We start from the raw sequence: 72,089 nt of genomic DNA on the forward strand, positions 1-72,089 counted from the left end.
TGTGGGTATAAACTATTGTTTGGGCACATTGATATACCTATCTAGTATCAAGGCTAGTAAAATAATGAATAATGTTCACAAAAATATAAGCTGTACAAAAATATACTTTATTAGCTACTAGCCTTGATACTAGATAGGTATATCAATGTGTTTTGAAGTATCTGTTGGCCATTAACTCTAGTGTTGAGTATTTGTAGGTTTATTAATGTTGTTGGGCACAGCTGGACACAGAAGGGAAGGAGTGTTAATTTGGTTTTTGGAGCATAGTTTTGTTTTTGGACGTCATGCCACTTTTACAGAGCTCCTGAATTGCTAGTAAAGTGGAATCCACTGATATGTGACCTCATTTTGTAAAACTTACACCTCTGGAGAGATTTATCAAGTGTCCTAGCAAGCATTTTTAATCCTCGAGCGTTGCATTCATTTAATTTCCAGAAATGAATGCACAGCTGATAATGAAAAGTGAAAGATTTTCCAGAAATATGAAAATTTAGTGTTGTGTCCAGCTTGAGTCAGCAAAGACACACACTCCAAAAACTGTTAAGTAGGTATCCCAGGCACAACAAGTTTTGGAGCATTTATCTCTGATACAAGGCAGGTACAACATATTATGCTCTGAAATTACATATTCTTGGAAAAATTGCCATTTTGACCTTTTACCATCAGCTGTGTATTCATTTACTGGCGTTTCAGGATGTCATCATGTCCAAAAACCAAACAGTCTAAGTATTTTGAAAACTGCACTTCTCAAAGAATTCATCAAGGGGTGTAGTGAACATTAGTATTCCAGGCATGAATGCACAATGGATGGTAAACACTGAATACGTAAGCTGTATGGAGTACATTGGGAACTCTAAATTCCCTACCATTTTCCCATCAGCTCCTATTATTTGGGGGGAGGAAGTCACTCAGGGTCACTTCTGGTTTCTTTTTCTTTGTAAACTCTAAATTTGGGGTGTACCCTAATATACGCATGCACAGCTTATACTGTACATTCTCTTCGTGACAAAGTCAGTTGTGTTGTAATGATGTGTTTTGATGACCAAAGGTTTCACGTCTAGTCACCTGCCTCTGTCTAACTGAAACAGACTCACATTTCATGTACACTCTTCCAGAGAACAAATTGTAAATCAGCACAAACCATGACCTTTTTGTGGTCGATTATCATTGGTATAATTGGGTTGAACACAAAAACTTGTATGTACTATATATAACAACAGTTTAGCATTCAAAGAAACAATAATTTTGCATAAAACCAGTACTGATATGATATTTTAATAGTAACTGTCATGTGTTATGTTTTTCATGGTATAAAATGAAATAATATTGCAGGTTATTATTACATAGCTATGTAACTAACAATGACAAAACACTTATTGTTAGAACACATGGAAACATTGTAGTATACTGTTATACTGTCCCTGGACAACGAGGGAACATAGTTCTTCCTTATAAGGCAGAAGAAATTAGGGGTGGGAAAAGATATTACTTACGGCTGGTATTGGCACTGAAACATGGTGTAATAAAACATACTATTTAGAGAAAAAAAACAGTACAGAAAACAGTTAGATTGGTAAGGAATCAGCCTATTTTAGTACTTCACTGTTTTCCCCTCCTTTGGGATATTTTTAGCTCCTGCCTGGTTGAAAGACCTTGCCCTCCCAAACAGACATTATGTCATGTTCTATTACATCACCTCGTCAGTAAAACATTTCCAAATAAGCAGTAAGCAGGTCTTCTTTAGTCCTACACATAGAAAATGTGTAAGATGAGTAATTGGAGTTGTTTGATGCATTCACTTAAATTTAAATATTGCTAGGACATACTTTAAAATGTAGAGGACAATTTTAGGACAAGCTCTTCATAAGGCATAACACATTTTCTATTATATGACTTATATTTTTGGCGTTTGGCACTTTAACCCTCTGCATGGTGCAGGTGTAAATTTCAATCTACTCAGAACTGATGGGTAAAGATTAATTGCCATGCACTGCACTCAGTGAGTAGAGGAGACTCTGTTCTATAACTGTCTCTTATTCAGAAACAGCATCAGGATCATGCAGGACATATACATAGATTACTGGCATGGACTGACATGAAAAAAAACTGCTTTGTCTGTGATATAAAACTCTAGGGTCAGACTAAAAGCTGTTCTTTCTTATCTTATTCACCTCTCTTCCTGCTAGCTCCTTCACTTCACCTGAGACATGGAAAAACATGTAATCTGTCTCGAGATGGATAAATCAGTGATTTTCACAGTGAAATCTGGGGAATCAGAAAAACAGCCCGATGTGAACAGAAATAGACAATTCTTTCTGACTTGATAGATTACAAAGTTTCTTAGAATTGTTTGTACTATTCATCTATGCACAGTGTAACATCCTTACCTGTTCTGACTTCTGCGTCCTCTTCTGGCCACATGCTACTGTGCAGGAGGGGTGTCTACTTGTGATCCTTTGCTCCTGGGCCTCCTTTTGTTTTTGCACAACTGACTATTCGTTGCAGTGTGTACCAGTCCAGCCAGGGCTCTGAGTTCCGCTGGTTTCTAAAGAGTTAACATTAGGTGCTTTTTTGATTGACAAGCTTCCTCAACCAAGCCTGGGGTGGATTCTTGATACCCTTTATATAGTTTCCTACTCTTTCTTGGTTGCTTGCTATTAGTCTCTCAAAACGTGCTAGCTATTTACTGTTTTGCTTATTATCTAGCTATGGCCTTTTCCCTTTGACTATTCTTCTGGTTCTGATTCTGTACTTTGCTACCCGATTTGTTCTGATCCTTAGGTCTCTTGATTACCCATGTCTGTTTGTCTTGTTTGTGTTCTGTGTGTTCACTTGTATTATAGGAAGGGATCGTTGCCTAGTTGTCCTCAACTGCCTAGGGTAGTTGAAGCAAGTAGCTAGGGACTGGGGTGGGTCAAGCATTAGGACTCTGTCTCTGTCGTTCCTTTCCTCCCAGGTTCCAGCAGCAGCTATTGGGGAATTACTAAACTGGAAATTCCATAACACATAGTTTGCTGAAACACTGTCAGTTTAATTTTATTATGACACCCAGGAATGGATCTACAAAGGCATGCAAGTTACTTTATGATTTAGTACTTTCTTTTTTCTGTTTTAGAACTTTTTAATCTATTATACTGTACATTGTGAAAATAAAATGTCCAATCAAAACATAAAAGAAATATATCAGAGTTCAAACTGATAAATTTGGCTTGCTTTACTTGACAAGAAGTGTTGCCATATTGGTTGCCAACTTTGGATCTGCTTCAATCATAGGCATTGCTGTCTCTAAGGTCATTTAGCAGACTGGAAGAGGCCAGAAGGCTCATGCCAGTACCAAGGGGAGGTGAATAATGTTTGTTATGTTTAATTACCTCTCATGGGCCTCAGCTCATTATACTATGAATATGTTCGATCCAAACAAAACAAATATAGTGTCGCCCACACTGGGGACCTTAAGTGTAGAGCAGTGACCTCTGGGCTGCACTTTGTTGCAACAGTCAGGGTAAGGGGCCGCAAAAAAGGTAGCTTACCAGCCAAGTGGCCCATATTTAGTATTGCGTCAGTCCACCAGGAATTTTCCCATTGGTATACATTGCTAATCCACCCCTGTGTGTACCACATTCAACATGGACCAAAGAAAGCTAAGGAGCGACTTGTCTCAGAAGATTAGAAAGAGAATTATAGACAAAGATGTTAAAGGTAAATCCATTTCCAAACAGCTTCATGCTCCTATTACTACATTTGCACATATTATTTAGAAGTTTAAGGTCTACGGGACTGTAGCCAACCTCCTTTGACGTGGCTGGAAGAGGAAAATTGATGTGAAATTGAAGAGACATATAATGCAAATGGTAACCAAACAGTCCAGAACAACTTCCAAAGAGATTAGAGGTAAACTGCTAGGTCAAGATACATCAGTATCAGATCGAACCATCCATCGCTCTCTTTGCTAATGTGGACTCAATGCCAGACAACTGAGGAGGAAACCACTGTTAAAAGCAAATCATAAAGCAAGACTGGAATTTGCAAAAATGCACATTGACAAGCCTCAAATCTTCTGGGAGAAAATCATTTGTATAGATCAGACACAACAGGAGCCTTTTTGAAAATCACATCAGCTCTATGCGAAGTTATGTTTTGAGGTTGCTTTGCTGCATCTAGCTGAAGATGTATTCAATAAAATCTCAAAACTATATCAGGGCATTCTGGAGCAAAATGTGCAGACCAGTGTCAGACTGTATGGTCCCAGTTGCAGGCCATGGGCCCTCTGACAAGATGATAAGTCAGAACACACATCTAAAAACATCCAAGAATGGCTAAGAGCAAAAGCATTGGACTATTCTTAAATGACCTTCTAGGAGCCCCGATCTAAATTCTGTTGAACAACTGTGAAGAAAGCTCAAACATGCAATCCAGAGAAGGCACCCTTCAAACCTGAGACAGCTGGAGCAAGTTTGTTCACAAGGAGTAGACCAAAATACCTGTGGACAGCTGCAGAAGTCTCATTGAGAGTTACATCACAAATTGCTTGATTGCAGACTCAATCACCTAGGCCTAGATTTCTAAGGCCTAGGTGGCCTCAAAAGGTTGTACAACAGAAAATTAAGTTAAAGGGGTATTCTCATAACGCTTGTTCACTAACCTGCAGGCTATTGTGCTCTCTTCACTTCCTGCTTATCTCGGCACATAGGTGGACGGGGTTTCACTTGCACGGGATTGGTTGTAAATGAATTACCACAGTGTGAAGCTGATGTAGCAGAGTTGGATTTGAGTCAGCTTGCATTACATACAGAGGTAATGGACTCCTTATTTCAACCCTTATCAGCCAAATTCAATTAAACCGACTGATAAGAGCTCAGAAATCGTGGAGCTCTCACCTCCCTTATCTGTGTCATTTAAGTAGCGGAGCTTCTCAAACAGCTCAGAGCTGCTACCAGCCCCTCCCTCTCCCCCCCCCCCCCCCCCGAGAGCAGGCAGCTACATCACTTGACAAATGAGCAGATAATTCCAAGGGCCATAGAAACGGAGTATAAACAATGAAGTGAATAAATTAAGATAGCGGCCAAACAAAGGAGTTTTGATAAAGCAATGCATTTAGGAAAAGTCTTAAATCCACATAAACTAGCAGTATAGATAGGATCCTTGTGATGGGACAACCCCTTTAAGGACCTCAATCTCTGCTGGTACAAGGCTTAACTTACCTCAAGGGCCTACAACTCAGCTGCTACAAGGCTCACCTCAAACCAAGGACCTGAAGCTAAGTTTGGGAGGGCTCACCCCAAGGGCCTGAAAAGTAATTTTTGTATGGCTCAGCTTAAGGGCCTCTAACTTAATTTGGAAGGGCTCACCTCAAGGGCCACAAAAGTAATTTTTGGAGGTCTCACCACATCACACACACAATGACAGTTAAGGGTGGGGGACTGTTTGATTTCCCCCCTGCCTATGCCATCTGTGGTTGTCATGGGTAGCATGATTTAAAGGGGTGCATGCTAATGTTTCTTTAGCTTAAAATTTGTCTTTCTGTCCATACTATTGTAGAGGAAAGAAGGTTTCCAAGTATGTTTCCACTTTTCATAGAGGTTCTATTGAGTTTGGAGTGTCTAGTTGATAGGCTGTGATAGTGGGGTAATACAGGTACTTGGGCATGTTAGATGCCCCCAGGCATGCTTCCCCTGCTGTCCCAGTTGCATTTCAGAGGTGTTGGCATCATTTCCTGAGGTGTCCTTGTGGACTTGGTGACTCCAAATGGTCGAATTTTGATTTCCCTGAAATGAGCATTTTTTTCCCATAGACTATAATGGGATTCGATCGAGTAGTCGAATATTGAGGACTACTCGAATCGAATTTTGAATATTTCACTACTCGCTCATCTCTAGTGCAGTTTTGAAAATGGGGTGATTTATGGGCCTTTATAATTCTTTTCAGAACTGAATAGGTCCTTAAAAAATTAGTTTGGGGAATTTTCTTGTAAATCTGGAAAATCACTGTTACTTTTTGTTCACATCTGCATTTGGTAATCCGTTTGGGGTGTCTGCATGGGGACCCATCAAACGGAATAGCAAATGCATTTGCAAGCGCTGTGCAGTGAAAGCACACGGACCCCCTAGACTATTATGGGGTCTGTGAGCTTGCTGTGCGCTGCCCGCATGAATCATGAGGACAGGAAATAGATTGTGAACTACTTTCCTGTCCACATGTTCTGTGCGGAGATCTGGCGGCAAGCACACAGACCCCATTATAGTCTATGGGGATCAGTGTGCTTTTACTGCACAGCGCTTGCAATTGCGTTTGGTATTTCGTTTGGGGGGACGGACTCCTCCGAACGGAATACCAACGCAGATGTGAACCGACCCTTACACTTGTAAGCCTTGTAACATCCAAAATAAATTAAAGGACGATTAAAAGATGATGCCAATATAAAGCAGAGATATGGTAGATAATAGTTCTTAATGTATTTGAGTGGTATGACTATCTGTCTGAAAAGCAGAGAATTTCACATTTTGAAAATTGTGATTTTTTTAAATCAAATTTCATATTTTTTTTTTATAAATAACTACAAAAATATTGATCAGTGTTTACCACTAACATGAAGTACGATGTGCCACGAAAAAACTATCTCAAAACCACTTGTGTAAAGTTAATGCGTCTCAAAGTTCTTGACATTTAAAGTGACATGTCAGTTTTGAAAAACAAGGCCTGTCCTTAACGCACTTTTAGGCTGTTTCTATCTTCACAACCTTTTTTGATGTGTAAATAGGAGGTTTGGCTTGTACACATGGGTCATGAATTTCAGTACACATAGGCAGTTTCCAAAAGTTTACAACTATTAATCCTTTCTCGACATCCGCCCTAATAGTACAGCGGGTGCCGGGTCTTTAAAGATGGCAGCCACTCTGCTGCAGCGTGGCCTCCATAACAATCTAACTTTGATTGTGGGAATTGAAGGCCAGAACTGTCCCCCTCAAGTTAAAAAATGGCCTCCGTGGCAGGTCCCTCTGGCCCCTACCTTTAATGTTGCAGGCCAGCTCCTGCACCTGCATTAAAAAAAAAAAAAAAGTTTTAAAAAACATAAAAAAACTCCTAAAAGTTCAAATCACCCCCTTCTTTCCCTAGAATACATATAATAGTAAAACATTACTGTGAAACACATACACATTAGGGATCCCTTTGTCTGAAAATGCCCGATCTACAATCTTCTAAAAATATTTTTTCTAAAAAAATCAAAAGTGATAAACTGCCGTTTTTTTTCACTTTGCCTTATTAAAAATTTTATTAAAATGTGATCAAAGCAATAGACATTCCTCAAAATGGTATAACTAAAAATAAAACCTGGCCTGCAAAAAAGACATCCCATACAAGGAAATATAAACAAGTTCCAGGTTTCAGAAAATGGCGACTTTTAGGAAAATTTTTTTTCAATGTTTTTGATTTTCATTAAGGAGTTAAAGTGTAAATAAAACTATATCAATTTGGTATCCCCGAAGTCGTACCGAAACATCGAACACAGTGACACGTCATTTTGAAAAATAAAGCCCGTAAGAAAGTCGCACAAATGCAGTTTTTTTTTCAAATCCTCCTCATTCTGATTTTTTTTCCAGCTTCCCAATAGATTGTACAGAATAATAAATGGTAGCATTCTGAAGAACAACTTGTTCGGCATACATTAAGCCCTCATGTGACTCATGTGAATCATGAGGTTTGAAAGGTGTGAAGTCAAAAACAAAAAATGTCACTGGTGAGAAGGGGTTAATGGGGCTACCTTTCCATCTGTGTTCGGTGAAGTTTTTGTTCCGTCATAGGAAGAGAAGAACTAACTGAACGGTAAGGTAGGGTTCATACTACCGTTGGATTCTGTTCAGAAGGTGTCTGTTAAAAAAAAAAAAAAAACCACGGACACCTAACATAACGGACACAAACAGACAGTAACTGATGGCTCAGTTATTGTCCGTTAGAAGTCCGTTGCCCATAGACTTCAATGTTTAAAAAATAATGGACACCTGCTGTCCGTTTCTTCAAACGGAGAGAAAATTCCTGCATGTAGGATTTCTTTTCTCCGCTTGAAAAAACAGACATGGGTGTAAACGGACGCAAGATAAAATCCCATTGAAATGAATGGAAATTTCAGATGGACCAGCTAGTGTCCATTGCTAAAATCTTGTATGGACAATAGTAACAGACACTGCTGACGGAATCCAACAGTAGTGTGAACACCCCCTAAGTGGGATCAGTCTAATTTAGGATCCAATTGACTATAATGGGGTCCATCAGGCATCTCTTATGTCCCCTGTCATTTGGTGGACCCAGCAGGCAGGACATTTCATTCTTGACTATAGACTTTGCGATTGAGAATCAGTCCAGATGTGAGTGTAGGTTAAGCGCTTTAGAAACAATCTAGCAGGTACTTTATCTTCTTTTACCTATTGATGGATCTACGCTGGTGTGAACTTAGCTGAGGCAGCACTTGACAGTAAAGAAGGATTGGAATGTTTTGGATCCTTACTAGGGTTGAGCCGATCTTCACTTTTCAGGATCGATTTTGAAATCCGATTTCCGATCATTTTTCATTCGAACCTGATCTCGATCCCAATGCAAGTCAATGGGATTTTTTTACTAATCGGAGATCAGATTTTAAAAACAATCCTATTCACTATACAGCATGGAATCTAGCAATTGAACGCTTTAATTGTTAGAATCCACGCTGTGTAGTGATTTTTTTAATCACTAAGTAGCCAGAGGATTTTTTTTTAATCCTCTGGCTACTTAGTCCCCCCTGGTGTCCACTTACCTGCAGAGATGGCTGGTCCGGTGCTCTCGTTCTTCTTTGCCTCGCTGCCCCCCACGTCACGTCTCCCCGCTCTGTACCCGCCCACACTCTTCTAAGCCACAAGCTTTCTTCCTAGCTCTTTAACACTAACCTGGGAGGCGGGGGCAGCGAGGCGAAGAAGACCGAGAACACCGGGCACCGGACCAGCCATCTCTGCAGGTAAGTAGCTACTAGAGATGATAACTAGTCTCCCATTAGAATGAATGGACGCAGCCGGCGCTCAAGGTGTTAAGGCTGTGTGCCAGCTGCTTCCATTCATTCCTATGGAACCGCAGCAAGCCTTCACACTGAGTATACACTCCGCTCAGAATGAACGGAGCATATACTCAGTGTGAAGGCTAACATTGTTAGCTTTTCCCACAATGCTTGGCCAGTAGCAAAGCATGGTGGGAAATAATCACCGATCTCGATCCCACCTAAAAAGATTGTGTTCGGAATTCCGATCTTGATCGTGTAATTTTCTCGATCGTCGATTGGAATCCGATCTTTTCCGAACACGATCGCTCAACCCTAATCCTTACTGCTACAATATTCTTGAAATAGTTGCACTAGGAAGAGTTTACAGCAGCCCTCACAGATAGCCCCACTCTGTAACTATGGCAGAAAGTTGCCATTATTCTAGCCCCAGAGAGGCATGCCTGACTGAAATCTCGTCACACAAGTGTTCCTGTTCCACAGACTCCGGTTTACAAGTAGAGTGGGAGAGAAGTGAGAACAGAGGGGTGTATTATATGTGAGGTGGCGCAGCCTGGGCACGGTCCTCCACCCACTAGAATACTGGGCCACATTGTGCGCTGTGACGAGGAGCTGGAAGCGGTTAATGCATCCACTTGCTCTCCTTGCCGCGCCCTCCTTCCCGCCTCCTCCCTTTCTCTGCCTCAGCTGCCAGTAACGTCCCGTTATCCAGACAGCCTGCCTTATTGAGCGCCTTTATTCTCCAGAGCGCCTCTTCCACGCATTCACATCACTGGAGGCGAATATAGAGGGTGCTAAGGAGGACGCTTAGTAGTAGTGCAGTGTACTCAAGAAAGTCCCCGGAGAGAGTGTCTTGCGGGGGGGAGGAGAGTGAAGAAAGTGGGAGCAGGGAGCACCAGGCTAGGAGGAGAAGAGGGCTGCAGCCCGGAGAAGTTGGCAGAGCACACACTACACCACAAGAGCTGACATGTCTGTGTCTGTGCCGCAGAACGGGGTGCTGGAGGACAAAGACAACCTCATAGAACTCTTCGTCAAGGTAAGAAGGTGCCATCATGTGGTGAGGGTATCCAGATAACTTCCTATCCCTGGCACATGATGACTTATATAACACTAAGCCCCTCAGTGGCCTGCACTAATCTCTGCTGTTTGTTGTTACTGGCATGGAGATGAGGGGGAACATGCAGCAGTGCAGCTATCATGTCTGTCATCAGGACACAGCCCCTTGTGCTGCAGGAGGAGTGTGAGGCAAGCAGAGGACCATGTGCTACATTATGTGCCATCTCCTAATGCAAACCAGTATAAGGTATTATAGAAATGGCCATAAGTGTCTGTCCCAAAGCCAATAGTCCCCTGGAAAAGGAGTATACCCTACAAGATGTCTCAGTGATGGGACTGATTTTTCCATGTGGAATATTCTAGGATTTCGTACATGTGCCAGTTGGTCATAGACGAGCAAGTAAAGGGTAAGGAAGAAGCTGTTACAGCTGCTGGGACCAGACCCATTAGCCCCAAACTGATCATATTAATAACCTCAATATCTAGCATCTATAGCATTTCTGATTAGGGTCTTGCCCTTTATCATTACTGTTACTGCATCTTTAAGGGGCTTGTCAGTCTGATCTCCAGCAGTCCCATACAAGTGAATAGAACAGTAGTCATTCATGTGGATCACTGCTCCAGGAGGACTTGCAGACTCGCATTCTCCAGATTGCTGGGGTCCTGGCAGTCAGAATATTTTAGCATTGGTTGTCTGTTTACCAGTTGTGAGTCAGCTACATCAATTCATGGCCATACATCATGAATAGCTCTTAGCCAAAGACCACTATTAATTTGTCACCCGCTCCATATATGTGTGTGCTTGGTTTGGCTGGCACTGGCTTAGTAATTAAGAAAAAATCTAGCATCTCAAAATACTTTCTGTATCAATTCCTTACTGTTTTTTTTCTAGTTTGCTGTCGTTAGTTCTGGTCATGTGGTGTACACACAGGTGTACAGCTCATTACCAGGCAGGTGTCTGATTACTGTGAAGTGACTATAATGAGCTGTGCACGAGTGTGGATCACATGGCCGCGGAGTGTGGATCACATGGCCGCGGAGTGTGGATCACATGGCCGCGGAGTGTGGATCACATGGCCGCGGAGTGTGGATCACATGGCCGCGGAGTGTGGATCACATGGCCGCGGAGTGTGGATCACATGGCCGCGGAGTGTGGATCACATGGCCGCGGAGTGTGGATCACATGGCCGCGGAGTGTGGATCACATGGCCGCGGAGTGTGGATCACATGGCCGCGGAGTGTGGATCACATGGCCGCGGAGTGTGGATCACATGGCCGCGGAGTGTGGATCACATGGCCGCGGAGTGTGGATCACATGGCCGCGGAGTGTGGATCACATGGCCGCGGAGTGTGGATCACATGGCCGCGGAGTGTGGATCACATGGCCGCGGAGTGTGGATCACATGGCCGCGGAGTGTGGATCACATGGCCGCGGAGTGTGGATCACATGGCCGCGGAGTGTGGATCACATGGCCGCGGAGTGTGGATCACATGGCCGCGGAGTGTGGATCACATGGCCGCGGAGTGTGGATCACATGGCCGCGGAGTGATTTTTATCCACCGGAAGTAAGAAGAGAGAATGACAGCAAGCAGTGTATTGGAAAATTATACAATCATTCTACAGACTATAATCTCCCTCTCCACCCACACAGGAGCAGAATACTGCACATGTTACATCTCACTAGTGTCCCCTCGTCAGGAGATTGGAGCCCCCGAAGTTAGGCCCTATACATATAATGGGGAAATGTGAAAGTGCTGAGGGGAAAACAACAGTTGTGACTGACAGGGACAGATTATAGCGAAGGCGCCAAAAAGTCCCTGCTAAAGGGGCCGCACCAACGCACAAACATTTCACAAACACCATAGAAATATCACACAGACAGCACACCTATACCAACCCACAAGCACACCACATAAATACCACACCACACAAACACCAGACCACTGCAGACACACACAACACAAACACCATCCCACAAATACCACATCACCACTCCATAAATACCACATGTACACCACACGCACAAACACACTCAGATGGATGCACACTACACAGACAGACGATCACAGCACATGCATACTCACACACAACTTCTGCACGCATGGACACTTGCACTGTGCATGCACAAACATATGGCTCACATGGATCACGCGTGCACACACGCAAACATACACGGACCACACACGTGCATGCACGCATACATACACATGGATCACACGGGTGCACACAAGCAAACATACATGGACCACATACGTGCATGCACACACTCATACATATATTCGGACCACACACGTGCAGGCCTACTCGTATACATACACATGGATTACATGCGTGTACACACACATATACACGCATGCACTGACAGACGATCTGGTATCCTTAGTGGGTACGACTGGTATCCTTAGTGGCTGCTTGCACACTGCAGTATTTTTCACGGGCCTCCAGGCCATGGATTTGGCAGTTCCATAGACTTCTTTGTGCAAAAAAAAAAAGACATGAATACACTTGCACTCATAGTTTTTTAAAATGGCCTTGTAATGGAAAAAAAAGAAAAGAGGCAGACCGCTAAAACAGCAGTAACACTGGAAACTCATGACCATCGGTTTATCATCCATAGAGTAAATATTCTATAAAAATGGATCAGTTAGGATTATCAGCAGCAAATCACCCTGTGAAAACAGATGTGCTGCAGATATAGAACAATGGCATTAGTGATATTCACTATTCACTCTGCATCAGCCTGTGGAACAATTACAGACAGAGCTTGTGCTAGCTGTGGACAAACTACTACTACTGGGATCATTCCCCCCTCCCCCCAACTGGGCTTTAGAGTGTGGGAGTAAAAATGGAGCACAGGGAGAACATACAAACTCCATTTAGTTGTTGTTCTTGGCTGGACTTGAATCTAGGACTCCAGCGCTGTAAGTGAACAGTCCTAACCACTGAACCACCGTGTGATTTGTTGATAATAATTATGTTTTTATTTATTTATTTATTTTTTTAATACGTGAAGTTAGTGCATAACTGCAGCCATTTCTGGGAATCTGGGCCTTTTTATCATTACTGAGGGCATTTTTCCAGGTTACCCTGTGGGCAGTAATGATAAAAAGCAGGCAATTGGATTTTTAGCTCCTGGATCACTGCTTTAGCCGCTCGGGTGGCTACTGTTACCTGCCTGTGCCACCCCATGCAGTGAGAGTTGATTCTTCCACTGCTGCGGTATTTCTCATTCTTTTTGAGCAGAGTTGAAGGCCCACCCCCAGTGCACCAATTGCCTCATTGGCATAAGACTTTAAAGTTGTAGTTGTCCAACACTATCATATAACAAAGGTATAGTGTCTATCACTGTAATGTGCTCTGTAAGGGTAAGTTCACACAGAGTTTCTTTTGGTTTTTTTAAGTTACGGCCTCAAAATCCTGACCGAAAAGATGGCTCCCATTGAAATCAATGGGAGCCAGTCAGTTCTTTTTCCAGGACTCGGTTTGTTCCGGCTCCCGGAAAAAGCGAGATGCTCATTCTTTCAGGCGGATTTGCCTCACGAATCCGCTTGAAGACACTCCCTCCCGACTAGGCCCATTCATTTGGGCCTAATCCGGAGGGGAGTGTTCGACTAGATGCCGGTGCACTGCACGGGCATCCAGTTGCAGCTACCCGAATTTTGGACCAGAACCTGAGGCGGCCTCACACAGTTGTGGCAGTTGAATGTGCTTGTACACATGTAGAATTTTGCTGTCCGCTTGAAAAATCGGACATCTTTGTAAACTGATACTAAAGTACACTACATGATGTCCCGTTTAAAAAAAAATGCAAATTGTAACAGACGCAGCTAGTGTCCGATGCTAAAGTCTTCCGCGGACATTAGCATCGGACACTAGCTGTCGGACGCCGACGCAACTGTGAGCGCCCCCTTATCTGCAAATGAAGGAGGTTTGTCTGATGCCAGTGGGTGCCATTGTGAAGGTTATAATCATGTAATGTAGGAAAAACATTGTTATCCTTAAAAGCTCAATACTAGATATAGTTGCTTATGCTTGAAACTGGTATAATATTATATGATAAGATGGTGGCTGCATCCAGGGTGGGTGCAATAAAAACAAATGCTTGGCTTGCTGCCAGAAAACAGCTCCCCAATGCAGGACTGGAAGTAGCTGGCTATATATGGAACTGTTTAAGCTTTTTCTGTTTTAGATGTATCATACCAGTCAGGAATGAATATGAAAACTTACGTTATCTCTTCCTTTCTCTGCTCCTATTTAAAGGGGTTGTCCCATAACAAGGATCCTATCTATACTGTTAGTTTATGTGGATATAAGACTTTTCCTAAATGCATTGCTTTATCAAAACTGCTTTGTTTGGCCGCTATCTTAATTTATTCACTTCATTGTTGACACTGGCCCTTGGGATTATCTGCTCATTTGTCAAGTGAGGAAGCTGCCTGTTCTCAGGGGGGAGGGAGGGGCTGACAAGCAATGGGAGGGGGAGGTGAGAGCTCCAGGATTACTGTGCTGTCTATCTTCAGCTTTTCCACTTATCAGTCGGTTTAATTGAATTTGGCTGATAAGGGCTGAGATAAGGAGTCTGTTACCTCTGTATGTAATGCAAGCTGACTCAAATCCAGCTCTGCTACATCAGCTTCCACATCAGCCTCATACTGTGGATCATAGCGGATAGCAGAGCAAGTAAAACCCTGCCCACCAATGTGCGAGAAATCCAGGAAGTGAAGAGAGCACAGAGCCTTCAGGCTGCAGAACAAGAGTTATGGGAATACCCCTTTAACTCCACATTGTTTTAATAAAGTGCGTCAGTGCACTCTCTTCACTGCTAACGCTAGGTTCACACCTGCGTTCATGTCTCTGTTCTATGGTTTCCGTCTTCTGCATGGCAGAAGACGGAAACCATAGATCGGGTCCGGCCATGCGCGGCGGTGAGCGTTTTAGGCTCTCCGCCGCGAAACCGGATTTTTTTATCCGGACACAGAGTACTGCATGTCCGACTCTGTGTCCGGATTATAAAACCCGGTTTCGCGGCGGAGAGCGCAAAACGCTCACCGCCGCTCACGGCCGGACAGCTTTCTCACCCATTCAAATTAATGGGTGAGAAAGTCTCCTGCAGGTTTCCGTCTCCTGCATCTGTTTTATGCAGGAAACGGAAACCTGCGATAAGGACAGATGAACGCAGATGTGAACGAGCCCTAAGAGTTGAGTTAATACCAACATTTTGTGTCTGGTATCAATACCTCGTCGCTAACCCTTAGCTCATATCAATTACAACGACAGTTACCTGGGATTATTGGTCAATTAGTCATAAACACGGCTTTGACCTTATCACCATCATCTGTATATCATCCATTGGCACTTATTCCATGCCTGTATCTGCAGTTGTAAAATAAAGATTAGACTGTCTTAAACTCCCAGTTTTAGAAGGTTGGCTAACGCTGAATTATAAATCTGGCACATCTTTAGACTGGCTAGTTTAATGTAACACTATCTATTTATTAGACTTGTTTTCAACAAAAATGCACCAATAGTTTCACATGTTTTTAAGTGCATTGTGAGGAAAATTCTCTACTATGGTCCAAGTATTGGGTCATTCCATATCAAGTGATCCAAATAGGAATAATTTTTTTACCTGACGTCTTTAGATTTTTTTTTATTTTTATTTTTTATGAAGTACAACTTAAGTTAATTACAAATAAAAAGTTTTGAATTTTTTTCTTCATCAGTTAATTTTTTATAGACTTCTAAAGTTTTGAGAGAGTGTTAATTTTGGCCTGGTATGGCTTTACATTTTTTAACATATCTTGGGATAGAATTAAGATAAATAGGTGGGAGATGCATCATTTTTCTCAGAGCGGTACCGGCTTTCATTTGATATGTCACAAGACGATGTTTCTTTATATTTTGTTTTGGAGAAATCAAATTCAAAATTTTGATGCACAATTGTGAAAAAAACGTATGTTTTAAAATTGTGAAAAAATGCATTTGTGTTACTTGTGTTCTTGGTTATATTTGTACAGGTTTTCAACTTGGGACCAAATTGGGATCAATTTTTTTTATTTTTTTTTTAAGCCTTGAATCATCTGATTTTATGTTTGTGTGAGCTTCTTCCTTTTTTCTTTTCAAATTACAACTTGCTGAATTCAACATTTATATGCAACAATAAAAAAACATAAAAAACAAATACTGTAAGTGCCAGAACAAATACATCTTATCATCAGAACACAGCTTGTTCAGCATTTTCAACCTGAATGCATTGAACAAACCGAAAGAAAAGAGCTGCTCATATCCTCAAGTGCGATTTTCTAAATAGTCTCATCCTAATTATATGTTAACAAGAGTACAAGAACCAATATTTATAACACCTATTTCTACATGTAACAATTGTTTTTTATTATATCACTAAACATGTAATTTATTAAGAAAAATAGTCCAGTAGATAAATCCTCATTCTATACAATATGAACTAATCAAACAATTAATAGGACATTTTTAAACTACTGGCCTTTTATCATCAATTTGTCCTTTCTAGTGAGTGAAATGTAATCTTGTCCATAAGCGCTTACTAGCAATGGCCATTTCCTTTTGTGTCAAAGAGTATGTACGGCCTGTCATGGTGTTAGGCTCCACCTGAGTTAATATCTGATTTTTGTTGACTTGTAAAATGTCTGGTTTTCTTGGATACACAAAGGATGGTGCTGGACCAGAAGGATGCAAAAAAGTTAATTTTATGTCTTCATTTTCACAATCTTTGGAGAGTACAGTACCCAGCCACCAGCGCCGATCATATTCACAGGTCACATAACCAGTTATGTCATCCATTGCCAATCTTGTGCCGCCTTCTACCACTTCATGGACTTCACTGTCATTTTAGACCACAGGCTGAACAGATCTGAATTCAAGATTTTCGGAATGACACTGTAATAGTTATATTTTAAAATATTATCCCATCGCGATCCCAACTTGAATTTTAGTACAGATGTGGCTAAGGGCATAGCAGGCCCATGTGCATTTTTTTTAAAATTTTTAAAACGTTTTTTTCGGAAATGCGTTTTAAAATTTTGCGTTCACATGGGTAAAATATTAACAAAGATACTCTTGTGACATATTTGGTGAAAGCGCACTTTTTCTGAACTTTGAAAATCAATTAAAAATCCAAAAAAATTTCTAGAATTTTTTTTTCTTCACATTTTGCATTCTCTGACACACTATTACCAAATAACAAAATCTCAAAAGAATTAAAAATATAGAGGGGAAAATCATTGGTTCACTTGACACGGAATGACCCTATTAGATAATACAAACTTGGCCTACATTCACGTGAAAATGATCACTGGCTGCATTAATTTCAGTGGGGAAGATTTCTTAAGACTGGCGTATCCCTGACACAGGGAATTAAGAGATTTAGGGTGTTTTGCCTTCCCCTAGATCAACACTGTAGGGATTGTAGGGTTATAGGTTGGACTTGATGGACTGATGTCTTCATCCAACTTCATCTGCTATGTAACTATGTGAAGAGGCTCCCCCAGTGTCTTATAGGAAACCATGTTACTTTTCCAGTAAGTCATCCCCCCCCCCCCCGTTTGTCAAGTTGTAAAAGGTATCTAAAACACTTAATAAATGTGACATAGCATCTTCTTTAATAAATCTGCCCCATTGTGTATACTTGTCATGTTAAACTAGGGACACAGCCTTAAACAAATCGCATACACGTGCCATGTTTAAAAAAAAAAATTGCACTGCGATGTTAAAGTCTCTGCATTCTTTACATGTAGATTTCAATTTCTACAAATCAAAGGATGAAAGCTGTGGGGGATCTGCAGAGAGAGTGTATAGTACTACTTACATGTTCACCACTTGTTTTTCTTGCTTCTATGGCCAATAAAGGAATATTAAGAGATGTATGATTATTAGTCAATCTTGTAGTATTTCTATGCCAGCTGTCAGGCATGACTGTCCTATTTACATACCACAAAGCATTTCATTCTAGGTTAGTGGTAGGAATAATGCGCTGGTTGATGGATGCCTTTCTCTGACCTGATATTACTCTGGTTTTGTTCCTATGTTATTTATTCAGACTACACACTGAGCATTTGCTCTAGGGGGAATCTTTGTCCTATTTTCTTCTGCTATCAGGGAAATGAAAAGGGGATTTGCCAACCAAGTGGCCTGATGACTGCTGCAGCCTGTATTCTAGATATCCTATTACAACACACAGGCCGTGGTAGTGCCTTCTACTTTTTCTCTTAGTGTCTACCGTGTTAATGCAGATAGTTAATTGGAAGATCTATATGGGTTACTCACATTACAGGCTTTGGATCCTTCTTACAATGTTCATTATATAGTCATTCTCCTATTGTAAAAATCATAGGGAAATCCTTTAGCCTGCACTTACAAATCTTGTAAATGAAATTCACCTTGTGTGTGCACAACATACAAATTAAAAGGGGCTGCACTGTTTATTAGAGAAAGCAATGTGTTTTAGGTGTATTGTGCTCATTTAGCGAGCAAGGAAAACTGCTCATACAGTATATCATTTGTCGACTTTGTAAATGTGCTGAAAACTCATCAATTCAGTATTCACTAAGAGACTGCTCATTTTCCCCAACACACTTCACAGGCCTTATACAATGATGTGCAATGGAATAAGTAGACTGTTTTGGGGTTTTGAATAATTTGCACTGTGAAAATTCCTTGATAACTTGTGGGTTAGCCTATATTCACATGACTATGAATATTGGCTGTGTGACTGATTTGTTTTTTCTTTTTTTTTCTTTTTTGTTTGTTTTGGCAGTCACATGGCCACATTAGTTTCACTGTTAATGAATGGGGGCTGTTCACACGACTGATATTTTGACAGTTCATTATCACTTCATACACTGCATTGTATAAGAGATCCATGAAAACGGCCTCCCCTTGGGTGCACCACAGCCATGTGAATATATAAGGATGAGGATGTAAACAATGTGTAGCTTTCATAAAGGTGGCAGTGGTTGACGTCTGTAATGTGCCTGCTCTGAAAATATTCAGTGCTGGGGTATAAAAAGGACATGCTTGGCTTCCCAAGATTGCCATCTTGGTATCCTATTGATATTGCACGTTATTTACATTGTTTGATATTTGGGAAGGGATTGGGGCTTTTACAATGTGGGATGAGGAACAACCCAAAGCTAACTGAGGTGCACATGTCATTACATATTTCTGCATAGCATTTCTAGATTTTGTTGGGGAAAGTACAGCTATCTCTTCACTGCTTAGAGTGCACAACATAGTTAACTGTATTGTAACTGTGTTTGGTATTGCAGCTCGGGCCCACCTTGATCCCATTCACTTGAATAAAACTGGACTATACACATGCCATGCGCAATATGAACGTGATATTGCTTCCCTGCAAAGCTGAAAACCACTGCTGCTTCTTCATTCAGATGATCTGTTTCATGATTATTAAGATTAGCCATGTTAAGGCTGCCATTCAGGCCTAATAAGAAGTGGCTGTGTTAAAGAGGACCTTTCACCACCTCCACCAATTCTAGTTCTTATCTGTTAATAGTCGCTACTTCACTGATTCCAGCACAGCTGTATTTTTGTTCTCTAGTTCCCACCATTCCCGAATAACAAGCACAGTAAGTTTTGCTATGTAAGTTCTGTAATGAGAGAAGGGCGGTGTCAGGCAGGGGGTGTGACTCAGAGCTCCAATCAGAGACAGCCAGTGTCAGAGCTCAGAATCACACCCCTTCTCTGCTCCTGCCTGACACTGCCCTCCTGACACTACAGAGACCAACTGTTCCAGAACCAGCACCTATTAAATGATGTGAAGGGCTGGACTTGTTGGGGGTGGTGATAGGTTCTCTTCTTTACTTGAAGTGTGTAGTGCAGAAATTGTGGAACAAATGTTGGCTAATGCAATGAGTTTGTTTGGTGACTTCTACGTCATATGCTAAAAATAAGTCTTCAATAGTCCCTGAAAACTCCAGATCAACAAGGCACAGATATTCTAGTGCAGCTAATCCTTTATTTGGTATTGTAAAATGCCATATTTGTATGCATTGTTAGTACAATGTTGGCACATTCTGTCAGGATTTTGGTGCAGAATCCTGAACAAGTGAACATGGCCAAATAATGCAGAGGACAGGGGGCCCCGTAGCAAATCTCTTATCCCTCTCCTTGATTGCTTGGCATGTTACATTGTTTCTGGAGAAGGGAGCCCTGCCTAGGATTACACCAACCATGAAGAAGGGTGATGGCGTCAACTATAGTTCAGGTCGCCATTCCCCGTGGGCACCATAGCAGCGAGAGGTGCCTTTGACCCTAAACCATGCAAGCTGTTTTTGCAGAACCTATCAAACAATATAGAGCAATTGACTATCCCAGCATGTAAGGCTCCAAAGCAAACACAACACAGATAGTTCAGTCAAATGGTGCTGGATTTATGACCAGCGTGTTAGAAAAGGCTGAATACAATGCGCTCTGGCCTGCCATGCATGTGCCACTCTATTGGGCCTCCCTGCTCCTTTGTGAGTAGCCGGGCAGTCAGCACTTGCATACAAATGCTTTGCTCTCTTTGTGATGTATGGAGTTACTCACATGGGACTAATTCAGCCATTGCATCAATTGTCACTTGATTGACTTTTGATGTGCAATGTTTACAAGCTGCTTCTGTGACACGCTTGGAAGTGCTGTAAAAGCTCTGACACTTTGTTAGAATAGTTTTAATGGCTGAAGCCCGATGACCTCTTTCATTTTTAAACTCTGCTCTGACTCTGCAGAATCTACCCTAGAAACTTTTAAAGCATAAGTCTCTCTATAACTTAACTAATGGGACAGTAGACCTGCAGTCAGGCTAGTTTTTTTTTTTTTTTCTGCATGAAAAATTTGCAATGAAATCAAAGGCAAAGTCAGTTTTGCTGGACTTCGCACGGAAGTCATCCGTGTGCTGGCCATGCTTCCACACTCCCATTTATTCAATGTATAGGGGCTGCTGAAGCACAGCTGTAAAACCAGACAGGAATAGGACCAGTCCTAAGTTTTGCGGCCCAGACTGTCGACCTGCACACTGATCCATGTAGCCATAGTAAAGCCGCATGCTACTGCGCATGCGCCCAGGCCATTTTTTTTTATATGCGGTGCATAGTAACCCAAAAACTTATGCCCATAAATAGAATACATTTATTTAATTAAATTAATTTATTATATTCGGCATAAATTTTTAGTTTAAGATATATTGCAAAGTATTTTTGTACTATTAATTTGTGAAAAGTTTACAGTTTGAGGCTCTGGCATATTCATTGAATGTGAGGCCAATTTACATATTTTTACATAAAATTGCCTTTTCAAGAAAATTCTGAATGTACTTGACTTGGTGCTTAGCATAATGTCCCATACAATAGCTGCTTTGATGGAGTATTTTGGGGACAGATTCCTTTAAGTGAGAACTGTGGCTGACAACTCAAGTATATAACTGAGCATTTCCAATTGTGACATGGGTGTAGCTTGATCCTACATTAATGATATGCCCGTGTTGTGCTGTAACATTCTGGGAGTTGTAGTTCACTATGGCTGGAAAGCCATAGTTTGCAGGCCCCTGCTATGAAGTAATTGAAAATAGTTATGATTTCTCCAGTTCTGTAGCTTTACTCATAGTAAATGTTTTAATTTTATCATTGACATTTGTTCCAGAACTGAATGGAGTGACAGCACATAAAATATCCAGGCTCATTCCTGTAAGGTTTTGTGATGGCAGGTATTAAAGGGGCTCTATCAGCAAAATCATGCTGTATGAGCCCCACAAATGCGTGAATAGCCTTTAAAAAGGCTATTCAGGCACCGCTAATCTTATTTTAAACCACCCCCGTTTTAAAATAATACCCTAAAAACGATTATTCAAATGATACTTACCCGTGCACGCTGGGCAGTCCTGCACTGTCCAACGTCAACTTGCTGTCACGACTTCCTCTTCTTTCTTCTTCCAGCGATGTCCTCCTGTCCTGGTTCTTCCCCGCCTTGATCTTCTGTTCTTCCGGCGGGTTGTGTTCAAATCCCACGTGTGCGCAGTATCGCTCCCTCCAGAGTGCTACTGCGCACGCTCCGGCACCATTTCTGTTGTAGTTCTAAGTACCCCTTAGAATTACGCGAGTGCACTGCGCATGTGCAGTACACTCGCAAACTTCTTCATTACAGAAGAAAAGAAGATGAAGGTGTAGAAGAGCTAGGACCGGAGGACGTCGCCGAAAGAACAGGAAGATGCCAGAAGATGACGTTGGACCGTGCATCACTGCCCAGTGTGCACGATAAGTATAGATTACATATGTTTTTATGGTTTTATTTTAAAATGGGGGGGGGTTAAAATAACATTAGTGGTGCCTGAACAGCCTTTTTAAAGGTTATTCACACATATGTGGGGCTCATACAGCATAATATTGCTGATAGAGCCCCTTTAACATGAAGCCTATGATCATTGTAGTGTTTACTGCCCTGGATCAGCAAACCGTTCTTCCACGAAAAGCTGTTGTGTGATTCTGTGCATAAGGGACTGGTAGCTAAGGGAGATGCCTCTCTAGGGATGGCCTCTTATCATGTTATCCCCTAGGCTACAATATTAGATGTGGGGTGTGCCAGCTGTCAGAGCTGTCTAAAATGATTCATTGCGTGGAATAAAAGGGATAGAATTCATTTACTTCACTTCAACCTGCATGTTAACAATACAAAGAGGAAAGGACAGACCTGAAATGCTTAGATAACCAAGCTGAATGTCAGGATAAAAAAAGCTTCACATGCGATACAGATCCCAGATGGTTGGAATTGCTGCACTTGTCAGCTATGTGGGCCATGACCTGTGACTTGTGTATTGAGCCATACTGTGGAAGAATGGGACACGTGCAGCAATGGGTAACGTGCCGCAGCCGCGGAGGCTTTTCAAATATTCCCGCTATTAAAGCTGATTAAATAGACTTTTGTCTTTACTTAATAGGGCAACAAAAATCCTGAAAGCCTTGAGAATTCCTAATGTTTTCCAACCACATTGAAGGGGACAGTTGTTCCAGTACATTCTTTACATTTGAGAGCTCTCATTCCTCAGAGTTTGTAAAAGATTTTTCATAGATTCTCTATTTAACTCCCTTCCCCCCTCTTTTCAGGCTCTCTCTCTCCCACCATCCAGCTTTTCCATCTCTCTTCCCCCTCCTCTCTCACGCTCTCTTGACTTCTGTTCTCAGTTCGTTCTGCTGCCTCTGAGCTCCGTCACTCCATGTCTTCTGCCTGTGTGTGTGTATATATATGTGTGTGTGTATATATATATACATATATATATATATATATATATATATATATATATATATATATATATATATATATTTACCTGATGCTTGGTGAATATAGGAGACTGATGATATGAACAGAGAGAAAAAGCACATGGCTAAAAGGGAGGCTCTCAACCCAGTGATATATCCGAAAGTATAACAAATCTTTATTGGACTAAAAGAAATGTTTGAATTAAAAGAAAGCCAGACAGTGGAATATAGAAAATTGCAGGAAAGGATTGTAATAGTTGATGAGGTCTACTCAAGTCTGTATGTGCACACTGTGTGTGGAATATATCATTTATAAAGCTGACCCTGCCAATATAACCCACCATTCTATACAAACAATAGCCATCTATGAAATTATAAGAACAGAATAACAATAAATAGATTATATTGATACAGGTTACGCTAGGTTCACACCTGCGTTCGGGTCTCCGTTCTTAGCTTGCCGTCTTCTGCATGCAGAAGACGGAAAGCTGTCAGAGCGGGTCCGGCGGTGAGCGTTTTATGCTCTCCGCTGCGAAACCGTTTTTTTAAAATCGGACACAGAGTACTGCATGTCTGACTCTGTGTCCGATTTAAAAAAAAGGTTTCGCGGCAGAGAGCATAAAATGCTCACCGCCACTCACGACCGGACATCTTTCAAATCCATTCAAATGAATAGGTATGAAAGAGTCTTGCAGGTTTCCGTCTCCTGCCTCTGTTTTGTGCAGGAAACTGAAACCTGCAGAACGGAGACCGGGCGCAGATGTGAACGAGCCCTTACCATGTGATTTATCTATCTATAAAAATACACTGAGACTGTTCATACAAAAGAGACAATATAAATCATAATCCGCCTGCAAAAAAACAGTTCCCATTCACTTCAATGGGAGCCGCTCGCTTTGTTTTCCCTACTAGCTAGTAGCGGAAAAAAGAAGTGAGATGACCTATCTGCGGCGTCCACGGCCCGTGATATGCTTGTGTTTAGGTCCACTCATAGGTTCTTGTTCGCTTGGATAAAGTCTTTCAGTTCGCTATATAATTGTAAGGGAGTATTACAAGGTAGTTATAGACATTGAAGGACTTCAATACAGTTACAGTGATAGAAATGGGTTAGGCACTTGTCACTGTGGCAGCGAGTACCATGTTTGCTCTCCTGGGTATTTATAAGACCGTTGTCTTATAAAATATCTCCGCTTGTAGTGAGCAGTTCAACAATTGCGTGGTCGGCAGCTGCTACACTTAATGATGGGAAGAAGCCTAGTTTCTTACTGTACCATTGGACATGTTTCTTCTTGGGCTGCAGATAAATATCCCAACTGTATTTTCAACCAGTGATGGCTCTGGAAACTATATAGGTAGAACTGCATCCTTGCTGACATTAAGCTTCTATGGTTTTATAATGGTAGAAGTACACAGTGTGAATCAGGGGACAGCTGTCAATACAGCAACAAGGAAAAGAATTTAGAGTTGCAGGATTAACAGAAAGGATCCAAAATCTGTTAAGTTATATTACAAGATTTATTAGTGACACAAATATACTGCCAGAAATCAGAAGTTGTTCAAAAGTTTAGATATGGTTTAATGATGATGGTCAGAAAGTGGATGACTTCTGTATGGTGTGTTTTGTGTGTTTTCATATGTTTTGCTCTTGTGCAAAAGGGGGTGTGGCCTGAATGGAGACACTTTTTCACGAAAAAAAAAAAAATGATGTGCAAAATACAGCTAAAAAAGGGGCAGATAATAAATAACCTCCAATGTGTATGTTTGTTTTTAATGGCTGTCAAAACAGGTTTGCATCCAAGTGATGACGGGTATAAATGGACAAGGGGGGTAACCTAAAACCAGTAAAATTCATCAGTCTGACATTAAAAACTGCTATACAACTATGAAATGAATGCTACCTATATGACAAGTTGACGCAAAATGGCAGTGAAAAACAGACCATTTCATCTGTTTGCGGGTTGATAGTCCGTGCCGTAATACTCAGGACCGGTCTTATTCCAGTCAGGTTTTGTGGTTTAAGTGCTTTCAGTGAAGGCCATGAGGCCGTAAAAACAGTGTGGTAGAGTCTAAGGGCTCGTTCACATGCGCATAGAGAGGGCGGATTATGGCGCATAATCCACCCCGTCACAATGGTGATCTATATAGAACACCAGGCTACTTTTTTGTCCATGAGCGGTATGTTGCAAAAAAGAAGCAGGCTGCCCTTTCTTCCGGTGGATTCCGCGGCTTGTCGATCCGCAGCGTCCGCCTTGCAGAAGTAACTTCCGGAGTCGGCCCATTCAGTTAAGCCTGCTCGGGAGGGGGAAGCTGTGGCAGGTGGGTTTTGACCAGAGAGTGACGAGGCTCCCTGCATCACTCTCGGTGCCAAAATCCGCTCACACGTTCCCCGTGTGAACTTAGCCTTAGTCATGGATTTGGAAGTTGAGCCCAATTTTGTGTGAAGCTGGGAAAAGTCAGACTCTGGCTTCAAATGAAATTCTATTTTATAATAAAAACAATCAGATCTTGCTACATTTTTGCAGGATTTCATTCATTTTCTTTTCAATAAATTAGAGGAGCTTTATTGCTTCTCTGATCTACTGACTCAGTTGTGTGAATAAGGCCTTAAGTTTTAAGAACATGTTGAATTCAATGGGGTTTAACTGAGCCAGCAAACATACAAGCCACTCCAAAAGGTACAATTTACGCCAAATAATAGTGCAAGTTACTTAATAAATGTGCCCCGATGTGTCTATTCACGTTTGTGTGTGTGTGTGTGTGGGGGGGGGGGGGGGGGGGTTGTTGTTGAAGGTCCGTTTTTCATGAGCATCAAAAAAACTGACATGCACTATCTTTGTCCGTCAAAGTGGGCATTGGTAGTGCCATGTAAATAAACCCATGGAAATTCATGATTTCTGTAATGGCCATGTGAATAAGTGTTTTCTGTGCACTTGCATGGACAGACACATCCGATTTTCATGGATGTTAGTTCTGTTAAAAACTGCACAGAAGTGGGCCACCTGTTTTTACAGACTCATCATATTGATGGATAACTAAAACAGTCATAAAATAGGACATGCTGTTTGTATCCATCTGTTAACAGTTAAAACTGATATGTAAATAGCCCCACTAAAATCATTGGGGGAAATTCATCAGCCTCTACATACATTACTTGTGACTTGGTCTGTCGAAGCTTTTTATTAAGACTGCTGTATAAAACGTATGAATAAATCTGCCCTATTGTGTTTTAAAAAATGACTGTCACACACATGATTTTCACTGTTGTGTGCATGAGGCCTTAGATCTTGATGTTCATTCTTATCACCCACATAGCTTTATTTTATCAATTACTAATTCTGCTGATATTAGCAAAACTTCTAATATTCCATTCTTCATCCTTACATCCAACCTTCCCACAGGCTGGAACACTGACTGGTTCTAGTAGTGATATGATGAAGACTTGGATGTTCTGATACTTGCAGATGGATAGTAACTATGACGTGCGTTACATTTGACTACTCTTGTTTCTTCGGTGTACCCACATGGAAAAACACTTAAGCTAATAAATATATAATTAACTTATTTGCCCAGCAGGATGTGTGTACAATGCACCATTCGCTCCTAGTAGGACCGTCCTCATCTGATGCAGTCACCATACAATGAACTTCCCACACATCTGTTGGCTTTTAATTTTTCTTCTGGGAACAGCTGTTATCTTAAAGGGGTTGTCTGCATTCAGCAAATACATGTTGTCTATATTTTAAAACTTATAATAAACTTTCTGTATCAATTCCTTATAGTTCTCAACATCTCTACTTGTTGTCATCCATCCATTGTTTACTTCTACCAGCTAAAAAATCAGTTCATGGTCCTGTGATGCATACACCGGTGCACAACTCTTTATATAACCAATAAAGATAGTGTATTGGAAAATTGTAGAATGTTTTATTATGCAAGCAATTACTTATTGGCTGAAACTAGACAACCACTTTTACATGTTCCATAGATAGTGTCTTGGGCCTTATTCACACATCTGCATCATACCATATATTTGTCATTGACCCAGAAACATACAATAAATATAGAAAACTAGCAGTTACCCGCTACTTCGTCTGCGGGTTGGCGTTGGCGCTGAACCGCTTATATTTTTTGTGTCCCCCCCCCCCCCATCTCTGCCTCCAGTTTCTTGTCCCCCCCATCTCTGCCTCCAGTTTCTTGTCCCCCCCCATCTCTGCCTCCAGTTTCTTGTCCCCCCCATCTCTGCCTCCAGTTTTCTCTGCCTCCAGTTTCTTGTCCCCCCATCTCTGCCTCCAGTTTTCTCTGCCTCCAGTTTCTTGTCCCCCCCCCATCTCTGCCTCCAGTTTCTTGTCCCCCCCCATCTCTGCCTCCAGTTTCTTGTCCCCCCCCCCATCTCTGCCTCCAGTTTCTTGTCCCCCCCCCCCCCCATCTCTGCCTCCAGTTTCTTGTCCCCCCCCCATCTCTGCCTCCAGTTTCTTGTCCCCCCATCTCTGCCTCCCTTTCGCTTCTATTGCAGCGTGGGCAGTGCATTGCAGAATACCGGCGCCTCTATTGCAATGTACCTGTATGTGCAGTGAGCGAGTGGAGAGAGCGGCGGGGGAGCGTGGCAAGGTGAGTCAAACTACACTGGGGCCGATGTAGGGGGGGGGGGGGACACATGAAGCTGGGGAATGTGGTTGATCCCTGGGGTCACCGACCTAGGCACGAACCCCCCCCCCCCCCCCCCTCGGGACACCTCCTCCCCAACCCCCTGTACCCGCTGCACTGACCTGTTATGTGGTATGTCGGGTGCAGCAGCCTCCTCCTTAGCCAACCGCGAAGTGTGTAGGTGGCCTGGGATAGCTGCAGCCCCGGGGACCATGTGGGCTGCCGCCATGTTGCTCGCTGTGTCCCTGCTGAATCGGCACGCCCACCTTCAGCCCCCAACCTATGGTGCCGCAGCCCTGGCTCCAGAGCCCGCCCACAGCCTGCCATGCACCAATAGGAGGTGCATGAACAGAAGAGCAATGGCGGAATGCCAGCTGCTACATCCGTGACGGAGGGTTCTTTGGAGGGTCACGGTGGCGATTTGGGGTGAGTGACCCACATTTAAAGTAGCCTATTACCTTCTCCTGGGCAATATGTATGTGTCTGTGAAATTTCCCCAATCATAATTTCCCCGTTTGGCTGTGATTGAGGAACAAACATCCAATCACACAAACTCACAAACATCCAAACTCACAAACTTTCACCTTTATAATATTAATAGGATGAAACAAAAAAGATAATCTGCTCTTCATAGAAGGGGAAAATAGGATCAACCAGTTAAATTTGTGGTGGTTTCTGCCTCAATATCAGCTCTAAATTCTTTAGGAAATATGCCTCCCACTGATATCAATGAGACAAAGCAGCAGATACTTTTTTCCGAATCCTGAAAAAATGAAGTATTGAAGTATGAAGTATTGTTCTGCTTGATCTGCCTCCTGAGTCAACTGCAGAATCTGCAGCAAGAATCAGATTGATTTGCATAGGGCAGTGATGGCGAACCTTTTTGAGACAGAGTGCCTAAACTGCAACCCAAAACCCAATAATTTATTGCGGAGTGCCTACACGGCAATTTAACCTTAAAACTCTGTGGATCCACAATTGCGGACTCACAAATTATAGTCGTGTGAATGGGGCTTTACAGAGCTTGAACTGACAGGTAAAGGTCTCTGATTTGGTACTTTTAAACAATTAATATTCACTATTTACACACAAAACAAAAAAAACCTTTAAAGTCTTCTGTAGATGATCTCTTTTTCCCCGGCTTGGAGCTTTGAAATGTTATACTCTGTCATCATTATGAGTTAGCCATGAAAAAAGGTATCATCTGTTATGGTGGTGATCTGTTTCTACCATTGCAGATACAAAGTCTGGTCATGTGCATTACAGCTTAGTAACTCCATGTGCCTCATAGTAATAGCAGTTAACCCTATCATGTCCCTCACATTAACCCCCTGTGTGCCTCACATAAGAGTTACTGATATGTGGGACATATGGAGGTAATAATTAGGTATCTTCATAATTAAGGTCCTTTATTAGTACCCTCATGTGTCTCACATATTAGTAACCCTTATATGAGGCACACAGGGGTTAATATGAGGGACATGATGGGGTTAACTGTTATTAATGTGAAGCACATGGAGTTACTGAAACTAAATTAATAACCCCAAATGCCTGACATTAATAGGCATACCCCAGCAGGTACCTGTGTGTTTTACTTTATCTTTACTGTAGCTTCCTCTCCTCCATACGACAGACATCTTCTATGAGACACAATGAATCCTGGCCACTGACTTATCTGCAGATGTTACATTCTAGTGGCTACAGGACCTTTGATGACATGACAGTCACATGACCTACATGACAAGCCAGTTACAGAGCAGTAGCACTAAAGGACCTCCCCTTCGTTTAATTTATGCAGGTCCTTCCAGTTTTCTGTGCTCCATGGACCCTGACTCGAGTATAAGCCAAGGGGGGCTTTTTCAGCATAAAAGCTGTGCTGAAAAAGTTGGCTTATACTCGAGTATATACGGTACCTTTTTAAGAATTTCAGAGTTTTAACTAAAGTGACTAAAGTCCAACTCCTAGTTGGGTAAGACAACTAACTGTAAATCAGGCGTTCAGTTTGTAAACCCCATAGTCTTACGCTTGAATAAAAGCTTATATGTTTATGTATATAGAGTTTTGAATGGTATAACGTTTCTATACTTTAGTTCAATTATTGGTTTGGCCTAGCACACAGTCAGGCACAATGTAAATACATTTTCCAGCTTGGAACTTTAACCACATCTGGAAAATGTCAGCATCAAAACTACCAAGAAAGGCCTCCTTCATTTGCATCAGGTTTCTGTTTAGCTTTGGCACTTTACTAAATAGTACATCCAGTCTCCAAGTCAGCCGTGAACCACAAATCATTGAGTGTGCTGTAAAACAGCCCCTATTATTAGAGTATAATGCTTGGAGTAAAAATAATAATCTAATTCCTGGGTAGTACAACACTTGTGGCATTGAAACGTCTAGTTTCTGGAAGGACACTTATTTTTGATGCACAGGTCACTTGGCCATATTAGGTTTCAGAGAAAGATGCAAATGTTCTGCAGATAAGAATGAGCAGAAGGAACTAAGAATAGCAGATTGTGTCAGGGTATGACAATGTGAATGGCCATTGTCTCTTTACAGCCAGTGGCAGTCCATAGTTGATTAGATAAACCCTACAATAAATGTAAGCCATATTGCAACGTGTCAATGAACAAGTAGAGTACAGAGCAGGATATCAACAATTTACTATATTTGCCGCTGGTGCGTTTACACCAAGAACCAAGCATATACCGTATTTTTCGCTCCATAAGACGCACCTGCTGATAAGACGCACCTAGATTTTAGAGGAGGAAAATAGAAAAAAAATGTTTTGAGCCAAAAAGTGGGCTAAAATATTTATTACAATAACAGAATAACTGAACATGAACAATAGCCAACAGCAGCATTAAGAACCATCATTACTGTAAAAGATAAGGTCTCTAGTCATTGGGAAATCCCAAAAATTCCTCACAACTGTCCGAACTTGTCACGCTCAGTGGCTCACTATCACTGGTGTCAGGGTCTTCATAAAGGGCATCATCCTCTGAACCATCCAAGGCATTACTGATGCCACATTTCTTGAAGGAACTTACAACCGTTTCATCCTTCACGGCTTGCCATGACGTTTTCACCCACTCACAAACTTGAGTGATGGTGGGCCTTTTCATTCTTCCAGTGGGTGTCAGGTCATGATTCCCAGCAGCCATCCACTTGTTCCACTCCTCTCGCATGAACACTTTAAATGGCTTGTTAAGTGAAACATCCAGAGGTTGCAACTGGCTAGTAAGCCCCCCAGGAATGACAGCTAGATGGGTCTTTGCTAATTTAAAGATTTTTTTTGTGTTGTCACTGATATGTGCCCTAAACTGGTCAAGTACTAGTAGGGCAGGTTTCTTCAGAAGCCCTCCAGGGCGTTTGGACCACACTTTTTCTATCCATATTTTCATTCCACCTTCATCCATCCATCCTTTCTCATGAACATGGACAATAACGCCACGTGGGATCACCTCTTTCGGCATGGTTTTTCTTTTGAAAATTATCATTGGAGGCAACTTGGTGCCATCCGCGCAGCAGGACAACACAACAGTATAATGGGTTTTCTCATGTCCTGAGGTCTTCACAGTTACGGTTTTTGCACCTTTCACATCAACAGTCCTGTTTGATGGAACATCAAAAGTTAATGGGACTTCATCCATATTTCCAATCTGCCCTATTTCAAAGCCATTTTTCTTTCTTGCATCAATAACAAATTTATGGAAAGACAGAATCTTGGATTCATACTCTTTAGGCATTTTTTGCGCAATTCTAGTTTTGGTGCGCATAGCAAGGCCAGATCTTCTCATGAACCTGTAGCACCATGATGCTGATCCAGTAAAGTCGTCAATGCCTTTCTCTGCAGCAAGACGCTTGGCTTCATATCTTATCATTTTCGTGGAGACTGATAATCCATTGTTCCTGTGATGTATGATCCACTCTTTCATTTCCACATCTATCTGTGGCCATTTTGCAGTATGCTCACGAAAAGTGTGTTTGCTTTTATCTGCTTTTTGCAGTGCTTCCTCCTGTTTCCTCCATTCCCGTATCATTTTTTCAGTTGGAGGTGGCCCAAAATGTCTTTCAGCTGCCCTGTTTCCATGTTCTTTGGCGTATTTTACTACCTCCAGTTTAAATGGGATTTTATAGCTTAGCCTTTTCTGCTTTGACATCTTTGTAAGATTGGATGCAGCAGGAGACTACGGTAGTGTTCTACAACAAAAATGTAATGAAAGAACTGTCATCAAGAGCTGCCATCTGCCCAAGGCACTATTGTGGGGGCTGGTTGCTGTATAGGACACTATTGTGGGGGGCTGGCTACTGTATGGGACACGAATATGGGGGGGGCTGGTTGCTGTATGGGACACTACATGTACATGTATGTGGGGTTGCCCTAAAGTTGCACAGCACCACATACATGTACATGAATGTGTTAAACTGTCACTGAGTGATTCTGTGTAGTGGCAGTTCAGACAATTCATGTTGTGTTTTACCTTTTTTTTCTTTTTTACACTTTACTGTTCACTCTCTTCTCTCTTCATCTACATGTACCGGTATACAAGGTACAAAACTACAATTCCCGTCATGCCTGCACAGAAAAAGGTGGTCAGGCATGATGGGAAGTGTAGTTGGACTACAAGCGCCGTACTGCGCATGCGCCGGTGCCATACGTGACGCCCGTCCTTTCCTTCCAGTCCGCCCTCCGCCGCCGCAACAGACCAGAGAAGAGGAGAGGCGGCGACAGAGGCGGCGGTCTCCAGATGAAGACCTCCCCTGGACGGCGAAGCGAGACAGAGGCTGTCCGGGACACTTTTTGTGAGTTTATCGCTGCGCCGCGCCCCCCCCCCCCTGCCTGCATCTTCGCTCCATAAGACGCGGCTGATTTTTCATCCTACTTTGGGAGGAAAAAAACTGCGTCTTATGGAGCGAAAAATACGGTAGCTGCCAGTATTGTATGATATTTCTTTTTTAGTTCTGTAAAATTTGTATCAAATTACAGCGTCAAATCACATGAGCCTTTGTTCTTTTTATTTTCAAGGGTAAGGCCCTGTTGACAAGGTGGAATCTAATGCAAATTTTTCGGTGGATACTGAAGGCAGATTCTGTCTCCAAATGTTTTGAATTTGAGGCAGAGATTATAGTAGGATGCTGAAAAAATAAGCGTTTAACTCTATGGCTCTGCCCATGATTAAGTCCATTCATCACAATGGAATGCTGTTGCCACTGGGGGCAGAAAATGCATCTGAGACAGATGTCTGCCTTAAATTCCTCATTTTCCACCGTGTGCGCATACCCTTAGGGTCAGTTCACACGTGCCGTGTCTCTCTCTTGTCAAAACCCGCCTGCCGCGACCATCGCGGTCGCTGCTTTCCCCTCCGCTGTCGGCTCAAGTGAATGAGCCAACATAGGAGGGAGCTGCCGGGGGCGGAAGCGCCTGAAGAAAGGGCATGTCCTTTCTTTTCTCCACTAGCGGCAGCCCGCCGCTAGCGGAAGAAAAAAGCCCGGTGGTCTACATAGACCACCATTGTAAAGGGGCGGATTTTGAAGCGAAATCCGCTGTCAAAATCCGCCCCTTTGTTCACGTGTGAACTAGCCCTTAGGCTATTATATCTCAACCTTTTCAAGCAAAGTACCCCCTAGTGATAAATCTAGCCCAACCAATTACCCCCAAAGTAGCAGTGACTTATAAGTAGTAACAAAATAAGACTTTGTTTGGATCCTCCAGGTGTAATGTCATGGACTCCCTCAGTGTGCCAACATGTAATATAATAGCCCCCCACAGTGTCCCAACTTGAGATGATTGCCTCCACAGTGTCCACATGTAATACTGTATATGGACCCCCAGAGCGCTCCACATATAATATGAGAACCACTGCTTTAGGATACATTTTTGAACATTATTTTTTTACAGTTTATATACATTTAGTGAAACCTCTTTGAGATGACCATCCAAAATTACTTAAAAAAAGTGGTCTTCTCAATGAAGATAGTTAATATGGAAAACTGAAAATGCATCACAGAAAATATTATCTGGGTAAGGGGGTGGTCTTCTCATACAGTGAAACATCTGCAGAAGACTACTTCTTTATTATCTATATATTTATTTATATAGCACCATTAATTCCATGGTGCTTTACATTTGGGGGTTACATACAGTACAGAAAATATACAGGCAGATATAAAACTAACAATGATCAACTGGCACAGTGGGGTAGAGGGCTCTGCCTGCGAGGGCTTACAATCTATGGGGGAAGAGGGATAGAGACAGAAGGTGAAGGGGAGACTGTACAGATGGCAGTGCGGTGATAGTGTTATTGGAGGTTGTAGGCCTTCCTGAATAGGTGAGTCTTCAGGGCCTTCTTGAAGCCTGTGATTGTGGGGTCAGTCTTTAAGTGTCTTGATAAGGAGTTCCAGAGTATGGGGGATGCACGGGAAAAATCTTGGAGACAGTTGTGTGAGGAGCGGATGAGAAATATTAAAAAGATAAAGTATAAAAAATACAAAATCTTTGTAAATGCTTTGAATTGCTTTTTTTAGTAGCCTTTGATTACAATAGCGACTTCTTGTTTCCCTATATATCCCATAGAATAAAGGATACTTCCCACTGATCATGATAAAGGAGGTCCTGTATGTATAGATCACACATTCACACAGCACTCCATTCATCTGTATTAAACAGATATTTTTATTACATCGCATTAATTCAATATGTTGACCTAGAAATTATTTAAATGAAAAGCTGAACACTAAAAAAAAAAAACATACTCAGTTGTACTACATTAAAGTGAGTAAAGTTTTTTTTTTTTTCTTCCAGGCTGGCATTGATGGAGAAAGCATTGGCAATTGCCCCTTTTCTCAGAGACTCTTTATGATATTGTGGCTGAAAGGAGTAGTGTTCAATGTGACAACAGTTGACTTAAAGAGGTAAGAGTGAATTGTCAGAAGTAAGCTAACCTTCCACAAAACTTTAGTGGAAATTTATTTCTTAATTTAAATAACATATGTTGAGATTGTCGAAAACTTATTTTCACAGAGCATCATAAGTTAGGTTTGTGCTTCCTAATGTGAATAAAATAGAAAGTTGCACATTACACATTATCCAGTTTCTATGGGACCAGCGGTTGGACCCTTCTATCAGCAAGTTATGATCTATACTGTTGGTAGGCTTTAGAAAATCAAAAATGACATGTATACAGTGGGGAAAAATAAGCATTTGATTACATTACAAAGAATGGAGAGGTCTGTATTTTTTATTGCAGGTACACTTCAACTTTGCTTATGAAAGACAGAATCTTAAGAAAAAAAATCACATTGTATGATTTTAAATAATTTACATTTTATTGAATGAATTTTTTTAGATTCTGTCTCTCACAGTTGAATTGTACATATGATAAAAAATACAAACCATTCCATTCTTTGTAGGTGGGAAAACATGCGAAATCGCCTGTGTATCAAATACTTATCTTCCCCACTGTATGTACATGTGTGCTTATTTTCTGTACAGGGTTATGCAGGCAGCCATCCTGCTAGAACTGTTGTTAGCAGTTAAGAGGTTTTTTGCTGGTGGATTTTGACACGGAATCCGCCTCAAAATCTGCATGCAAAAATAGCTCCCATTGATTTCAATGGGAGCCACTCGCTTTTTTTTTTTTTTTTTTTTTCTGCTAGTAGTGTAAAAAAGAAGCAAAATTACCTATCTTGCCGCGGATTCCACGGCTGAGTCGGCTCGAGACACACTCCTGTTTAGGCCCATTCATTCAGGCCTAATTAGGAGTGGGATGCCGCGCCAAAAAAGCCACATGGCAAAAAAAATCTTCCGCCGTGTGAACAAGCCCTTACACTTCCTGTCAGAGCTCCATTTTTCAAATGCGACATGTCATTTTATGCTGTAATAACTTTGGAACACATTAACTCTCCAAAGTGATTTTGATATTTTTTATTTTTTCAACTTAGAGTACTTTGTGATGGTGATAAATTTTGGTCAATATGTTTTTTTTTTTTTTTTTTTTTGTGTTTAATTATGCAAAAAATTTAAAAGTTTGGAAAATATGACATTTATAAAGTTTGAAATGATCTTCTTTTTATAAAGATGGTCTGAAGGTGATATCTGACACAAACAAAAGGCTGGTACTCAGATAGAAGGTGACAGGAAGTGGCTTAACAGAGCTTAATCTATTCTTCAATAGATTTGACTCCAAACCAACTGTCCCTTCACCAGCAAGTCAGTCAACCTCCCTCCCCTCACACACGAAGACCCAACCTCCACTGACTGGCAGTTAATTGCAATCTGGCTAGCTGATCCTCAAGGAGTCTCAAGTGTGTAGGGAAATCAAGAGGATTAAAGCAGACAAGGCCGAAGGACCCGATGGTTTAACCGCAAGGGTTCTTAAAATGTGTGGAGACCAGCTGTGTGGTGTTATTACGCACATGTACAATATGAGTCTAAAGCTGGGAGTGGTACCTCAACTGTGGAAAACATCTTGTGTGGTACCAGTACCAAAGAAACCCAACCCGATGGGCTAAAATGACTACCGACCTGTAGCACTGACATCCCACCTGACGAAGGTCCTAGAGAGACTGGTCCTGACACACCTACGCCCTCTAGTGAGCTCCGCTCTTGACCTCCTCCAGTTTGCCTATCGACCAGGCATTGGGGTAGATGACGCCATCATCCACCTTCTACACAGAGCTCTCTCTCACCTGGAGAAACCAGGGAACACTGTGAGAATAATGTTCTTTGATTTCTCCAGTGCGTTCAACACCATTCAGCCAGGGCTACTGAGGGAGAAGCTGAACCTTGGTGGAGTGGACCATCACCTGTCCAACTGGATCCTAGACTACCTGACAAACCGCCCTCAGTATGTGAGAGCCCAGGACTGTGTGTCTGACACTGTGATCTGTAGTATGGGGGCACCACAAGGTACAGTTCTTGCCCCATTTCCCTTCACACTGTACCCTGCTAACTTTAGGCACAACAGCTGTTACTTACAGAAGTACTCTGATGACTCTGCAATAGTAGGCCTCATCACGAATTGTGACGATGGGGAATACAGAGACTTAAACCGGGACTTTGTTGAATGGTGCCAGCACAACCACCTCAGGATTAATGCTGGGAAGACCAAGGAGATGGTGGTGGACTTTAGTAAACGGATTTATGAATTAAACATTAATTCATAAATCTAACTTACCAAATCTCTACTTTGTTGGCATCAAACTTTAATCAGCCTTTAACTTATTTTCTGTGTAAGCGGCCACAAGAAAATGGCTGTGGGCATGTGCAGTCGGCTCTGCCCGATGAAAGAACCAACTGCGCATGCCTAGAAATTTGAAACCCAGGACGGAAGAAGACGAAGGGAGAAGTGTTCCAGACAAAGATAGAGGCATCACTGGAGCTTTCTCTCGAGCTTTCTCTCGCAGCATTGGGGACGCCCCCAGAGCTGTGAGAGAACTCTTTTTGTATACAGAAGAAAACTGGGATTTCTACAGAACGGTAGCACGGAGAAGACATCTAAAGGTAGGAGAAGAATAGCCTTTCTTAGGCCGGGGCCCCACGGGACGTAAACGCCGCGATTTGTCCACAGCGGAGACGCTGCAGGAAAAATCGCGGCATTGTACAGCGCAGGCAAAGTGGATGGAATTCATGCAAATCCCATCCCCACTTTGCGGAAAAGATCGCAGCGCAGACACGCTGTGATTTGCAAAGCCGTTGCGGCTTTGCAAATCGCAGCATGTCAGTTATATCTACGGAAATGCTGGCGGCTTTCCCGTAGATATAATGTTAAGAGAAAGTACACAGAGGAAAACTCTGTGAACTTTCTCTTAAAAACGCTGCGGAAAGAACCGCAATGCGTTCACGCAGCGGTTCTTCCCACAGCGCTTTAGTGCTGCGGATACGGCCCGTGGGGCCTTGGCCTTAAGGCTATTCCTACATGTTAGGAAGAAGAAATGGCATTCCAGTGATTGGATCCCTTTAATGCAACACGTTGGAAGTAAATATGCTGTCTGTTCCCCTGAATAAATTCCTTGAGGGTTGTACTCACTTGTTTCAGGGACTCTACAAAAGTGGCATGGAATCCAAAAGCTGAACACCTAAACTGAAACCACCTAGCTTGTCTTCCCTTCTGCACCTTGCTGTGTGCCCAAACACTATATGAACACACATGATATTAAGTGGAATATCCTGCAATAGTCATATATGTAGGATAAACTGCTGTTAGCACACATAAGAGAAGTTCTGTTTAGCACTTCTATAAAAAAAAGTTATGGGTTTGGAAGGCAGGGAATCAAAATCAAAAATGTAAAAATGCCAGAAGGGGTTAATTACCATATAAATTTAAGTATAATATTTATACTTTTAATAAATGGAACAGTTGCAAACCTACAAACAGTGGCATGAGCCATTTACAGAGTCAAAATAAACAAACATGGGTATGAGATAAGACCTAACTGCAATGAATACGGTCTGAAAGTGGGACAGGTGGGAATTGGCCAGGGTGGGAAATTTAGCCCATCATACACATTCGCTATCCATCCATATGCATTTCACAGTCCTGCGCACTCCCCATTCCCAACTGTAACCAATAAGGTAACCTACACTTCAGCCTCATAAATCTCTAACAAGCATGCTAAATTTTTTTTTTTTTTTTTTTTTTTTTTTATCCTTAACTCCCAAAAGGAACTAATGATGTGTTGGTGTCCATAGTCCTCAGGGCAGTTTGCTGACTTGTACTTGACAGTCATCTCTCTGCAACAGAAAATTAGAGTTGGCTCTAAAAATAGTGGCATAGAAACAGGAAAGCTTGTTAAGTGTTAAGCTGAAAATGAGCTGGACAGAGGGTGAATGAGTACACTTCATACCGCCTGTGCTGAATTTTTCTGTCACATCCCAGCTCTACACACTGCCTCTTGTTCTGTGCAGACCCTGCTGAGGATTCTGGGAGATGCCTGTTAGGATTATGTAATAGTGTCCTTTTGGGGGAACGTGAAGCCCAGATCTGTGGTGGAATTCCTTCCATTTACAAGACAATGACATTCCTGTGTTGCAGAAAGTTTATCATTTCTTCTTTATTTTTACAAATGTTTTTGAACATCAACTTTTTCTTGTTACAGTACTGTTTTATGTAATACAGGTTAACACAATCCCTCTTAATCCAACAAAGTAGCTAAATACTTATAAAGACTCCTTTTATAACAATGAAATGAGTACTGTGAATACTGCCACCTTCTAAAGGAATTTTGTGCACCAGATGAGATCTAGATGGGTTAACTATGGGATAGGTTCCATCTTCATCCACAATAGAAGTCCAATATGCAAGATGGGTTCAAGGCACTGCCAAATTTATATTACATGCTTTATTGTGGAGTATCTAAATAGATAACAGCAGTGTTTCAGGACTGTCGGGGCCTTGGTCTCTTACATACTGATACTTCTCCAGTACGTCATCTTTTTATGAGACTAGTTTAATGTAAATGTGTTTATATGGCATTGTCATTGTTCACAGGCTAGATGTATGGAAGTTGTACATACGTAATCAATCTCTATTGGTTCAATGCTCTGTCTTGCCATTTTGTTTTCAATATCACAAGTTAAAATTTTTCACTGAATTAAGGGATTGTGAGCCTTCATGTTTAGGATGTATTCTTATAATAGGACAGCAATATGAGATCATCGGCCCCAACAGCCCCCTGCTGATCAGTTGGTTTCTGCGCTGTTTGTGGAAGCCAAAGCAGATTGCTCCATACACTGCAGCAAAAGTTGGGTACTATTGAAGCTTGTTCAAGGGAAGTCTTAGAGAATTCTTTTCACTTCTGAATTAAGATATAGAGATATCTATCCTATCTATCTCTCCATTTCTATTAGTCCGGATTCATTTTTTATCACTGAACTGCAAAATCCCCTCCATGAACATAGATTTGAAGGGAGTCTGTCAGCAATAAACTGGTTATAAATCTAATATTGTACCTCATAGAGGAGATTCTAGGGTATTGAAGTATTGCTCTGTTGATCAGCATTTCTATGTGAAGTGCAGTTTTATTTGTATGCAAATGAAGTGAAGGTACTTTGGGTGGGGGTGTCTCAGCTTTAGTTTCCAAAGCAAAGCAAGTTTGCATATGAATAAAATGGATATTTTGTTTTAATATGAAAATAGGGCATATGAATAACAGAGTTACATTAGAAACCCCTCTCCATGGTACTGGGATTAGGTATATAACTACTTTAATGCTCAGTTTAAAGCTACCTGCAGACACCACTAGAGGAGCATGGACGTTTATTGCATACTGCTTATGCTACAGAAGTCAATAATACACTATGAAGTATGCTTTCCTAGTGGTGGATTCAGGCAAGTCTGTATATTCACTGTCTGTAATATATGTATAGGCAGGTCATTTTGGAGGTCTTTAGAATTCAGTCTTTCTGATGAAGATATATTAGAAAATGAATCAACCCAGAATTTTGGAACTAAAATGACAAGTTGCACATTTAAGGCTGCATTCAAACGGAGTTATTCAGTCGGGAAACTGACTCAAATTCCTCCTCCAAAAAAATGCCTCTGCATACAGTCCTATGGTGAGGCATTTTTAGGAGGAGGAATTTGAGTCAGTTTCCTGACCAAATTCTTGACCAAAAACCTCTGTGAACGCAAACAAGCACATAACATAACATAAATAATGTATAATAACTTTGAGTTTTTTCCATTTAGCCTATGTTCAGTTGTTCCATTTTTTGTTTTTATTACATTTTTCAAGTATTTTAGTATTTTTAAAATACTTTTGAAGTAGTATTTAGTATTTGTATTTAAAATACTTCAGTCATAAGTATTTTGTATTTAAATTACTTCCCCAAAGTATTTTCCCGAACACTGATACTTATTACTTACTTATTACATACTTATTTTTATCTACTACGGAGTAAGCAGAATGAACAATAGAAAGTAGAGATCTAGAAAACCACAAGGAATTGACTTTAAAATTACCTTGGATAATTGCTTAACTTCTCATTCTATAAACAATAACGTTTGTGTCTTAATATTGATCTGAAATGGGACAACCCCTTTAAAGACTGTGTTAGGCATTTAGTGTGGGCATTTCTATATAAGAAGTAGTACTTGAAGTAAATATTTACACTACAAGTATTTATTTCCTTTTTCTTGGTTCCACTTAGAAAACTTTGACCATAATGGGATTTTAGCTTGCTCAAGTGCAAGTGCTTAAGAGGAAAGGAATGTGGGTTATGAGTGTATCAGGGGATGCCAGAAACACACTTTGGCATCCAAGTGATTTCCTGGAGTTGTTTTGTGCAAAGCCATGAGTTATAATTGCAGAAAATCCCCTAATACATCCCTGGGATCAGCTCATTGAATTGTGCTAGTTGGTCCATTTTCTTCAAGTCCTACTGTACATAAGTGATTGAACTCTATAAAGTTTAACATCGCCGTTTCCACCCTCACTTCTCATAGACATTTGTGATGCTACTAGAAAATGATCAGTTCTTCATAACTGTTAGGAAAGTCTACATCTATAGAGATTCCCCACATAATGCAAACCTGTTGTTCTCTAAACTAAAAACTTCCCCTTTTGTACTTGGATAAGTTTGTACTGACGTAAGTAAACCAGTTTGCAGTATGTTACTAAGGAGCTTCTGAAAAGACTGTTTTTGGGCAATGCCTTTAAAAAAAGTTGTCTTTTGGAGGTAAATTCATGGAAAATGTTGATCTAAGAATAAAATTAATGTATCCTGGCTGCCTGTTCTGTAAATATTGGGAGACCGGTTAACCTTGGGAAGTGCAAGTATTCTTTTCTTGATGGGAAAAGAAGGGTAAACTGTTTCTTTAAGACCACCTATTGGAAGGTAGCTCACGATTTTCAAGAAGCCTTGTGACATGAGTTGGGATATAAATATCTACCAAAAGGAAAAGACACCCATCTGCAGACATCCTTTTTTTTTTTTTTAAGTTCTTGCCAAGCAGAGCAGGGTTCTGGTGTTTAGGCAAGAGGCCATTAACATGAGTCCTTGTTCCGCCTTTTGAAATCCTAAAGTTTTAGATTTGCTTTTATTCATTTTCATCCATGTCTCTTGTATTTTTGCAGAAAACCAGCTGATTTACAAAATCTTGCACCAGGAACACACCCACCATTTATAACCTACAACCATGAAGTAAAGACAGATGTGAATAAGATTGAAGAATTTTTGGAAGAAGTGCTTTGCCCTCCAAAGTGAGTGAGATCTGCATTGAGATTTTACTACAGCTCTTGGGTCTGTTGTCATTGTGCACCTCAGTTGACACCTCTAGCTTGGAAAAAAAAAAATTGTCATGGAAATTAGAACTTAGAAAAAAAATTTGACAATGTATAATGAAATGAGTAAGCGCAAAGCTGTTTATAAATAAATAAATTTACACAATACATTTGAGGGTCCTACTTGCAAGAACTTGCAATTTATGAGGTAGAGGGGGTGACACAAGGAGTAGCAGCGGCAACATAGGGGGTAACATTGCTTACACAGTGGTCCAGACCATTGGCTACTTAAATTACATAAAGCCATTTTAGCCCCTCACTTCTCTGCAGTCACTGCTAATTCTAAGAGTTTGATTTCACAAGCTTTTTCAAATATGCCGTGCCACCAGGTGCATTAGCTTTGTTTTAAAGTATTCCTGGCCAAACAGAATGGCATAAAGGGTTCATCGTGGTCGAAATGGCTTAGTAGTTAATACAGGATATACTTGATGGGTTAAAGCAGGGGTAGGGAACGTACTGCTCTCCAGCTGTTGCAAAACTACAACTTCCAGCATGCATACTTGCTTTGCTGTTCTTGGAACTCCCATGGAAGTGAATGGAGCATGATGGGAGTTGTAGTTTCACAGCAGCTGGAGAGCCGAAGGTTCCCTACCCCTGGTTTAAAGGAATATTTCAACAACAGATTTTATGGCATAAATGTGTTAGAATTCTCCCAGCTGAACAAATGCGTTTTCAATTTATTTCAGGTACCGCAAGTTGGCAGCAAGGCACCCAGAATCTAACACCGCTGGCATGGACATATTTGCTAAGTTTTCAGCATATATAAAGAACTCCCGCCCAGATGCCAATGAAGGTAATTAATCTGAATAGATCTGCAATTTGCTTAGCCATTTCTTGTGCAAGGTCGACTGTATGCTAACAAAGAATGCTTGTTTGATTAACAGACATGTAGGATTTAGCTGTCCGCTTGATAAATCGGACACCTTTGTAAATGGACACTTAAGGACACCCACGGACACTAAAGGACACTACATGGTGTCCCATTTAAATTCATGCAAATTGCAAACGGACAGAGCTAGTGTCCGATGCTAAAATCTTCCGTGGACATTAGCTACGGACACTAGCTGTTGGACACTGACGCTAGTGTGAACCCTGCTTAACAAGGATGTCGTTTGAGTTCAGGTATTCCCATTGTTACACTGCCCTCTGCTGTTCTCAGTCTATATTTTATGGCAGTACCTAAAGTAAACTCATTGTGAGGAATGACTAAGTTGAAGTTGGTTGATCTAAAATTTGTAAACTCTGTTTTCAAAAGCAATTTGTTTTCAGATATTACTTTTATCATTTATTACAAAAATGTCACTTTATTATGAACTACTGTATATAAACAGATACATGCTTAGAGAAAGACCTGCCCAAATGAGCTTCTAGGGAAGAGCAAAAATTGACATTGGCAACTGCATTTTGTTGATGCATACAATTTATTTTAACTATTTTATTGAAGGATAAGCATGTGATGGTAACTAAAACGAAACATTACGACTAAAAATGACCATATCACAGATTACAGTCTTCTGAAGTACATATAGCACTGGAAAATGCTGTAGTCAGTGGAATCAAAGTACACAATGTGGCATTAAAGTGGTGTGATATGGAGTTGGAAAGATGAAATCATGACATATATATTTGTGTGTGTGTGTGTGTGTGTGTGTGTGTGTGTGTGTGTATATATATATATATATATATATATATATATATATATATATATAATTTATTGTGTCAATTGGCTGAATATTTAGAGATACCTTGGTGGAAGGGGAAAGATCACATTCAGGCTAAGTGTAGAAGCTCTTTTGAGGAGCGGGCAGTTAAGTATGGCTGGCACCACTGTCCCCACATCTTCCAAACTTCTTCGGGCACTTTCTATACTTGAAAATTACTTTTTTGTACAGGACGACAGTATTAACCATGCTTTTCCAGATGGAGAGTTGAGGATTTGCAGTGGATGCATACATTTTAGTTTAAAGTGAGACCGATTTAGAAAGCACTTAAGGCTTCTTCACACAACCTGTTCTGGTCACATTTCCTGGAATGACTGCGACTGTGTGAATGAATTGGATCATGGTGAGTTATTAGTGAGTAACCTCCTGAATGGCCAGAGAGCTCTACTGTGGTGAATTCAAGGTTTTGCCAGTACCGTACTGTGGCACTCCAGCCATTCCAGAGGTCACTGCATCATAACAGACTATGGCACACAGAACACTATGAACACTATGTGAATGATCTGGCCGCGTTTGGAGATGACTCTGTTAGCAGGTATTAAACACCATGGTCAAAAGTGTTGTTGCCATACTCGCTAGCCCTCTATGCTTCGAAGGCAAGGAGTTGATGTGCTGCTATGGCAACCCAGGGCCTGATCAAGGCTACCAGATTTGCCATTTGCCCTGACTGACTTTCAACCATGTTTTTATACCGAAGTGTATTCTATTAGGGATCAGAAGGTCCTATTGTCTATTCCACTAATGGAGAGTTTTAAAATGTTTTTTTTAAAAAATTACTGTAAAAATAAGGCACTATTTCTCCAACAATGCAAACGCAGTAAAAAAAAAATAAAAATAAAAAATCGAAAACTGTATTTACCACAGAATGGTATTAATAAAAAGTTTGTCTCTAAATTAAAAAACAAACAAAAACAAAACCGCTTTCAAGTAGCTTAATTTTTTTTTTTTTTTTTTTTTTTTAATGTAGATTGTGAGCCCCACATAGAGCTCACAATGTACATTTTTCCCTATCAGTAGGTCTTTTTTTGGAATATGGGATGGAAATCCATGCAAACACGGGGAGAACATACAAACTCCTTGCAGATGTTTTTTTGCCCATGGCGGGATTTGAACACCAGGACTCCAGTGCTGCAAGGCTGCAGTGCTAACCACTGAGCCACCGTGTGGCCCCCTCAAGTAGCTTAATTTATAGGGGATAAAAAAATGAAAGTTTTGGCAGAATATGGTGACCACAAATAATTTTTCTTAAATTATGCTAAATGAGTACAAAAACTAAAACATATGCTTGTATAGCGGTAATCCTAATGACCAAAAGAACAAGAATGTTGTTTGTGCTGTACAGTGAATGGTGCAAAATTTATACAGTTATTGCTTCTGAATTCTGCCAAGAAAAAAGAAAAGCTTTAAAGCCAAAACCAGCAAAATGTCTGTCAAGTATGTGTTTCTTATTTATGTTTTGTTTTGCAGCACTAGAAAGAGGTTTACTGAAGACTCTGCAGAAGCTCGATGAATACCTGAACTCTCCCTTACCTGATGAAATTGATGAGAATAGTATTGAGGATGTTGTAGTTTCCAACCGGAAATTCTTAGATGGAGATGATATGACTTTAGCAGATTGTAATCTTTTGCCAAAGCTTCATATAGTAAAGGTACAAAAAAAGAAATAACTTTGCTCAGTATGGCATTAGAGATTTTTGGTTACTTTCGGAATAACATTTTGTGTGTGTTTCTGTTTTTCAGGTGGTGACCAAAAAGTACAGAAACTTTGATATCCCAAAGTCGATGACCGGGATCTGGAGATATCTGAGCAACGCATACAGCAGAGACGAATTCATCAACACTTGTCCGTGTGACCGTGAGATAGAAATAGCATATGCAGATGTAGCCAAAAGGCTTACCAAGTGAACTGTGCTTTGTAACCAGAAGGGGCCTTAGTCCACAAAAGATCTTCTTCTGGAGATTCTCATGGACAAAATGTTTTTTGTTTTTTTTCCTTTAAACATAATTTTGTTTTCTGGCAATTAATAGAGTGCAAAACAAGGCCTGAAGTAAGCGGAATAAGTCTCTTGTTTTTAATGTGCTTTCTATTCTAGTAGAATATATATTGAGTTGAGTTGCTGGGTTATATATCTGGCTGCCAAGTGTAGTATTGAAGTAAATCAGTCTTCTTCACCCTTCCAAGGAATCTTTAATTAAAGAAATCAGGTAGACTTGCATTTTTGTCTTTAGCCGTCCATGTAGAGCAGGGGTCGGCAAACTCTCTTGCCTTTGGTGCCAATTTTTAAAAGAAGATCAAAACTGAAATAGTCAGTGTGCCATACAATAGTTGTAAGGGTGTTGCATTACAAAAGTCATATAGTAAAAATCTTAACAGCAACCGTTTAATTAGTTGATCCTTGTCCCTGACTTAAAAAAAAATAACTGTGTAAATTGACCCTCCCGGTATCTGATTTTCTCTTCATTACACACAGTCCATACACCAGATGCAGCGAGAAGCAGGGTACAGATCTCAATATGGAAGGAAGGGAAAGCGCAAAGAAATGCAGGATTTCACCAGAAGAGGCCACAATAATTAATTAATTAAGTAATAAAGTATATCTCAAAATTTATGAATGATTCGAATGCTGTCAGAAAATGAAATGTTATTTGAAAACTTAGTTATGCTTTAACACTTTTTTTCATAGCTGGGAAGTGCCGGTTACGTGTTGATGGGAACCTGACTGTTTGGTTCACACCAGCAATGTTCTATTCTCTTCATTTTAGACTTTCTGAAAAGCTATTTCTAGCAGTCCCATAATAATTATTGGAGAATTGCATTTTTTCCGTTTTTCTAGGCGGAATCTGTCTGAAGATAGGTCATGTAGTTTTTGGTTTTTTTTCCTGCTACCTAAAAAGAATTCGCTTGAGGAAAAAAACTGCTACTGACTCCCATTAAAATGAATGGAGGGTGTTTTTTCAGACAGATTTTTGAGGCGGATTCCACATCAAAATCCGCCTGCAAAAAAACTCCATGTGAACATGCCCTAAACGTGACTGAGCTGCTTCATAGGCAATAGGTAAAAAAGCCTCCCATTGATGTCAATGGGTAGCGCGTGTAAGACGGCACCTATTGAAGTCAATGGGATCTGTGTTACGCCGCTCACACTGAATGAGTTTACGTGTCAGAATGAGCGGAGCGCAAACTCTGTGTGAAAGCTGCCTAAAACTGGCACAACCTGTTAGCTGTATCTCTCAATGAAGTCCTACATCTAGCAGTGTCAATTGTTTAGCCCCTACATAAGTAGAGCAAAAAGTGTAGGGTATGTAGAAGCAAGCTAAAGAGAGAGTGTGTGTGTGTGTGTGTGTGTGTGTGTGTGTAAAATTATTTTTTTTTTATACTGTCATTTTGCAGCTGACAAAAATGGCAGTTGGGGTGCTTTCACACTGTTTTGTAGTATCTGTCGAAAGAATAAATCCGACTTATTTCCCAATGTTTACCTCTGATGGAGGCATTTGTCATCTGGCTACCCAGGGGTTCATTTGACGGGGCAGATTAACAATTTCAAGAAAGGTTTGCCAGTTATTCTGGACATAGACCAATAAACAGTCAGTATTCTTATTCAAAACCCTAAGGAGGTTTCCCATTGTGGTGCCCATTGTGACTGAGAGTCTGTGTTAGGCAGTCTCAACGGTTCTGATACATGTAGCTGCACAGCAAATATAATTGCAATGTTTTTAGCTGTGCTGTCAAGCGAGGAGACGTATGTGTACATGTAAGGTTACTGGTAACTGAAGTGAGTGAAGAAGGGGGGTACTAAAACTAGTGAGAGCCATTTATGTGAATGCCAATCATTTCATTTCAATAAAAGATGGGACAAAAACTGTTCTTTCTCTGGATTTAAGGGTCACAAGGGTAACAAGACCTTTGATTAGTGTTTAATCCATATCAGTGGGAGATACCATAAGATGCATAGTAAAGAAAGGACATACATTCTGATGTGTCTTTGCCTTTAAGAGGACTTGTCACCATAGCTATTTTAGAAGTACATGTATTTCTAAAGAAAAAAAAAAACAAGCTGGTGCATCTTTTAACACTGTATTGAGCTGTTCCTCTATTATCTCTTAGCATCGTCACTGCATAACCTAGCAAAGTTGGCGCTTATAGAACAGGACACCCTGCCAGCTACTAACACACAGTTGTCAATTTCTTTATAAATTTGTAATAGAAATAATGGAAATGGCACAAAAAAGAATTATAAGAAGGATGCTCCAGATATTAGTGATAACATAGGGAATAGAATTATTTATTAAAATGCATCCACTTTAAAAATATGAAAAAATATTTAGCTATGACTGAGATTATTTTATCTGTATGACAAATCGGAATAATTTAGCTTTTCCAGAGTAGGAAATGCCTAGATAAATGAATGCAAATGCTGCAAGTCTATAGTTAACGAAGATCAGCCAAAAAAATAATTAAGCAGGTCTGATAAAATAGTTGTCTACTGTAGGTAAACGATTGGCACGAATTCTCCTTACTGGTTGTATCATCCAAATAATGTGTGAGTCTTTGGCCATACTTAGCAATAGTTACTAAACTACAAGTTTTAGTTGATGCATTTCAAGTAACACTAATTTGATTATTTTTTATTTTTGTTACATAACAGCATATTTATGTCTATGTAATCTACAGCAATGCACCAAAGGATTTTCACAAGTTTAATTTTTGAGTAATAGAATACTAACTGTTCAAAGTTTGTAAAGTATCAGATATTCATGTTATTTCCCTATATTGAAAAAAATGTAATCTTTCTACTTATGGTCCTAAATAGAATACTAAAAAAAATAATAAGATTTAGGACGTGCAAAATTGTCCAAAGTCTAAGTTAGCAGAAGGGATTTATTTACCCAATAAAGTACTTTAGAAATGTCTCACAATGTTAAGTAGGGCATAGACCTCTGACCTGATACTTGTCTCAGTATCTTCTTATATATGCCTCATGAATAATACCATAAAGGGCTTTCCCATTATAAATGGCGGTATAAATGGAGTCGGATATGTAAGAAGTCAGTGGGTGGTTTGGGTTTGGGTTTACTGATTCCACAAAGTTTTATACATACTTAAATAGTTCCGATCATAGAAACCCTTTTTTTATGAGTAACACGTCGGAATAGCCTTAAGAAAGGCTATTCGTCTCCTACCTTTCGTTGTCTTCTCTGCGCCGCTGTTCGCCTACAATCCCGGTTCTTGTCTGTATGCAAATGAGTTCTTTTGCAGCACTGGGGGCGGGTCCCAGCGCTCAAACAGCACTGGGGGCATCCCCAGTACTGCGAGAGAACTCTCTCCAGCGCCACCTCCATCTTCGTCAGGAGGTCATCTTCCTCCTCTTCTTCCGGCGGTGGGTTGTAACTGTGCGAGTAGCCATTTTCTCGTGGCCTGTGGGTATGCGCAGTCTGCCCTTTCTTAAGGCTATTCTGACGTGTTACCCACAAAAAAAGGATTCTATGATAAGATCCCTTTAAATGTTATTTTGTGTTAAAAATCATTAATCTTAGTTGTGATGTACAAAAAGTATAGCAGTGTCCAAAACTTCTTCAGTTGGAAACCCCTCATCAGAGATGTAGCTGGGGGGTCAGTACAGTGTGGATAAACGCATCCAAGTGGGCCCCCAACTTAGGTATACTGATGACTTTACCATACAGTGACTGTATAGTGATGAATACAGTATAGGAAGCATTTAATGACTTACAGGTAATTGTTCACGTTTTCTTTCTCTTTCTGGATCGGGCCACTCTTTGTTCTAGCAACCCAACAACCCCTTCTATAATCCCCTTTTTTTCCACAAATAAGACCCCCAATTACCCCGAAATAATTAAATGGTTATACTGTCCCTCTCCGATCCCTTATCACCATGTTTCTGTCTCAGTACAGGAGTCGAAATGCTGTGATGCTTCCTTCTCTATCATGCATTTTAACTCTTAACAGTGCTCATCAGACACAGATATAGTTAAAAGTATATAGCATGTTTTTATGGCTGCCCGAGGGTGAACCCCAGAGAGTCAGTGGGCCCAGAGCTACCACCCCCTTGCTAGCTACGCCTCTGCCCCTTATAATTTTGTTTTTTATGCTAGGCACTGTGTCCTGTATACAAACCAGAAATGTAAGAATTTTTTTTATATATCATACTTTCTTGGACATTTCCTTCCAGAAAGTTTGTTGTATAGTTTGTATCCTTGTAGAGTCCTACAGTGAATCAGCTGCCTGATGTAAGAAGTAGTCACTTGACTATAGACCAGCCTTGTCTCTGTTACCAGCTATTCATTTTAGGCTACATGCACACAATTGTTGTCGTGTGGGGGCAGGGGGGCCCTGTGTCACAGATCCACACAGGGCCATGCACAATCATGGCCATGTGCATGAGACTATGAGAATGAATAGCATACTGACAAATACATTTGAGAGCATGAGGCCTTGGCTCAATGTCAGGTAGCTACTTTTATATACGTCTCTACAGGAGAAGCTGTAACTGTCTACTATAAAGGTTTCTTGGTAGGATTTAGAACACTTACCTTAGTACGGGGCCTGTCTTCACCTATTTGTAAAGCAATAAATAGTATATCAATCTTATTGCTGATATTTACCTATTTGTATATGTTGACAGGGTGCTGGTTTGCACTTTGCTATGCTACCTGGCTGTCTATATGTTATTGTTCCTTTACCTATATCTTCAGGGATTTATACTCTTTTCTAGTTTTACCTGAAAAGTGTCCTTTTTATTGATTTTGTACACTGATTTGAGAGAATTCTCCAGTTAGACCGAAGTTGATTTTTACTGACCTCTTTCTTTTTATATTTTTACAAGAAAATACAGTGAAAATCTGACTCTACATGTACCTGTCCAGCTCTGTTTTAACGCCATGTCTAACAATTTTTTTTAACTTGAATATGGCAATTTCAAGTTTAGAAAATTAGATTAATTATGCTGTATATAATTTCCATTTTTTTATTTGCGTTTTTGTGAAAGCAACTTTTGTGTTTGTTTTAATGTGGATCTTTTGAAGGTCCTGTGATTTATTTAAAGATCAGATTTAGTCCGTTCAAGAGCAGGAGATATACCATTCTGTACCTGCCTGAAACTGAAGAATGTTCTTGTGAACACTACGCGTGGCACTGTGGTAACAAAAAGAGCTTCTGTAGGATTTTATAAATCATGCAGTTACAGTGCTATATACTTTACAAGGGTTTTTTATTGCATATCTTCTTATAAATTCCAATTTAGGCTATATTCACAGTTATCGTGCTACATTTCAGCTACTTTTATCTTAGTCATAATCCATATTTTCTAAAAATCAATCAAAATTTCTCCCTTTCTTGGAGTCCATGGCCTTATAGGCAGGCTTTCTCTATAGATGTACTTACTCTCCATACATTATTCTGAATGAGTCGCACATAGGCAAATGTGTACCCACTCCAAAATATTAGCCAAGTGTACAAGGGAAGTATTACTGCTACATAAGCTGTTTGTAACATCCTAGAGAACCTCTTTTTCAGCCACATGAAAAGCTTTTCACTTCCCTTCTTAAAGGTTATATCTGACTTAAGCATTAAAGTGAATTTTACAGAATATATGATGAAATTGCACATAACACCAGTCATGTTTTTCTGTGTAAGTAAGAAATTGCTTCAATTTCATTTGTTACATTTCTGTTCTTACTTTTATTAACAAATAAACTTTTTGGTTTTTGATGTGTGTTTTGAGTAAACCTCAAATGTTCATTTGGATATCAAACTTTTCAGGATGCAGAAGACCCATGCCTGCACACTTAACAAATCATGAGACATGCAAACATCATTGAAAGGATAAAAATGCTTGCTCTTTCAGCCAATAAACATAGTGCTCTGTTCACGTCTGCATTTTTGCCTTCACTGCAGAATACATAGCTTTAAAAGGGTATTCCCATCTCCAGGATGAAATTTAAAGTGTTTCATGGGTACGTGACCAATGAACATGTCTTTTCCTAATAGAGGAAATGGTTTCTTTTTAGGTTTCTGATCATCTCTGCTATCTAGCAGCGCTGACTGGGATTACAATGTGAGTTCTCTAAATTACACGGTCCTATGTGCAGACCAACAGTCCGGGCCACAGAATATGGGACTGGTACTACTGGTGTCTGATTTTGTGACCATGCTTCTGTGGATCCTATACATTGAATGAAAGGGATTGCGGAAGAATGGTCGTTATATGGATGGCACTCGGGTGACATCCGTGTGTCACCCGTGCAGTTCATTCATGGCAAGTGCTTAGCACACGGTCGTGCTCAACCTGACTGTCAGGAATTGATGTAACTCGCTGCAACTTTCTGTCAGGATGAGGAAACCCTGCTCCAGCAGCCCTCTTTGATCCCTGCTCTGTCTTCTTTTCTCTAAAGTGGCAAGCAGATCATAAAATGGACAAAGTGGCTTTCTTGGTTTGATGCAAACCTCCATTTGGCACCTTTGTGTCAGGAACCTATTGTAGCAAGATTAGTAAAATTCTCCCATTATCTCCAAATGGGGAGGAGGGCAGGGATGTAAAGCGCTGTGGAATATGATGGTACTATACAAGTAAGCTAAATACGTTAAATAAATGTGGTTATGCACATATGAGAGGTTGACCATCAGCAATCTCTCCTGTCTTCTCTATCCATATGTGCTCTCAACTGGAGAGAGGACCAAAGCTTATCTCCCCTAGAACAAAATGAACAGAAGTTTCGATCCAACATCCTGATCCATCTCTTGATATCTGCTGATGGTGAGTGTAGCTATAGGGTGTGTGGCGGTAGCAGTTGCTTGCAGGCCCTGGATCTTAATGGGCCCTAAATGTCCCTCTGCCACATAAACCATACCTCTATTGTAAATGGCACAGGGTAAGTATGGGCTCCATTGCATTTTTGGATTGCGGACCAGGAGCTTCTAATCTATGGCTGATATGACTGACTGGTCCTCCTGAAGTCATCAGTTTTAACTAATATACATCTATGGTGCTTAACTATAGACTTTTTTTTTCCTTGGCTGACTTCTCTATTTATGATTTCACAATCAGAATTAAACTAGACAAAAATTTGTATCTGTGGGAGAATAACAGCATCCTAACATGGCAGACGTTTATTTTTTAAAAAAAAATTTAAACCCCCACAGTATATGACTGTGCTTTTCATGGTCCCCACAAAGTATGTGACTCCTTTCTTATGCCACTCCCACAGTATCTGACACCTTATGGACCCCACACAGTATGTGACCCCCTTTTAAACACCTCTGCAGTGCTAACCACTGAGCCACCGTGTTGCCCCCTTAAAATACCTTTTTGAAGCACCAGCAAGATGCCTATTGACTTCTCAGGGTACTACTCCTTTTTCATCAGTACTCGGGGAAATAAGTATTTGATACACTGGCGATTTTGTAAGTTTTCCAACCTACAAATAATGGCGAGGTCTGTATTTTTATCGTAGGTACACTTCAACTGTGAGAGACAGAATCTAAAAAATAAAAAAATCCAGAAAATCACATTGTATTTAATAATTTAATTTGCATTTTATTGCATGAAATTAGTATTTGATCACCTAGTAAACAGTAAGGCCACGTCAAAATCCAGGTAAAAAAACTGCACCCATTGAATTTAATAGGAGTCGTTCACTTCCTTTTATACCGCTCGTGGAAAAGAGAAGCAACACATCCTATCTTGACGTGGAAACAGCTGTGGCATCCACGTCAAGACAATCCCTCCAGACTAGAACCATTCATTTATGCCTAATCCGGAGCGGAAAGCCTCGACTGTCACGGCTGTGGCAGGCGGATTTTGGTCTGGATTCTGACATGGCTACCCTTGTCAAAATCTGGACCAAAAAACTCTGTGAACCCAGCATAAGAATTCTGTCTCTCACAGACCTGTTAGTTTTTCCTACTCTGCACTCATTACTTGTATTAATAGCACCTGTTTGAACTCATTACCTGTATAAAAGATACCTACCCACACACTCCAACCTCTCCACCATGGCCAAGGACCAAAGAGCTGTGTAACGACATCAGGGACAAAATTGTAGACCTGCACAACAAGCAGGGATAAGCTACAGGGCAATAGGCAAGCAGCTTGGTGAGAAGGCAACAACTGTTGGCACATTAGAAAATGGAAGAAACACAAGATGACTGTCAATCTTCCTTGGTCTGGGGCTGCATGCAAGATCTTGCCTCATGGAATAAGGATGAGTCTGAAAAAGGCCAGGAATCAGCCCAGAACTACATGGGAGGACCTGGTCAATAACCTGAAGAGAACTGGGACCACAGTCTCCAAGATTACCATTAGTAGCACACTATGCCATCATGGATTAAAATCCTGCAGGTTTCAGGTTATCTTCCGCCACTTGTATATTCATAAGAAAGTGTGCCCTGGTATCAGACATTTTCTGGTATTGGTACAGGCTGAGATTTTTAATTACCTCACAATTTTATAATTGATAAAAGTTATGTTTTAGGAGTGTAGTGAATGGGAAATTTTTTCTGTAAGTGGAAAAATTATACTTTGGGGATGTTTTTATGCAAAGGGGCCAGGACAACTGCACAACTTCCATCATTAAGAGCATGAAGATGGGTGGTAACTGGGTCTTCCAGCATGACAATGACCTGAAACACAGAGCCAGGGCAACTAAGGTGTGGCTCCGTAAGAAGCATTTCAAGGTCCCAGAGTAGCCTAGCCAGTCTCCAGACCTGAACCCAATTTAAAATCTTTGGAGGGAGCTGAAACTCAATGTAGCCCAATGAATGAAGATCTGAATGAAAGAGTAGGTCAAAATCCCTGCTGCAGTATGTGCAAACTTGGTCAAGAACTACAGAAAACGTCTGAACTCTTTAATTGCAAGCAAAGGATTCCATATCAAATATTTGGTATATATACCAAAGTTCTGTTTTTCTATTATATCAAATAATTCATTAAGAGATTTAAGTCACTCCAGGGTTATTTGAATTTAGAATTTTTAAAACTTTTTTTTACATTTTTTTTTTTATATATTTTTTTTACTTTTAAATTTATTTTTTTTTTGCATTTATTAGACCCCCTCGGGGTCTTGAATCTGATCACTAATGCAATGCAATACACTGCAAAAAATCATCATTTCTTTTGTAGGCTGCATAGAGCAGCCTGCAAAAGAATATCACTGCAGACCAGCGGGGGAGCTTTTACAAGGCTCCCGGCTGTCATGCCAACGTGACGTTGGCCCTGGAGCATACTCCAGGCGCCAGCGATCACCGGCAAAATGGCAGCGCCCATGCGCTGCCGGGAAAATGGTGTCTTGGTCAGCTTTGACCGAGCGCCGGAGGGGTTAATGCCTCCGATCGGTCCGGGCACCGACCAGAGGCATTAGCACTGGGTGTCTACTGTGTAAAACAGTTGACACCCGGCAGCTATGGCGGCCACCCAACATCCAGGCGTCCGCTGTAGTATTACAGTGGATGTCGGGAAGGGGTTAAAGAATGGTCTAAGTGTAGTTGTTTCTATTCACTTACAAACTCAATGTCCCTGGCATAATAATAATTTATTACAATAAAGACATTGTTCATTATAGATAGATATTTACATTGTTCTGATCATTTAAACCTATGACACCTAAAGCATTGGTTTTGATAAACCACTTTACTTCTCTTCTTAACTTCTTTATGGTGCCCACTGCCATCCATTTAAACAAAAATTAACAATTTCTAAATCCACAATATTTATTTGTTAGTCACTTTTATGTTTCAGACGGTTTTGCTTACAACTCTTTCTTGATTTTTTTTTTTTTTGCATAGCTAATGCTGACTTCAAATGTTAACCAGGATGTTAACCAAGGTAGAGTGGGAGACTTTTCAGGGTTTGTGCCGGTATGGACACAGGACGGGGGATAAGTTTCCGATTGCTGGGGACCTGATTACCAGGTACCCCAGTAAATAGGATGATGTTGGCCTAGAAGTCCCCCTAAAGCCTCCTTGTGAATGGACTGTCAATGCACTTGTGTGATCGGCACTAGAGATGAGCGAACAGTGAAATATTCGATATTCGTTATTCGTTTCGAATAGCGCCTCAATATTCGACTATTCGAACGAATATCGAACCCCATTATAGTCTATGGGGAAAAACCGTTCGTTTCAGGGGAAACCCAAATTCGACTCAGAAGGGTCACCAAGTCCACTATGACACCTCAGCAAATGATGACAACACCTCTGCAATGCAACTGAGACAGCAGGGGAAGCATGTCTGGGGGCATCTAACAAGCCTGTCACAGTTTTACCCCACTATCACAGACCATCAACTACAGACTTTCCACACTCAATACAACCTCTATCAAAGTGGAAAAATACCCGGAAACCTCTTTCCTCCCCAATAGTATGGACAGAAACCAAATTTTACGCTAATGAAACCTTAACAAGCACCCCTTTAAATCACATTGCCCATGACAACCACAGATGGAATAGGCAATGGGAAATCCAACAGTACCCACCCTTAACTGTCATTGTGTATGTGTGTGTGATGTGGTAACACCTTCAAAAATTCACTTTTCTGGCCCTTAATGTGAGCCTTTCCAAATTAAGTTAGAGGCCCTTAAGCTGAGCTACCAGCAGAGATTGAGGCCCTTCAGGTGACTTCAGCCTCTTACCAGCAGAGTTTTAGGCCCTTTGGGTGAGTTGAGCCTTGCTCCAGCAGAGTGTTAGCCCCTTTAAAATTGTTAGCCCCTAAAACGGTGGTTCCAGAACCATCACTCTCATTGTGTGGGATTGATGCAGTGGATTGGACTGAGGACCCAGACATTGACCTTGATTGTGATTGGGAAATTGATAACATTTTGGCATCAAGTCCTGGGGGTAACTTTTATTTAGAGGACGGCAAAGGTGGAGAATTGGCTGCAACCACTACTACCGGTAATGGTCCTCTAATATGGGACTCTACATTACCTATACAGGGTTCTGATCAGGTGTTAATAGTCCAAACAACATGCTCCAGTACTTTAGATGTAGATCAGAAACCACTTTCCCTTCTGACAACAGATTTAACCAAGCTTCTTCATCATCATCATCATCATCATCATCCTGCTGAGATGGAGCCACTGAAGCAAACCTTGCCTTCCAAGGCATGTTCTGGACCTGCGAGTGAGCCCAATCTAACCACAGAGTCCTTTGGAACTGAACAAAATTCACCAGCAGTGTTTTTGACCCTTGAGGTTAGTTGAGCCTTGCACCAGCAGTGTTTTTGGCCCTTGGAGGGAGTAGACTATTGCACCAGCAGTGTTTTTGACCCTTGGAGGGAGTAGACTATTGTACCAGCAGTGTTTTTGGCCTTTTGAGTGAGTAGAGTATTGCACCAGCAGTGTTTTAGGCCCTCAAGGTTAGTTGAGCCTTGCACCAGCAGTGTTTTTGGCCCTTGGAGAGAGTAGACTATTGCACCAGCAGTGTTTTTGGCCCTTGGAGGGAGTAGAGTATTGCACCAGCAGTGTTTTAGGCCCTTGAGGTTAGTTGAGCCTTTAAACAGCAGTATTTTTTGATACCTTAATCCATTAGTTTAAAAATTGATAGAAAAATTACATACAAAAGTGTAGAAAGATCAGAAAAAATAACACAAAAGTGATTAAAAATCGCTAATGGCTGACATGTTTCAGGACCATTTTTTCCCTTATTCATAGCCAGAATGAATGTTCTGGCTATGAGTAAGGGACAGGTCTGGTCTTGAAACATGTCAGCCATTTTTCGGAGGCCGCTCTTGCTCTTGTAGTTCAATACAGGAGCGTATTGTGCAGGCGTCGGAAGTTGGACCAACAGAAGAAGACAGAAGAGGCGGGGTTGCAGCTGAACATGGAGGTGGCGCTAGAGTGAGCTCTCGGGCAGCAGTGGGGACACCCCCATCGCCGTTTGATCGCTGGGGCCCGCCCTCATTGCTGCGGAGAACTTATTTGTATACCAGATAAAACCAGTATTTCTAAGGAGCGGCGCTGCGGAGACCACGTCTAAAGGTAAGAGACTAATAGCCTTTCTTAAGGCTATTCCGACATGGTAATTAGAAAAAAATGTTGCTTTAGTGGTAGAATCCCTAGCACAGGCTTTGGGCCTATATGGTAATATGCCAGACCACCTGACATCTGGGTATTACCATATAGGCCCAAAGCCAGCTTGGATTAACATTGGATCCCGGAGAGGTAAGTAACATTGTTTATTATGTTCCCTCACCTCCCCCTGGGTCTCCGATTATTATACTCTGAGGTCTGAAAAGACCCCCCAAGTATAATAAAAGCGGCAGTGGGATCACGGCCTGGCCCGGGCCTATTCACTGCCGGCCTCTGCGACCTATAGTACATGGGGAAGTGGGGGCGGCAGTGATCATGTCCGGGGAGGTTGGTAAATAAAACAAAAAAATGTCATTATACTTACCGATAGCGCTGCTGATGCTCCGCAGATGTATAAGCGTAGGCAGCGTGATGATGCCGCCTACGCTGATAAGTAGACGTCTGAACCAGCGCACAGAGAGCGGCAGCTCTCCTGCGCTGGTTCAAAGAAAAAAAAGTAAAAAAAAAAAAAAAAAAAAAAAAAAATCGCCCGGGCTGCCGCCCCCATTAGAGTTGCGGCGCTGGGTCCGGGCCGCACTGCGGGGCCCCGCTGAGCGCGTGGCCCCAGGCGGTTGCCCGGCTCGCCCAGCCCTAGACCTGCCCCTGTGTGTTAGCATGTCATGCAGTTACGATTTTGTACCACAAAGTGTGCAGCACTGCTGCCTGTAATCTAGTGATTTACCATTTAGCAAATCTATCGGTTTATCAGTCTGCAGCTGTTATGGCATCACAGTATTGTGACTGCTGAAGCATTACAAATTGTTGCTGTATAGGGAATAAACAATGTGGAGGGATTTTAACAATTTACCAAATTACTAAATAGCCAGTTTGCTAGTTTGACCAGTAGAGGGGGCAAAAGTCTATAACATATATCACGTTTCTCCCATTTCACTTAGAATCTTTGCCCTTGAAACGTTAGTATATATTTTTTTTTTTTACTGTAGTTTTTATTAAGTGTTTCAATATGAAGAACAAGAAAATGATACAAAATATCACAAGAATTACACATTAAAAATGTTTTCGAAATCATCATCAGGACAAAAAAAGACAAACATGGAAGAAGAAGAAGGGTGTGGAAAAAGGGGATGGGGAAGTCAGAGATCCTGCAGAGTACAGTAGGTGTCCCATAGGAATCAAATCCAGTAAATAGAGGGGATTCAGGGATTGAAGAAGGGCAGGGGTATGGTACCAATGCATGAATGCCGTATATTGTACCTCCCTGAAGGTCACACAGGTAGAGCATTTAGAATCCCATGAACATATAATTTGCCATTGAGAAACAGAAATTGTCCCCCCCCCCCCCCCAGGGTCTCCTCCCATCTGGTCATATATTGATGGGTAGGAGAAGACTGACCCTCAGAAGAGAATAGGTGTTGATAGATAGCAGAGATGAGGCCCCTGGTAGAGGTGTCCGACCTACATAGCTTTTCAAAAGTCAGGGACAGAAACCCTCAGCGAGCCAAAAAGAGAAACTGGAAAATGTATAATTTGGCAATAGTGAAATCACTCTGTTCTGGGAACGTATAACTCTATGGTAAGATAAGCAAAGGGTCAGACATATCTCTGAACCTAAAAAGGCCAGCTCGGGACCAGGAGAAAACTATGGAATCCGAAAGTCCCTCTGGGAGAAGCCTTTTATATAGGAAGGAAATCATGGAAGATCTCTCCGAGGCAAGGAGGAACAAGGCAGGACAGGTGGCCCAGATCACCCTTGTAAAGCATATAGGACTTAGGGTAGGGGTCGGGAGGGGGAGATCGAGTCCACAGGAGAGTATTAGGATGCATAGGGGCAAGCATTAGCTTCTCGATCTCCACCCATTTATTTTAATTCTGAGATGTGGCCCAAAATGGGATGCATTGCAGGTAGGTGACCCAATAATAATGAAGATGTGTAACTGATATTCCCCCAAGCCCCCTTCCCCATCAACATGACAGATCTCGGGAAGCCGATGCCGCCTAGCATTCCAAATAAATTGGAATATGATTCTCTGTAAGTCTTAAAGGTCTAACCAGGGACCGCTACTGGGGAAGTTTCAAAGAAATACAGTAATTTAGGGATTAAGCTTATTTACACAGCTTCAATCCTACCCAATAAAGAAATGTGCAAGGGGCGCCACTTATCAAGCAATTGTTTAAGGTCTCGAAACAGCTGTGGTTAATTCACTGCATAAAGCGTAGTATAAGAGGGGGAGAGGTACATTCCTAAATATCTGAGAGACTGCGCTCTCCATTGGAAGTCGAAATTACTGTGCAGGAGTCGCAGTGTCAATGCAGGGAGGATCTCCGTTTTTGAAGGGTTAACTTGATAGCCCAATAGTTGACCATAATCACAGAGAGTATTCAGAAGAGTAGACAGGGAAGTGTGGGCATTTTAGTGAGAGTGAGGAGGACATAGTCAGCAGAGAGAACTTTTAAAGTCTCTGTTCCGAACTTTAATATCTGTGATGTTGGGGCTAAGACGTAAAGATGGAGCCAGTGGCTCAATACAGAGCACAAATATTAAGGGAGAGAAGGGACAATCCTGACTAGTGCCGTTTCTAATCAGGAAGGAAGCAGCAGGGAAGTGAGGCAGTTTCACCAAAGCTGGGGGAGTAGAGTACAACACCTGAACCGTCTGGAGGACCGCTCCTATAAAACCAAAGGCCACTGGGATGGCTAACCTGAACTACTAGTCTATACAGTCAAACAATTTTTCTGCATCAAGGCAGGAGTTGAAGAATGGTTAGCTTCCTCTTATGTTGTCCCTACCCTGATGACTACCTGGTTCTTGTGGACAAGAGAAGGGAGCGAAATATTCAATTGGTTAGGAGGAGATAGACCTGAAAAGTCTTGTAATATAAATATGTAAGCCTGTTTGGACCTGGGGCTTTAACATTCAGAAGGTGCTAGGTCCATTAAGAGAGGTCAGAGCCTAACTCTTGAGAGAGGGTAGAGCACACATGGCCAGGAAATCCTGTGTATGCTGCAATGAGCTGGTTGGAAGGGAGATTATATAACTTAGTGTAGTAGTCACAGAAGCCCACAGCAATAGCATAACAATGGTGCTGAGGAGTACCCTCCACATCTCGCACTACATTAGGGGTGGAAGTGGCTTAAATATCACACAGGGTTTTTGCTAGGAGGGTATGTACCTTGTTGCCCCATAATAGTAGCATCTATCAGTGTATAGGAGGTGGCGCTGAGCAGAATGGTGAGCCGCATCCCTCAGATCCACACGAATCGAGAAGACACAAGGGACAAACAGATACCAAAATGAACATAGAAAATTCAACACAAAGGTAAAAATACGGACCAAGAGCACCTGCAACTAAGTAGATCATGAGCAGGACTAAATTTCCTGATATGAGGCTGGCCTGGTGGGCCAGAACCAATGACCCAACAAGGACCAAGTGCAACCACACATAGGAAACACAGCTGGCCTAGGGCCCCAATTAGTGGTGAGTGGCTGTGAAGACCAAACCATAATATAAGGGCAGACCACACAGTTCACTATATAGGGAGAAACTGGAATCAAGCAATGTGAAGACGGCATCATGGGATGATGCCCCGCATGAAATTCAGAACGGTTCAATGATAATGAAATAAGAATTTGCAACAATACGTGAAATTAGAAAGTCACAGCCTCCAAAGGAATGAGGACCTAAGGAGCAAAAAAAGAGTCATGGTGGAAGGGGATCAACCCGAGGTCACTGTGGAGATGGCTGCAGAAGCGGCAGCTGACAGCGTTTAGACTTCTGCTGCTGATACAAAGGAGGAGGTGGTGGAGGAGGTGAAGATAACTCCCAATCTGACATATCCGGGACTAGCATCTCCAAAGTGTCACAGAAAGGGCGCAGGTCTTCAAAAGATCGTAGAGTAGCTGTACAGACATCACATCTAGCTGAAAGAGCAAAGGGGAACTCCCATTGGTTAGGGAGCTGATGGTCTCTCAAAAGATGGAGAAGGGATCGGAAATGACATCTTTTCTGGAGAGTGATCCAAGAGAAGTCTTGGTACATCTAGATCTTAGCACCGTCAAAGTAAAATTCTCTGTATTGCCTCACTTTGCCATGATAGCTTCCTTCAGGGTAAAATTGTGTATGCAGCATATAACAGCCTGAGGATTTTCCCCTGTGCCTTTGGGGTGCAGGGCCCTGTTCACTCTGTCAAGCTTAATCTTGTAATAAGGGGGTTTGCGTAGGAGGAGGTTTCTTGTAATAGGGCTGGCCCCCACACAGTATAATAATGCCCCATTTGTACGCTCATAGTATAATGTCCCATAACGGACCCTCCACACAGCATAATGTTTGATAGTGGCCGTTGCACACAGTATTATGTCCCATGGTGGCGCCTGCACACAGTATTATGTCCCACAGTGGCCCCTCCACACAGTGTTATGTCTCACAGTGGCCACTGTACATAGAATTATGTCCCACAGTGGCCTCTGCACAAGTTTTGTGCCTAGAGATGAGCGAGTGCTATTCAAAACTCCAGTTTCGAATAGCACGCACCCATAGGAATGAATGGACATAACCAGCACTCAAGGGGTTAAGCGGCCGGCCGCCGGCAAAGTCAGCGTGCCGGCCGCTTCTATTCATTCCTATGGGTGCGTGCTATTCGAAAAGGCCGTTTCAAATAGTACTCACATCTCTAATTATGCCCCCAAGAACTATTATTATACTCTGGGTTCTTTTCAGAATTTCTTGGTGGGTTTTACTCAACTTCAGTAGGGGAGATGGCATCCTGGATGCTGCCAGGTATCATGCAATGTTGTAACTCCTGGTTGGAGTTGGTTGAAGAACCATGGACCTATATTGTGGATGCAGTTGAGAGAGATATTTTCTAAAAAGCTGCTGACCCTATGTAGAAAGTCAAACATTATATACTATTCACTCCGCCTCTAGACTATGGAATAAATAATGGTGGCAATAAGTTAAAGTACTTTGATTTGTATTGGTTACTGAAAAATGTATTACCAAATTTCAGTTTTATGGATTCGGAAGAATCTAGGGATCTATTCATTAGAGGAGTTATGTAATGGCCAGTGAATTAAAGCTTTGTCTGAAACAATGATGGTATACGCTCTCCCGAACTGTTTTCCTATTTAAGAATTAAGTCTGTTAAGTCAATTAAGATGTAGTCTATTGCCAGCGAAAGTAACAAGGATTTATCCAGTTCAATCTAATCTGCATCTTTCATGTAATTAGAACGCTAATCTGCAACACATGAGGTGGGAGTGCCCAAAAGCTAAAAGTCTTTGGTCTTATTTCCATCATCTGTGAGTGAGAAATACCTCTCTTGACGGAGCTTGCTCTCATTAATCCATCCTTTGATCTTATTCCTAGAAAAGATGATGGATAGTGAGAAGGGTACTAACTGTTGCCAGAGCTGTTATTAGAGGTCTAGAATTAGACTTAAATGTTTGGATGTGAAGAGAGTAATAGCCAAGGATAAATTGAACTTCATATATGAAGCCTGCTTAGCTGAAAATGGGGTACTCAGAGGGAACGTGGCTGGTAAATACTGATGGAGGTAGAGGGGGATAGTAGGTACTAATGTAGACTAGTTTGGTTTATCCTTTTCTCTTTAACCTTAAGCTAATTGTATAGCCCATTTTATTACTCTGTTTGAGCACATGTGGGGAAGGGATGGACTGGGGGTAGGAATTTTTATGAGCATATTTATGATTTATTTTAAGTACCATAAAAATGATTTGAAACATTTTTCAAAAAGTGAAAAACACTAACGTTGGGATTTATGCGTAACATTTTATCCATCTAAGGGCTAGTTCACACATGGTTATTTGGTCCGGATTTTGACATGGGAAGCTGCGTCAGAATCTGGACCAAAATGCGCCCACCGTGGCTAGCCGCGCCTGGCGCGGATTTCCTCGCCGGATTAGGCCCAAATGAATGACCCTAGGGAGGGATTGTCTTGATGCGGAAAATGCGGCGGTTTCCGCTGCGGAATCCGCATCAAGATAGGGCAAGTTGCTTCTTTTTTACCGCTTGCGGAAAAAGAAAATGACCGGCTCCTGGGAGGTGTTTTTTTGACCCAGATTCCACATCAAAATCCAGACCAAACAACTACGTGTGAACTAGCCCTAATTCTATCTCCTATCATTTTCAGACCTACCAGTTAAATGGTCACTAACTTTTCAGACAACTTAGTCTTGTTTAATAGCCATTAGAGATGAGCGAACACTGTTCGGATCAGCCGATCCGAACAGCATGCTCCCATAGAAATGAATGGAAGCACCTGGCATGCAGACTTTGCCGGCGGCCGGCCGTTTAACCTCCCGCGTGCCAGCCGCTTCCATTCATTTCTATGGCAGCATGCTGTGAGCTTGCTGTTCGGAACAGCGGTTCCGAACAGTGTTCGCTCATCTCTAATAGCCATATGATTGAGGAGAAAAATGCAATGCACTTTATTTAAAATGTTGCTTTTTACTGCCTGAAAATCTTGCTAAAATTCCTGCCTCTAGAAGTCCCCATCTAGGTATTTTGCTCTTCATGAGTAGTGAGAAGAGGTGAGTATCAATGTTATCTATGTTTAACTTTTCTTAAACTGGGGCTAGGGTTGAGCCGGTCTTGACTTTTCAGGATCGATTTTGAAATCCGATTTCCGATCATTTTTCATTCGAACCCGATCTTGATCCCAATTCCGATCCCAATGCAAGTCAAAGGGATTTTTTACTAATTGGAGATCAGATTTTAAAAACAATCCTATTCACTATACAGCATGGAATCTAACAATTGAACGCTTTAATTGTTAGAATCCACGCTGTGTAGTGATTTTCTTTAATCACTAAGTAGCCAGAGGATTTTTTTTAATCCTCTGGCTGCTTAGTCCCCCCTGGTGTCTACTTACCTGCAGAGATGTCTGGTCCGGTGCCCAGTGTTCTCGTTCTTCTTCGTCTCACTGCCCCCTACCTCCCAGGTTAGGAGAGTGTGGGTAGGTTAGGAGGTTGTGGGCGGGTACTGGGAGGGGAGACGTCACATCTCCCCGCCCTGTACCCGCCCACACTCTCCTAAACACTAACCTGGGAGGCGGGGGCAGCGAGGCGAAGAAGAACGAGAACACCGGGCACTGGACCAGCCATCTCTGCAGTTAAGTAGCTACTAGAGATGTTAGTTAGCCTCCCATTAGAATGAATGGACACAGCCGATGCGCAGAGGGTTAAGGTTGTGTGCCGGCTGCTTCCATTCATTCCTATGGAACCGCAGCGGAGCCTTCACACTGAGTATACGCTCCGCTCAGAATGGCTAACATTGTTAGCTTTTCCCACAATGCTTGGCCAGTAGCAAAGCATTGTGGGAAATAATCACCGATCTCGATCCCACCTAAAAAGATAGTGTTCGGAATTCCGATCGCAATCGTGAAATTTTCTCGATCGACGATCGGAATCCGATGATTTCCAAACACGATCGCTCAACCCTAACTGGGGCAGCTGGAGGGGGACAGTAAACTGGTGTAGCTGGAGAAAGACTTTATACTGTGGGATCAATTTGAGGAGAACATTATAATGTGGGGGCATATAATATTAGGGTAACTGTAGGAGCATTATACTGTGTGGGGAGCACAAATAACAATGAATGGGAATGGATGGATTCAATTTAGAAGTGGGTTTAGCTAAATTTGAGGTATGGTAATAGCTATAGTAATATAGGTTTAACAAACCAGTCATCAGGGCGGATTCAGAATCAGATGCTACTGAGACTGTCTGGGGCTGACTGAGTAACAGGTACACCATCCATGAGGTGTATATGTGAGTATATATGGGCTGTGTAAATATGTGTTGATTGTATATATGTATGCTATGTGCTGTAAATTATGTATATGTTTGTTGTGTATGGTATGATGCATGTCTGTCCTTTATATAGACAATGAACAGTACAGTAGAACTTATTTTGCCCTGGATATTGAGAATACAGCACAGTACCACTACCACTTATTTTATCTTGAATGCTAGGTTTAATTACCAATATCATCTCTATGTTTATATGGATGGTGCACAGTACCACTTCTCTTCACCAGATTATTCACTGCTCATTGCTAGTTCTCTCAGCCTGTATAGGTGCTGCACAGTATAACTTCTCTTGTCCTGTGTAATGGGTATAATTTTCAGTATCTGCCCTTATTCTGTAGATGTGGATGGTGTAGAGTACCACTTTTTGTCCTGGCTGTAATTCTCGGTATATGCCCTATATGTATGGATGGTGCACAGTAGCACATTTCATGTGTCAAAGCCGTCAGGAGACCAAGCTGTGGACTGGAGGTCAGACTGGTGATCACCTGACCCACCTGCCCATAAAGGAAGAGTTCAATATCTATAAAACGGAGTGCACTGCTAGAATACTGCAGGTGAGTTAGCATTACATGTTAAAATAAATAAATAAATAAATAAATAAATAAATAAATGTATATATTGTCAGGGTCTGGGGTTCCTAGGTGGGGTTGCATAGACCCACAAGTCCAGTTTCTTTAGTCCAAAACAAAGGTAGAATTTATTTTCACTCAAAAAGGTAGTGCAGCAACAAAAGGAAACAATACAAAAATAAATTCCTGCCCGGCTAGTCCCTAACTAAACATAGAATAGGTTACCTCGCCTAGAATAACAGAAATCCAAAAGCCAGTAGAATCATTCAGGACATAGCTCCAAAAATATGACCTCTTTCTTTGGCTCTCCAGCCAAGCTCTGCCCACAGTCTGCTGCTGGAGCAACTTCTTAAGCCTCGCTTGATGAGCAGACTCTCTTCAGCTGAGTCGCTGCCGGAACATCCCCAAAGTGTGGACTGGAGGGTGGGTGGACTGACAGGTCTCACTACCAACCTACCTGCCATTCCTAAGAATCCAGCCCAGTAACCGGAACTCTGAAATAACCCTCAGTAGACAATAGTTATCTGCTGAGAAACGTTCTTTCTGGAGTTTTCTCATCTCACCCACCTTTGTAGTCTGGGTGAGATGTACATCATACAATGCACCCTTGACAGGGCATCAGTGTTTCCCAATAATTTCCCCGCAAAAGAAGAAAGAGAGACCCTGAGCACACTAAGTGTAGTATACACTGTAAAAATGTATTTCACCTGGTGGGGTCGTGATAGGATCACAACACCCAAAAACACAATTGTGCAGTGAATGATTCTGGTGAGAGTGGCAGCAGTTCCGTCAATGACCGTCAATGACCAGCGGAGAACCAGGAAAGGAAGGACAACAAATGGAGAAGAGGATCCGCGCTCAGAGGTCATGCAGGAATGGCAAAGGTCAACCGTGTCGATAAGAGTGCCGCTACTTATAGTATTAGAACTGGGCCCGGATCCATCTGTGCGCCCAGACAGAAGCCACGCATGCGTACAATACTGCACGTGGAGCTCGGACCGCGATGTTTCAGCGTCTGAGCTCACCAAATGCGCATGCACGTACTCGTAAAGCCGACTGCTATGCGTCGGCACTGGTGGAGATGCTCCTATTAGCATAAGATGCCGAGGAAGAGCTAGACCTCTGGATTAAAGGAAAGGGAGAAATGGAGTAATATAACTATGGTATAGTAATGTTGATTTATAAAAAGATCAATCATTAGTTAATGAATTGATGTGAACTAGCACTAAGCGAGCCTGTAAAAGGATTTGATTGCTATGGGTCACTATAAATGTGCTGCAGGATACCAGTAAACGAAATAAAAAACAAAATCAAAAAACTCTGCTCATGAAAACTGATACAATTTTAGTGTGTAAATTAATGACATATTGGTTGAAGATTCTTTTGTACTGAATATAGTATAAACATAGGTGGGCCTAGAAAATGGTGATACTATTGGGAGCCGCTAACTGAAAAGTGGAAAAAAAAACAACAAAAAACTGGTGGGACTGAGTCTATTTGGTAACATCCTCAAATGCAATATTCAGACCTGCAGGGTGAAGGGTATTTAAACGGTACATTCCTGGGGTATGGTCACGCTGTAGGGTCTTCACAGAGTTCCACCTCAGTTGCCAGGTACCTCTCCAGGAGGCTGATGAGCTGGTTGGCATCTTTGGGGTCTCATCTTTTGTTGTTGCTGCACATTGGTTTGTACAACATGCTTCAGTATCTCCTCCATAGTCTGGGATTGTATAGCGGCAGCAGCCTTCACCCAGGACATAATTTTTTTTTTTTCTCCAGCAAGGAGTGGACGTGTCATTGCCCCTAGCAACTGCTGTATGCCCGCATCCTCCACCAATTGTCAGGGTCTGGGGTTGCTAGGTGGGGTGGTATAGACACGAATGGAAGATTATATAGATAATCTGTTTTCCCTTAGCCCAAACAGCAGCACAAGATGGGGTATTCCTGCCCCTGTGTACTGTTAGGACAGGTGGAACTTTTAATAAACTAACAAGTTCCCTCCCATAAAAGGCCCAGGAGACCTCCCCCTCCCTGTGTTAGTCTCCAAGTACCATATAGCATAAGACCGCATATAATTTTAACAAGCCAAGGGAGGGAGCTTTGTGCTGCTGTTTGGGCTAAGGGAAAACAGATTATCTATATAATCTTCCATTCCCCCTACGCCCAAACAGCAGCACAAGATGGGGATTTAACAAGTAATACCCCTTCTAGGGAGGGCGATCCTGACAAGCAGAGGTCAGGATTGAGTAACCAAAGGACTTCGCCTTGGAGGTATGCCAGTCCAATCTATAGTGCCTGGCGAAAGTCAAGTGGGAAGACCAAGATGCAGCCGCACAGATCTGGTCTACTGAGAGGGATTGCCTCTCTGCCCAGGACGCAGCTACTGCCCTAGTAGCGTGGGCTCGCAAAAATTCTGGGACCGGCAGCCCCTGTGTCTGAAGGGCCACTGAGATGGCTTCTCTGATCCACCTTGACAGAGTAGCTTTGGACGCCTTATTACCCCTGTTGTGACCAAAAAAATTGACAAGTAGGTTTTCTGACCTGCGGAATGGGCCTGTCCGGTCCAGGTATATTCGCAGTGTTCGCACAAGATCCAAACTGTGCATCTTCTCCTCCCACTCCGAGGAAGGAGAGGGGAGGAAGGTAGGTAAGGTTATAGTCTGGTTTATGTTTTCCACTGAGGGAACCTTAGGCAGAAAGCCTTGAATAAACCTGAGCTGGACTCTGTCCGGAAAAAAGGTTGTGTATGGCTCTGATGCCGCCAAAGCCTGGAGCTCTCCTACTCGCTTGGCAGATGTGATTGCCAGAAGAAAGGTTACTTTCCATGAGAGGTATTTGAACTCCACCTCTGTTAAGGGTTCAAATGGAGGGCCACATAGCCCTTGTAGGACCGCAGCTAAGTCCCATTGGGGAGCCGGGGGCCGTAACGGGGGTCGGAGCCTAGAGGCCCCTTTCTGGAATTGCCTTATGAGAGTATTCTGAGACAATCTAGTCCCCAATAGAGCGGATAGCGCCGAGACATGCACTCTCAAGGTGGCTGGGGACAATCCTTTGTCCAACCCTTCTTGTAAGAACTCCAGGACTGATTCAATGGACGATGTATCACACTGTCTCCTGGCCCCCCAATCCTTAAATACTTGAGCGATCCTCTGGTAACTGCGATTGGTTGAGTCCGCTCTAGAGTGGGCCAATGTCCTCAAGACGGCCTGGGACAATCCTCTGTCTCCACGTACGGTGCGGTCAACCTCCAGGCAGTGAGGTTGAACCTGTCCAGATCCTGGCAGAGCTGACTGTTTAGAGTTACCAGGTTTTGGACACACGGAAGCCTCCAGTAGGTCCCTCGACTCATTAACATGAGGTGGGTAAACCATGCCCTTTTCGGCCAGAACGGCATGATGACAATGGCCGATGTCTGGTCCTGCCTGAGTTTCGCCAACACCCTGGGAATCATTGGAATCGGAGGAAAAACGTATGCTAGTTTGAAGCTCCAGGGTATTGACAGGGCATCGATCGCCAAGGGATTGCCGTCCTGATACAGGGAGCAGAATTGTCCCACCTTGGCGTTGTGTTGGGTGGCCATCAGATCCACCTCGGGGAGACCCCACATCCTGGTGAGCTGTTGGAAAACTTCCGGGGACAGAGACCATTCGGCTGTTATTAGTCCCCTGCTTAATTGGTCTGCCAGGACGTTGAGGTGGCCTTTGATATGCACCGCTGACAGCCGGAACAAGTTCTTCTCCGCCCAGGAGAATATCAGGTTGGTCACCCTCATCAGGGAGGGAGACCTGGTGCCTCCCTGTTTGTTGATATATTGAACGGCCGTTGAATTGTCTGTCCTTATTCTGACAGCTTTCCCCTGAAGGTGGGGAGTCAGAGTCCGTAGTGCCAGATAAATTGCCGTAAGCTCTCGCCAATTGGAGGAGCGAGTTTTCTCTTGTTGGTTCCAGGTTCCTCGTATTAGGGTCTCCCCCAGATGCGCTCCCCAGCCTGTAAGGGAGGCATCTGTGGTCAACAGGGTCCAGGAGGTCTGGACCGTGGACCTCCCGTCCTTGAGATGGGACCACCATTCCAGTGATCGACAGGTACTGATGGAAAGCTGGATAGGCTTCTGAAGTCCCGAAGGACTGTGGTTCCATACTCTCAGGATCTCGAGTTGTAAGGGGCGCATATGCCATAGTGCCCAAGGAACTGCCTCGATGGTCGCGGACATGAGACCTAGGACCTTCATAGCTGTCCTGATTGTAACCTTCCTGGTTCGGGATAGGTAGTGAACCGCTCGACCAATCTTCTTCTTCCGAGGAGAGGGCAGGGAGACCATCATACTGAGAGAGTCCAAGTTGAACCCCAGGAACTGAATCCGGGTTGATGGAACCACTACCGACTTTTGCCAGTTTACCAGCCAGCCCAGCTCGCTCACGAAGGCCACTGTGATACCCAACTGTGTGGCCAAAACCTCCCTTGACTGAGCTTTTATCAGCCAGTCGTCTAAATAAGGGACAATAAATATCCCCTGGAGGCGCAGGGCGGCTATGACCGGGGCCACTACCTTTGTGAAGGTGTGGGGGGCCGAGGATATACCGAACGGGAGAGCTGTAAACTGGAAGTGATGTAATCTTCCGTTTAAATACGTGGCAATCCTTAAGTACTTCCTGTGTGGAGGATAAATGGGGATATGGAGGTATGCGTCCCTCAGATCCAAGGTGACGAATAGATCTCCTGGCTGCAGAAAGGGGAGAACCGACCTTATGGTCTCCATACGGAACCGGACCTTGCGGATGAATTGATTTACATACCTCAGGTCGATAATCATGCGCCACCCTCCGGTGGACTTTGGTACTAGAAACACGGGTGAATAGACGCCTTGACCCTGTTCGTCTAGAGGGACGGGTTCCAACGCAGCCTTGTCCACATACTCCTGCACGGCTCAAAGGGCAGGGCGCATAAATTGAATTTTGAGGCGTTATCTGCCTTCCAGGGTTTGAGCCAGAGGGGGCGCCTCGCAGCGGTAGACAAAGCCATGGTTCTCGCTGCCAGCTTGGTCTGATAGAAAGCGGTCTCAGAGAGGTAGTCGGACATGAGGCTAATGGTTGTCATAGCCTTTAACAGATCGTCCCAATGGACACCGGAGTCGATGTCCCTCTCCAGATTTGAGACCTCCGATCGCAGCCTAGCGACTACCTCACTAGCCGCGATGCCCACCGAGGCTTGGGCTGAGGAAGAGGCGTAAATACGCCTCAGGGACCCCTCCGCCCGGCAAAGCCGCGCATGCGCGAAGCAAGTTCCCCCGCGCATGCGTGGTGAACTGCGGAAGTCCGCGGCGCACCCGATAGTGCCCGCGGCAGAAACCATAGAGCGCCGCAAGGTTCCTCTTCCCCCCGGCCGCCGGCGCATCTCCACATCCAGGCAGCGGGGGAAGCGCGGCGGGCCGGAAGACCACAGGACACAGTCCGCAGCACAAACAAGGATGCGCCGCAAGCCCCACTCCCCCCCCGACTGCCGGAGCATCATTACCCAGGCGGCGGGGGAGTAGAGAAACGAGCGGAGCAGAAAGGATCCCCCTACCCCAGGTAAGACCCAGCGGGGGAGGGGGGGACCTTGGAAATCTGAAAAAAGAAAAGAGATCTTTTAAATTGTGGGAGAGGCAA

At 42.1% G+C, this 72,089-nt stretch overlaps 1 protein-coding gene across 1 annotated transcript; it reads left to right on the plus strand.

Annotated features, from left to right (window-relative positions):
- Positions 1-9,708: 9,708 nt before the first annotated feature.
- On the plus strand, positions 9,709-51,642 carry CLIC4 (chloride intracellular channel 4). The gene is made up of 6 exons (XM_075264637.1): positions 9,709-10,055; positions 34,806-34,915; positions 42,080-42,205; positions 42,973-43,079; positions 45,475-45,656; positions 45,748-51,642. Exons 1-6 carry the CDS (start codon positions 9,987-9,989, stop codon positions 45,910-45,912), a joined length of 759 nt encoding a protein of 252 aa, XP_075120738.1. The 5' UTR covers positions 9,709-9,986; the 3' UTR covers positions 45,913-51,642.
- Positions 51,643-72,089: the final 20,447 nt, after the last annotated feature.

The sequence above is a fragment of the Leptodactylus fuscus genome, chromosome 2, assembly GCF_031893055.1.
Source record: "Leptodactylus fuscus isolate aLepFus1 chromosome 2, aLepFus1.hap2, whole genome shotgun sequence".
Classification (NCBI taxonomy): Eukaryota; Metazoa; Chordata; class Amphibia; order Anura; family Leptodactylidae; genus Leptodactylus; species Leptodactylus fuscus.

Bases quoted from the DNA above. Each gene is read 5' to 3' on its own strand.
- CLIC4 (XM_075264637.1), top strand. From the start codon at position 9,987: ATGTCTGTGTCTGTGCCGCAGAACGGGGTGCTGGAGGACAAAGACAAC. The intron at 34,916-42,079 runs GTAAGAGTGAAT...GTATTTTTGCAG, and splicing joins ACAACAGTTGACTTAAAGAG to AAAACCAGCTGATTTACAAA. The intron at 45,657-45,747 runs GTACAAAAAAAG...TCTGTTTTTCAG, and splicing joins CAAAGCTTCATATAGTAAAG to GTGGTGACCAAAAAGTACAG.